The sequence below is a fragment of the Leptonychotes weddellii genome, chromosome 1 (assembly GCF_054177405.1).
Source record: "Leptonychotes weddellii isolate Sample4059 chromosome 1, ASM5417740v2, whole genome shotgun sequence".
Classification (NCBI taxonomy): Eukaryota; Metazoa; Chordata; class Mammalia; order Carnivora; family Phocidae; genus Leptonychotes; species Leptonychotes weddellii.
The window spans coordinates 58900772-58961190 of NC_138369.1; the positions used below are offsets into that span (position 1 = coordinate 58900772).

A 60419-nucleotide genomic window follows, 5' to 3' on the forward strand; every position below is an offset into this window, starting at 1 on the left:
CATTTGTTTTTAGTCATGCAACACAAAGCAGGATTGAGAGTCTACTGTACACTGGACTCTGTGCTGGGCAGCAGGGATACAAGAGCGGAAAAGACCCAGTCCATGCCCTCAAAGAGCACACAGTTTAACTGGGGTAGGAGACAAGGAACAACACCAAAGTGTGACGAGAGCCATAGCGGTGTGTGTGTGGGCCCAGATGTGGGCCAGGGCAGGGGGGGACAGTTCAGCCTGGGGTGGAAGGAGAGAGGGCCTTCTGGAATAGGTGATGGTATATGAAGGAGGAGTTGGCCAGGAGGAGTGGGGGAAAGAGCATGCCATGTGGAGAAACCAGCATCTACACAGGCAAGGAAAAGCAGGGCACAAGAATTGCTATCCATTTCTTTATAGTGTGTAGAAATTCTCTTGGCTCATTTGTTGGATTATTGCAGAGAAATATCACTTGTTTGTTTAGCACATTCACCACGACGTGATGCAACATCCGGGATGGGTCTGATCCTAGTTGCCCAGATAGGAACAGGTAGATTTGGAGCCCCTGCGTGACTTATCCACGTCCACCTAGTGCTCCAGTGGGGATGGTGGAATTAGAACTCAGGTATTTGGATGTCTACTTTTGTATTCTTTCCACTATGCCAAGTGGTTGCCGGTTCAGCCCTGGCCAAGCTTTTGGGACATCAGAAAGCCTTGTAGGCTTTGAGAACAAGGGTCTTTCAAAGATGCTCCAAACAGCCAAGGGCCAGGTTTACAATGAGCCAGTTAGCGCCTTCCATCTGCCTAGCATGGTTAAACCTAAGGGACTGACACACAGCAGGTTATAGGACAGGGTTACAGAGGACCAGGGCCACAGGTATGCTGAGAGCCTAGTGTCCATTTTACTTTACACTAAATGGCTCAATGTAGGAAGGTGGCTTTGGAAGGAAATGTGCACTTGGACGCCATGCCCAACACCTGCCGGTAGGTGGAGCTCAGATGCAGGCGTAAACAGGCCACTGGAAGCTTTTGCCTTCCCCGCATCTGCACAAGAGGATAGGTGAAGGTGCTGATATCTGTAACAGAAATCCGGACGAGGCAGGGAGACTTGGATACACACACAGAGTGACCACTTCCCCTTGCAGGCTTGCCAAAATCTGCCTTCGTCCATTTACAAGCCCCGTGGCTGAATGTCCCTGTTGGCCTCACCAGGCCTCTATGCCCTGAAACTAGCAAGGAGACTGGGAGTAGGGGCAGTGGGTTCTCGTCCTTGCCCTGTCTGCATTTACCCACAGGGACCACAAGCAGCTGGACTCCCCCACACGTGTAAGACAAAATCCTGCACCCACAAGACCCCAGACGCGCTTGCATGCAAATCAGCAAGGACCATCTTTCTGGGTTTCCTGATGGCGAACTTCCAAATGGCCAAAGCAGACCTACTCTCCTTTTTTGGTGTTCTGCTTTGCTATCCATTGGGAAATCTGTGTGGATGGCAAGCAAGACCCTTGGCACTTTGAAGCCTCAGTTTTCTCATCTGTGATGTGGGGATAATTACAGCTTGCACCTCCTAGGGCCGTTGTGAGCATCACATGAAAGAACAGAACCAAGATAGCTTTGCAAACCATAAAGTGCTCTCTCTATGCTCATTGTGGCTTGACTGCTGGCGCCCTGTTCTTTAGTTTGCTATTTTTCCTTTTCTTACTCTGGGGTAGCATTTATCATGTGCCAGGCAAGGTTCAAAGTGCTTCATCATTCAAACATCTCCCCAATGCCCCATAAGGCAGTGCTTCTCTATCCCTACCAGGCTAGTTAGTGATGGAGGGGGGACTTAAAACCCAAGCCGTGGCTTCAAAACTTACCTCACCACTGCCCTAGATGGCCTCTCCTGAACAAATTGCCGCCATGGAAAACCATGTGCCTTATTTTCCATATTGCATTTATGACCAGATGGAGGCTTAGAAGTACTTTCCTTGTGGTTCTCACCTCCGTTTATACACATCTGCAGCCTCGAGGCTCCTCTTTGGGTCCAGCTGTCCTGATTCACTCCCCATCTACTTCTCCCTTCTGGGATAGACTGGAAGAGGGGAGGACGTTTGAGGGGGAGAACTGGAAGAGCCAGGATGGGGGAGCTCTGCTCTCTGGGTCCTGCTGCGGGGAAGGTGAAAGAGGGTGAGGGGTCCTCCCCTACTTCCAGGCACCATTTGGTTGCTGTTAGGGAGAGTGACACTTCCTGGGCAGGCTGTCATTGTCCTCTTCAGGCCCTGTTGACTGGCATCACACTGGGCATCAGAATTGGAGAATACAATTGGAGAATTTTTCTTCGGGCTGGCAGCCTCCTCACCACCTCAGAGCTGTTACCTCCCACCGTGGGCCAGTGAGGCTGCCTGTAATGGACCCTCCCTCCCTTGTCTTCTCTGAAAGGCCCCAGGGGATCTGGGAGCCTGCCAGGTCACAGGCAGCATCTAGGAGTTGAGGAAGGGTCTGTACCAGATGGGCATTGGACCTGGTGCCTTTTCGGTTTTTGCAATTTCATGGAGCGATGCTTGTTTTAACAAGGTTCACGGTTAGCATTTGAACTTAAATTCATTAAGAGTCAGGGTGTGAAGAGAGGGGGCTAGGGGATGTGTTTTGTAAATGTACCAAGCTAGAGAAGCAGCGGAAGGAGGTCGGCTCAGCTGAAGGGTGCTGGTGGTTAAGACCCCCGGTCCTCCCAAGATGCTGAGATTCATTGACCAGATTGTACTCATTTGTTTCTATTAAAGTGTAAATGACTGATACATGATGCAATTATCCTTAGATTTTATACCGGAACTATAAAAAAGGTTTCTTTCAGCCAGATTCTCCAGAGAGCAGTTCCAGGAGCAAACAAAAGGAGTTGAACCACTGTGGGAAGCTCCCTCGTCAGGTCCCAGCTGTGTCCTCAAATAACCTCAGCCAACCCTTGCAGGGGAGGTGCCTCCAGTGGGTGACAGGCTAGGGATGGACCTGGAACCATGGCTGAGGGACACCTTCTTGGGTTGGCCGCTTCCATGGGCGCGATGGCAAGTCTGGCCCACTCATACTGGAATGACAAAGTTGGCTCCTCTCCCTGCTGCCTGGGGGGCTCTGTGGAGGGAGTGGGGACCCAAGGAAACCTCTTCTCTTCCCAGGCCAATCCCAGAGGCAAATATTTCGTCCTGTGGTCAGATCCCATGTCCCAGCTTCCAATTCAGCAAGTGTGGCCCCACAGGGGAGTCACATCCAGATGCAAAGAGAGTAGGGGATCGGTTAAATATCTGCTCAGTGCTTTCCAGCCAGAGCCTACTCAAGTAGATGAACCGGTGGTCAAGTGACTGCACGGTGATGTTGCTATCAGGAATGGCAGGAGTGGGTGGCATGGGAAGTGGGGGAGTGGGAAGAACTGTTTGCAGCAGGGACACACTCACGTGGTGCTAAGTCAGAATCGGGCAAGTGATGGAGGGGCAGAGGGGGCTTCCAGGCAGGGGCACCGTTTGTGCAAAAGCCCGGAGGTGGAAGAAAATGGGGCGTGCCCTGGGCGGGGCAAACAGCTTGGCCTTAAAGAAGGAGCCCTGGGGAGAGATGAGGTCAGAGAGGTGAGTGGCCCCCTTTAGGAGGGTCCAGAAAGGGAAGGAATGCCCAAGGGTGCACTACAGAGTCTTAAGTCAACAGCACCAGCAGAGAACCCAATGCTCTCCAGCGCGCCTGTCTGGTCGCCGCGACAGCCGGGAGCAGGCAGGCCAGAGGGCGCAGAGCAGGGCTGGGCTGCCCAGGGCAATGGGGGCAGAGGTCCTTTCACACTAGATTAAACATGAATCACTTGGGGGCTCCTTGCCATGGCCGGCCCCTTCTAAAGTTCACTGATCTCGAGTGTCTGGCACTGTGATTTGTACCTCCTGCCAAGTGGGAAGTCTCTGGTCATCTCAGAGTGATTTTTACAGACTCAGTCCCTGTTTAGGGGGGTCGCAGCCCAACACAGCTACAACAGGGGGAGAAACGCAGGGCCCGCAGGAGATTCCAGTGGCCAGAGAGTGGCCAGGACCCTCCCTGAGCCGTGGGATGGGGGATGGGAATTACGGAGCCTCCCTCCAGCCTCATAGCAGGTGTACCATCCTGGTCACTCCCAGCCTGAGGCCACAGGGCTCACAGGCAGGGCTTCCTCCTTTCTGGTCTGGTCTGGAAATACCATTTCATCTTCCCTGAGGTGGGAATCCTGGCGTTGGTGGCCATAGCACTCAGGGCCCTGGAAGGAGTACTGGCAGCAAAGGCTGACACAGCGTCATCCAGTTGCATTCACTACGCAAAGCACTGGGCTTCTTGGGACCTGTGAGTTTTCACCTGTAGAAAGGGTCCATGTCTCCACCCTGCAGGGCTAAAGACTGAGCGAGACGATATATGGTACGCTGCCGCAGGCCAGCTCAGTCCTTCCAGCTGTGATCTGGCATGGCACAGAGGACCATTCTCCTGCCACCTTGGGCCAGAGGGACACAGAGCCTCCACCCACCGGCGGGCGGAGGCCTGGCTGAGCCTGCGACCCAGCCTCGGCCTGCGTCCCGGGCGCCCTGCAGCTCACGGCCTGCAGGGGGCAGCAACGGGACACGAAACCGAGGCCGGGCCTCTCCCAGGCGAGCCAGCTGGCTTTCTCTGCAGCCTGGGATAGAAAGTTCTCCTTTGCATCAGTGAATGCAGCTTGGGTCGGTTTGTTTTTAAACGGGTGATGTTTGAGATTCCTTTATGAAAGCGCTTCACATCTGGCATTCAAAGAAAATCATTGGTCTAGACTCTCCGGCCTGATAGCAGCTTCTATGAAATTCGGGCCCATCTTTCCAGTAGAAGTGCCTCCCTGCTCCGCCACCCCCTCTCCCTCCTCCTCTTCTTGTGACCTTTTATCTCAGCGGGAGCTCTGACTAGAAAGAGGGTTCTGGAAATGTGGTGTGTTTCTCATTAAGTTTCTGCTGCATAAAAGTCACGTGATACAAAGCTCTTTCCCCCACCCCCCCTTTCTTTCTTTACCCCGCGTATCTACAATAACTCCTGCTGCTTACGTTTTATTTAATTTGAGATAATTGAAGACTGAAATCTTGTTGATAGGAAGATTCTAAAAAATCTTCTTCCAGGGTGCTGGTGGTATGTTTGGTTCACTTTTCCTTGGTGTTGAGATGGTCAAACAGAATCCCAAATAGGATCTGTCCTCGGCAAGGCCCCAAATGCCCCCTTTTCCTTCTCTTTCTGAATCGGAAAATTTCTTTCTTTACAACTTGAGGCTTTGACTTGGAGATTTTAAGATCGGAGGCTGCTGAGTGGGCCCTAAGAAACCACTGGGGCTCCGCAGGGAGTCTCAGGGCTCTGGGAAGGTCATTGCTGCGAACCAGCTGCTCCCTTCCCTGCATCTGTTGAGATGCTCTCATCTGAGCCCAGGGGTCGGTGGCAATGAAGAGGAGACAGAGGGGGAGACAGAGGAGGGGGGCACAGATCCCGATAACTGCCAAGTCTCTTTTACCCCGGGCCCCCTGGCCCTTGAGGCTACAAGCCCGCTGCTCTCTCTGTGAAATGTAAGCAATGGGTCAGAGTTTGCACTGCTGGTGTCACAAAGTAGGTCGACGGCTTCCTGCCTAAAGCGGAGGACTGGGAGTGGATGAATCGAGTCGCACCTGTTCAGGTGAGCCTTCTCGTCACGGTGGTGTGAACCGGGGTCTCTCCTCACCCATTGCTCTGCAGTGCTCAGCCAGTGGGACGTTTCTCTCTCGGCCCTTCACCCTGGCCTTGGCAGTGAGAGGGGCTGGCCTTTCATCTTCCTTTGAAGAGCAACGGGGCTACTGGAACTCCTGGGTCAGCGTCACCCTCGCGGCCTCGTGGTGGTCCAGGGGCCCCGCGCCTCACTGGGCCAGCTCCGAGGCCCATCCGCAGGTGGGAAGGCTGTTGGCTGTCCCTGCTCCTGGTTTTCTCTGACGTTCGCCCTTCCCTTCTCCTCCGAGGGCATCATATCACCTTCTATCACCGACACCGACAGAAGCCTTTGGGATACAGCCCACCCATGTAAGCTTCCGTTCTGAACAACAGAAAGGACACAGGGAGTGGGGTGTCTCTTTCTGGTCTGCCTGCCACTCATTCCCTGTGGGGCCTTAGGCAAGTCCTTTCCACCCTCTGCCTTCGTCCTCATCTTTGCAATCTGGGGCTGGATCTGAGGTTTGCTAGACTCCCAGCTCAAAGAGACCATGGCGGCTGTCAGCCGACTATTGCCCCTCGGTGGTCTGTTTTTCTAAATAAAGTTTTATTGGCACAGAGCCACACCCACTATTTGCATACTGTCTGGCTGCTTTTGCACCACCACGCAGAAGGGAATAGTTGTGAGGCCCAAGGTACTTACTGTGCGGCTCTTTACAGGAGAAACGGGCCAGCCTCTGGTCTATGGCTTCGGTTTTATCTCACTTGCTTGTAATTTTGTTTTGTGGTGATGGGTCACTTGAATGAGAGGCAGGAGGCCGTTCCAGCATCCCAGCCAGAGCGCCGGTGAAGGACTCCCTCAGTCAGCTTGGGCTGCCATAACTAAATACCACAGATTGGGTGGTTCAAACAACAGACAAACAGCAGCTATTTATTTTCTCACAGCTCCGGAGGCTGGAAGTCCATGATCAAGACGCTGGCAACTTCAGATTTAGGCTGAGGCCTCCTCACCTGGCTTGCGGGTGGCTGCCACCTCTCTGTGTCCTCACACAGCCTTTCCTCGGTGCCCGGAGGGCAGAGAGAGAGCGTGTGAGCTCTCTGGTGTCTCTTTTTCTTTCTTTTTTTTTTTTTAAGATTTTATTTATTTGACAGAGAGAGAGAGAGCACAAGTAGGCAGAACAGCAGGGAGAGGGAGAGGAAGAAGCAAGCTCTCCACTGAGCAGGGAGCCTGATGTGGGGCTCAATCCCAGGACCTTGGGATCATGACCTGAGCCGAAGGCAGCCACTTAACCGACTGAGCCACCCAGGCGCCCCATGGTGTCTCTTTTTCTAAGGACACTAATCCCATTGGATCAGGGCTCCACTCTTAACGGTCTCATTTTAGCCCCGAATACCTCCTTAAAGGCCCTGTCTCAAATACGGTCACATTGGGGGTTGGGGATTCAACATAGGAATTTTTGGGATGGGAGACACAATTCAGTCCATGACAAAATCCTACTCATTTTCTCAGGAGACTTTCTAATGAGGCCAACCTGACAGATGAGGAAATGGGAGTCAGATGCTCACTCTGTGTCTTAGGCTGGATTCCCCAGAACAAACCCTGAGGTGAGGACCGTGTGCATGGGATGCACTGAAGACATGCTCCACAGGGGATTGGTCAGGGAGGCAGGGAACCCACGAGGGGCAGGGCAGAGCTCAGGCACAGCCCCCCAGGGCTGGCTTCGTCCTGGCCCCACAGGGCAGCCCCGGGAGCCTGAGACTCCGCACCAGTCAGGCACTGGCTAAGGGCCGCCTTGGGGCAAGGCTAACTCCCAGGCATTTCATATCTCTGCTGGTGTGGGCAGGCTGCTCTGGCCGCCTGAGGGCAGTCCCTCAGAAGCGAGATCACACAGAAGCCAGTGGAGGGCCACACAGCATGCATAAAGGGGATGGCAGGCCACCTTGGCAAGGTATTGGGTGTGTTGCTACCTCCCAGACAGGCAAACCTGAGTCGGTAACAAAACGTCTGTCCAAGAGTACCCACGGTCAATCTGGTAAAACAAAACTGGCGCATCTGCCAGAATGTTCTAGTTGGAAAGACTGAGGAAGTGACTAAACCTTGTGTCCAAGGACATTCCCAGACCTGGCACATAGTCGTTGCTCAGTTAGGGCTGAAGGCTGCTTGCAGGGGGGCTGAGTGGAAGCCGGACAAGGGGCTGGAGTGAGGGACCCCAGCCTGGGGGCAGTCTCAGAGAGCCAGTCTGAGAGACCCTGTCCTGGGCCTCTCCCCGCAGCCAAGACACCTGCCCCTGGCTGGCAGGGACTTTTCTGAGTCTGATTTTCAAAGACTGTCTTTACCACATGGGAGTGTGGCCTTTTCCCAGGGACAGTGAGGTGGAGGGGCACTGAAATGGTAGGGGAGGGTGGGGCGGGGACACATGACTCATGTAGCACCAGTGGGATTTTGCTTCTATCTTGATTTTTTACACGTCTCAGAACAAATAGAATGGTGACCGATTTCACACGTTTTTGTCAGTTTTGTCACATCGTCCACACTTTTTTTTCTCCTTTGGGAGAATTGAACTGAAAAACTATTAGAAATAATGAGAGTTCAGTAAGGCAACCAGTCACAAAATAAATGTACAAAAATCAATAGGTTTCCTATTTCCAACAGTAACCACTTAGAAAAAATAATGGAAAAGAAAGATCTCGTTCACAATAGAAACAAAAGGTATTTATCACCTTGAAGCAAACTGATAGAAGACACACGTGCTGCCCTTTCCTCCCTCCATCCCAGGTGTCCCTCGGTGTTGGGGGAGAGACCTGCTATGACTACAGCTTGGGTTCCTGGCCCCCACCCTTCAGGCTTTGCACGGGAGGGCTGGGGGCCGGGCTTTCCCCAGCTCTCTTGGTGGGAAGCATGTTGAAGATATAAGCTCATGACAGCTGCTCTGGGCAGGTGCCAAGGGACTGCTGGGCCTGCTGGTGGCCCATTGCGGTGGCTGTGGGTGGTCACCCGAGCCCGGGGCCGGGCCTGGGTTGTAGGACATCCGATGCAGCAGAGAGCCATGGGGCATGGTACAATTTCCCGGAGGGCCTGCTAACTCTGGAAGCGTACCGGGTTGACCCCTTCTACCACTCTGTGGTGTCTCAGTGGACAAGCTGGCCATGCCAGTGGGGGTGCAGGCCATCAATGTTATCCTTGGTAAGAGTTTCTTCTGTAACCAGGATGGTGTCACATCTGGGATGGGGTTAGGTCAAGGAAAGGATCCAGGGCTACTTCATCCCACTTTCTAGGATTCCTCTGACCTGGGTGGAAGGATCACATATATGAGTCAGGATGTTTTTCCTTTGTAAATGGCGGGAAGCTTAGCTTAACCTGCCCCAGACCCCAGCCACCCCTGCAAAAAAAAAAAAAAAAGGTACTGTATCCCTCATTGCCCCTTGGTGCGGTGCACACCAGTTTGCCGACTGTCAGCCCCCATGGCTGCCCGAGGGGCCTGCTTTGTGCATTCTCATGTGGGCTGGAAGTGAAGGGTCGTCAATGCCCTGTGGGAGTAACCTGACACTGTGACAGGCAGGAGAGGTGTGTCAATACCCCAGCTCCCTTGCCCCTTGGGCAGGATGGCTCTGAACTGTGTGCTCCACAAAGTGTCCTGGAGTTCCTAGGGTGCCTGGGTGGCTCAGTCAATTGAGCATTTGCCTTCGGCTCGGGTCATGATCCCAGGGTTCTGGGATCGAGCTCCACATCAGGCTCCCTGCTCCTTCCTTTTGCCACTCGCCCTGCTTGTGTTCTCTCGGCCCTCTTTCTCTGTCAAATAAATAAATAAAATCTTTAAAAATAAAATACTTAAAAAAAAAGTGTCCTGGAGTTCCTGAGTGGGACTCAGCCCAAGCTGGCCTTTATCTGCTCAATAATGTACCTTCTTCTCCTTGTCTTACTTCCCCATTTCCCCACTGGTGTTTTCTGGGATTGCTTCTCACATAAACTCTTTATTGCATATGAATCCTTATTTCAGGGTCTTCTTTAGGGGTAGCCTCAAATGAAAGAGAAAGGAGAGAGGGAGGCTGTGGATATTGATTTAGCCTCATATAACTGGAATCCAGGCATAGATTTGGTTTCAGGTAAGACTGGACCCAGTGCACTCATCCAGTGTTATTAGGACTTGGTCTCTCTCTTCCCATCACTTGGCTGAGCTTTCTCCCCAGGAGGAATTTCTCAGCACAGTGGCTCCCAGCAGACCCAGGCTTACCTTCTTGCAACTAGGCTTACCTTCTTCCAACTAGGCTACAGTATGAGAACCAAAATTGGTGGAAATGCAAACTGGTGAAGCCACTCCAGAGAACAGTTTGGAGTTCCTCAAAAGTTAAAAGTAGAATTACCCTGGGGTGCCTAGGTGGCATAGTTGGTAGGGTCTGACTCTTGGTTTCATCTCAAGTCGTGATCTCATGATCCCCTGTTAGGCTCTGTGCTCAGTGGGGAGTCTGCTTCTTTTTCTCTCCCTCTGCTGCCCCTACTCTTTCTCTAAAATAATTAAATAAATCTTAAAAAAAAATAGAACTACCCTATGATCCAACAATTGCCCTACCAAGTATTTATCCAAAGTATACAAAAATACAGATTCAAAGGGGTACATGCACCCTGATGTTTATTGCAGCATTATATACAATAGCCCAACTATGGAAAGAGCCCAAATGTCCATCAACTGATAAATGGATAAGGAAGATGTGGTGTATACATATACAATGGAATATTATTCAGCTCAAGAGGAATGGAATCTTGCCATTTGCAATGATGTGGATGGAGCTAGAGTGTATTATGCTAAATGAAATAAGTCAGTCAGAGAAAGACAAACACCATATGATTTTGCTCATATGTGGAATTTAAGAAATGAAACAGATGAACAGAGAAGAAGAGATGGCAAACCATAAAACAGACTCTTTTTTTAAAAAGATTTTTATTTATTTATTTGAGACAGAGAGCATGCACACGAGAGAGCATGAGAGAGAGAGAGAGAGAGAGCAGAAGCAGGAGGAGGGGCAGAGGGAGAAGGAGAAGCAGACTCCCCACTGAGCAGGGAGCCCGATGAGGGACTCGATCCCAGGACCCTGGGATCATGACCCGAGGGCAGATGCTTAACCGACTGAGCCACCAAGGTGCCCCAATAAATAAATCTTTTTTAAAAAAGGAGAAAATGACCATCCCAGCTGAAGTACTGCGTCCTTCTGCTTTTCATACTAATGACTTCTGTAAAGAAACAATCTTTGATGGGAGAATAGGGGATGAGAAAGGACCTAATATCTGGAGGTGGCTCCTGTGCACCCAGCATCATCTGTATGCTCGTGACTCACTTCACATCAAACCTGTGGCGCTCATCATGTGGGTAGATGCATTGAAGCCGGAAGATGTTAGGTCAGGCGCCAGAAAAGCAAAACAGGGACCCCAAGTCAGCACTGTGACATCCCTGAGCTATGGTATTTCCACTGTTCTAGAATGCTCTAGAACCTTCCCTCAGAGAATGGTGTCGGGAGAAGGAACTCTGCTCTGCTGGTTCTGTGGGTAAGATAGACTCTCTTCCCACTGGTCTGCATACGATGATATTAAAAAGCAGACACTTTAACCAAGTGGGGCATCATCCTACATGGTGTAAGAATTAGAAGCAATCCATCAGTGCTTCTGAAATCACAAGGAGCTTAATAGCAAACAATCAGTAGTTTGCTCAGATCCAGGCTGGAGAAACCTGTCTATGTAGTTCACAAAACAGGCAAGAGAAGCAAAAGACAGCTTAGCTTGGAGAGCAGTTGTTATGACTTTGGCTGCATAGTGCCTGGCACACAGTAGGTGCACAGCACATATTTGGGGAGTGAATGAACAAATACATGGATGCTGGTGGCTTTTTTTTTTTTTAACAATACTACTTTCCAAATGTCTTTCCATGGCGACAAATAAATCATTTCTTTTTTTTTTTCTTTTAAAGATTTTATTTATTTATTTGACAGAGAGAGAGACAGCGAGAGAGGGAACACAAGCAGGGGGAGTGGGAGAGGGAGAAGCAGGCCCCCTGCCGAGCGGGAAGCCCGATGCAGGGCTCGATCCCAGGACCGTGGGATCATGACCTGAGCCGAAGGCAGACGCTTAACGACTGAGCCACCCAGGCGCCCCAAATAAATCATTTCTTTTTTTTTTTTCCAAATAAATCATTTCTGATGGTCGTGTAAGAGTTACTAATAGTTCAATCTATTGAACATTTTATCATTAAGATATTTAACTATTTAATTCCTGATTTTTGAACTGTCGGGTAGTTTTCCATTTTGGGGGATATTAAATAATGCTGTGAATGAATATTCTTGCACTTACATTTTTGTAAATTTTTCAGATTAATTTCCCGAAGATATATGCAGGAAATAATTGCTTGGCTAAATAGCATGCACATCTTAAGGGTTACTTATTTATTTTTTGGATGCACACAGCCAAATATATATCCATATCCTTATCCTTGTATGGATAAGGAAAAAATGTAATTCATTTGTAAAATTAAGCAAACAGGATTTGCCCTTGATACAGTCTTGGGCTAGACCTTACCTGTCATATCTTAGCACAAATTAACACTCCAAATCTAATTAAGTAATCTTTGTGGATTATTGTTTAAGATAAGCAAGCCACTGGATGAGATTTGAAAATCCTTTGCTTGCTTTTTATTTCCATCATCCTGTTCTGTGACTCTCTGGAGAGGATGAGCAGTGTGTCTTTGGGCCTATGACACCATGTCTCCTGCAGGTTATATTCTGCTTTGCTTCCTCTCCACTCCCCCAACCTCACACAGGATCTAGATTCCAAATACTTGTGGAATTAAGTGTTGGCAAGAGTGTGGGAAACCCAGACTTGCACACACCGTTGGTGGGAGTATTAATTGGTACAGCCACTTTGAAGGCAATTTGGCAGTGTCTATTAAAATGTAAAATGTTCATAGCCTGTGATTCAGCAATTATACTTCTGCATGTCTTCTCAAGAGAAACTTCTGCACCTGTGTGGATGTTCACTGCAGCACTGATCCTAACAGTGAAAAACTGGAAACAACTCAAATGTCTGTCAATTGGGGAATGACTGAAATGGAAAAGATTCTGTTCTGTGCACTAGTTAAGGGGAATGAAATAGACCAGAGACAAAGAACTGGGTCCGGTAAACCTAATCCGGCCCAGCAGACATATCTAATTCTCATTGCACAGTATTTTTGCCCTATTATATAATCTACTACTATTTTGGTAGGTCGAGTCTTGTTATTTGTTATGTTCTATATAGTCTCTGTGAATACTGAATGGACATGACAGTGAGGTTCTTTTTTTTTTTTTTTTAAAGATTTTATTTATTTTTTTGACAGAGAGAGACATAGCGAGAGCAGGAACACAAGCAGGGGGAGTGGGAGAGGGAGAAGCAGGCCTCCCGTGGAGCAGGGAGCCCGATGCGGGGCTCGATCCCAGCACCCTGGGATCATGACCCGAGCCGAAGGCAGACGCTTAATGACTGAGCCACCCAGGCGCCCCGAGAGTGAGGTTCTTTCCTGCAAGCCTCTGGCCACATTTTCATCAACCAATAAATACATAACCTTGTTTTACATTGTTTAAAGACACTTTATTTAATATATATTATTGATTCATTGACATTGAACTCATGGCCAATAGCGCTATGCCTTGAACCTCAATGAGGCTTATCTAACAGGTGTGTTTTCTCCATGAGGCACATCACAGCCTTTTTGCCCTTGGGAACACCAGATTGCACCTCAGCACTTAATTTAGCCATTTTAAACAGTGAAATTACAAAACAAAACAAAACACACACACACACACACAAAAATGTGACATTAAATGGACCACAGAAAGAATATTTGTTTACAGTATGAGAACCAAAACAAGAAGGCAGAGCATCCCTTTGTCCAACCTGAGCTGGGAAGGTGCATGTCAGGTGACTCAGATTTTTGCCACTCTGCTCATGTCCGTGATTGACCACAAAAAAGCTGAGATCACTGATTTTGGGGTTACAAATAAATTTTAGTGAGTATAGGGGGATCCACAAATATAGAATCCATGGATAATTAGGGTGATGATATATACCTCTAAAATATAAGGACTCTTTTAAAAACATAACCCCCATTACCATGATTACTTCTAGATTCTTTAGTATTATGGAACATCTAGTCAATGTTTGCATTTTTCCAATTAGCTTATTAAAAAATTATGAACCCATGAATTTAAACATATTCAATGCATTTAAATTTATTGCAATGATTATTCTTATTAATTTTATTATTTTTTTAAAGATTATTATTATTGATGCTCAGATTGCCCCATCTTTGGCCAATGGGAACCTTTGCAAGTTGGGATAACCCCATCAGTCTGAAAATTGTCTTGTTTTCTGATACAATTAAATGTTTTAGTCTTCTTGTTTATTTCCTGTACCAGACTTGGAATTAGCTATTCCTCCAAGCACATTTGGTTCATTTTGGTGAGAAGTGGTATCTACAGACCGCAAAATGAGCACTAAGGGAACTCATTTCTATTGGCCTTGGCATTGTTTCCAGTGTCTCGTGTCTCAGGGGGAAATAACTAGGAAATATGGATAGTTATCTATCTATATCTATCTATCATTTATCTATTATCTATCTACTTATCATCTATCTATTATCTATCTATCTACCATCTATCTATCATCTATCACCTATCTATCTATCATCTATCATCTATCATCTGTTATCTATCTACTTATCATCTATTATCTATCTATCTTCTACCTATCATCTATTATCTATCTACATATCATTTATCTATCATCTATCTATCATCTATCATCTACGTATCTATCAATCATCATAAAATACATTATGAATTTGAACTAATGCTTCCTTTTCAGTTTTCAGTTTCATGGTTTTTACTTAAACTTTTCCAACATATGCATTTCCTTCTTCCCACACCCAAAATCTTTGTTCTCCAAAACAGCATGGATGATAGAATTGGAATATCATGTAATTATTCAACAATTTTATCCCACATTACTCATATATCAGTCTTAGAATTCCAAACCCACACACTCCCACCAGCAATATTATTATTGAAACAGTTACTTTCTGTTGTTGTTTTTATAATTCTTTTTGTACTTAGGATATATTCCACTAAAAGTATGTAGTCAAATTACTATAGCTTCTGTGTTGTTTTGTCACCAAAGTGGATACACAGTTAGGCTCACTTAATTCTTTTTGTTTTTTCATATTTGGGGATTAATATTTTAAAGTTTAATTGTCTTAAAATTATATAAAAAATTACATAGCATTAAAGATATATCTAAAAACCAAAATATGTTCAAATAAGTCTAGCTTCTCTTTCTCTCTCACCTACTCTGTACCTTCCTTTCCCCTATAAACAACCCTTTAAAGTGTTTGTGTGGCTTATTTTCCATTGAAAAATTTAATTAATATTTAATTTGTATAAAAATATATCTATATATCGCCTTCTTTCTTACATAAATAGTAGAATACAATACACATTTTTCTGCACCTTAGTTTTTTTGAAAAAAATCATTTTAGCAATGTAAGTTGGAACTTACTCCATAGTAGACGATAAAGATATTCCTCATTCCTTATTATAGTTATACAGTACTCTATCATATGGATGTATCATAATTTTTTCAATCAGTCCCTGATTGTGGCATTTTGTCTGTTTTCTGCCTTTCCTATTACAATTGGTACTGCAATTAGCGACCTTGTGCATGTATCTCTTTTGTAGTTTTGGCAATATATGTTTGGGATAAATTCCAAGAAGTATGATTATTGGATTAAAGGGTAAATGAATATGTGATTTTACTAAATATCTCCAAATTCTCTCCATAAGGGTTACATACACCATTTTGCCTTCCCTCTAGTGATATATGAAAGGGTCTGTTTGGCCAAAGCTTCACCAAGAGAGTATATTGTTGAACTTCTAGATTTTTGTTAATCTTTTGGATAGAAAGAGAAATGATATCTCAGTTGAGTTTTTATTTGCATTTTTGTTACTACTGCTCAGCTTTCTGAGGAAAATAAAATGTATTGAAAACATATCAAATAACACATTTCATAGGAACATCTGAGTCTCCATCTCTCTTGAAACATTAATTCGGCAGTACCAAATCAACATTTCCATGTGGCATGACTGGTTGAGCTGAGTACCAGCTATCCCCTTCAGGTGGGCATGTATTTTCCAGTTTAATGTAGACTTCACTTTACCTCTTTGCAGGGTCATATTACCTGACTTTCCCTGTCAACATTTGAATTTGTCAGCCCATTTCTTGACCTGGAAAGTTGGTGTATCAGTTAGCTATCGCCACAAAAATTCTGTGTAACAGTCACAAAACTGCAGTGACATATGACACTGAGCATTTATTGCAATTGCATGTGTGGTGGTTGGCTAGGAGGCTCTGCTGTTGTTAGCTGGGCCCATTTACATGGCTGGGGGTTTGGTTAGCTCTCAACCGATCTAGATTGTTCTTGGCTATATGGTTATAGAGCCATCTGAAAAGTGTGATCCCATATATGTAAAACATAGTATGCACTGGATGGCATGCTTCTTGTCTAGCTACTGCTTATGCCATGAGCCCTCACTGTCAGGTTTATGGTTGGGGCCTGTGTCCTATTGAGACCCATATGTTCTATTGTTGCTCCGGACCTTCCTAATGGCACAATTCCCCCCCTCCACCCCTTAACATATACCCAGCACTCTAGTCTCAGGCATTTGCTCAGTATCAGAAAGGACTTTTTCTTCTACCTAGGTCCTTTAGCTCTGTCAAAGATGGGAATGTACTCTGATTCTGCATGAAGGATGTGGTGGGGGATGAGAAATATAAGTAGTAATGTTGGCCTTAATGGAAAAAAGACTGCACTCCCCAAGAGAAAAGTGAATTCTGCCAGGAAACCACGTATAGACTCAAATTGCAACTCTTCCCTGGGTCTCCAGCCTGCTGGCCTACCCTGCAGATTCTGGACTTACTAAGCCTCCTAAGTCGTGTGAACCAATTCTGTAAAATCTCTCTGTCTAGACACACACACACACACACACACACACATATTCTGTTGGTTCTGTTTCTCTGGAAAAACCTAATACAGAATGTTGGCAGGGGAAGAGTTTCCAACCTGGCTTGTTGCTTGTTTTCTTCTAAACTAACTTAAAATTAAATACATCTCACCACTGTGAGAATTAATGTTATACAAAAAGATGACTTTCTTACATAAACAAAATGCTGACTTTATTTCTTGTCAATTATAGCTCTATTCTTAGGGTTCAATTCCTTCTGAGTTGCACCATGGAGATTTCTGGTTTTAATTGACAATGCAGGGTCTCAGCTCCAGATAAGTGTTCTGTAACCCTTAGGTTGTTCTCCCGCAATGGTGGGTTGAAAGAGGTGGTGAAGTGGTAAAAGGACCAGCATGAAAAGAATTCTCCTTGCCTTGCCACAACCTGTAGAGAGTGGTTGTGGTTATGCCCCCAAAAGATTTAGACCTTCCTTAAGCACCATTTATTCTCAGAAATTGTTCTGGGCTCTGGGATGGGTTTGGTTTAGGCCAAACCCAGTAATGGGGATGGTACATTTTGTCTCATTTAATCTACCAGAATTTACTATCAATTTCCACTCCGTAGTGGAAGGCTCTGTGTGTCCTGGAGATGCTGTTTTGTACAAGAGGCATCACTGACATATAGGTCTTGACTCGCCCTTGAGGATCCCTGAGAGCATGTGAGAAAGATCTCAGTAGCCAGACTTGGAAAAGGAGAGAAAGTGAGAGGGGATATCAGCCTGCTGGTGTGTCAGGCACTCTAGACTCTAGGGTTTTCACAGCAGTTGAGGCTGGGATGCTTGGCTTCCTATCACATGATTTTGCAAATATTCCATGGAGTGTTTGTTTTAACTATCCTCTGATTTGGCAGAGACACCTTTGCATCACGAGGAACTGGCAGCTGGAAGAACTGAAGGAACTCTGCAGTGGGGGCTGATTTCTTAAATGCTCATAAATTCTGCATGCTGTGGAAACAACAAAACACATAACAAACACACAGTCTGAAAATCTTATGAATCCTCTTCAGTCTGTGCTTCTGCAGAGAACAGGGGCATCATCTGAAAAATAAATAATCCCATAGTCTCCTAAACCCACAATGGGTGAATGAGACTGCTGGGCTTGACTCTTCAAATTCGGGTCTTACTCCCCAGATTCCACCATTAAAAGCCCAGTAAGCAGTGGGGTGAAGGGCAGTAGGAGAGAGAAGGAGGAGAACAGTGGTAATGCCAGTCTCCTAGAGGAGCCACTGCTCTTCTTTGGGAAAAGAAACTGACGTGAGGAAGGTGAGAACAACAGTGAGCCACTGTGGCATAGGGGTGCTTGAGCCAGACACACTTGGGTTCAAGTCCAAGTCCTACTGCTTACCAGCCACGTGACTGGAGGCGGGTCATCTCATGCCCTGACCCTTACTTCCCATATGTGTAAGATGGCAATCATAACTACCTCAGAGTTGTGGGCAGGTCAAGAACATATATATGAAGAATATGGCACAAACTCAGTCTTTGTAAATGTCAGTTGTTTTTGTTGCTTCAATTTTTATCACACATCAGCTTGTGGTGCTGAACAAAGCTGATGGGCAACCATTTCTAACCTCTGTGAGTGGTGGTGAGTGAATCAGTAGCAGGGTGGGGCTGAGAGTTGAATTCTTGGCTCCTGGTCCATGGCTCAGTCTAATGAAAGGGCCAGATTCTTGATAAACCATTGCCTGAATGATTGGAGCAACCGAACCTGCCCTGGGGACAGGTACGTATTTTGTTCTTTGACCCCTGGCCACCCTGCTCAGGAGAGGCAGCTGATCACGGGGCAGCCTTGTTTATCTGACCTCTGCTTATCTGGGCCATGGGTTTATCTGGACATAGAGTCCTCGCCTGGTTCTCTTGTGTCTCTCCTGCACTCCCTTCAGGACAGAGCACCCCTGGAGATGCTAAGTCTCTGTTTACAGAGACTTCTCTGGCCTTCCTAGGACACATTTCTCTTAGATTATTCAGGGGTGTGCATGTGTGTGCCTGTGTGTGTGTGTGTGTCCCCTAATTCAGATTAATAGGAGGTCTGTAAAGTGAAAAACCCATAAAAGAAAATGAATCAGAGACAGTAATCAGGGGCACCCGGGTGGCTTAGTCAGGTTGAGCATCCAACTCTTGGTTTAGGCTCAGGTCATGATCTCATGTTTCGTGGGATCGAGCCCCACATCGGGCTTCACACTCAGTGCAGAGTCTGCTTGAGATTCTCTCCCTCTGCTCTTCTCCCCACTCTCTCTCTCTGTCTCTCTAAAATAAATAAATCTTAAAAAAAAAAAGACAGTAATCACTTCTCGAAGAGTCTCTTCTCCATCTCTCTGTCGTTTCTGTTCTTCTTTAATCTCTCCATTGTTTAGATAAAGCTAATTCCAACTATGGCATCATGGTAAAATCTTGGCTTTTCCATACTACCCGTGAAGTTTATATCAGGGTCATCTTTCCTCATAAAATGGAGTGATGTTGAAGAAGTGAGCTACCCAGTGTGACAGCAACATGGCATACTGGTAAAGTTAACAGATTTAGGTACAGTTGGCCTGATCTTGTGTCCTGGCCCTGTGACCTGGAATAAATTCCTGACCTGCTTTGAGCCTTAGTTTCCTCATATGTGTTAAGTGATCTTGGTTTTCTTACTTTTTGTATATGCCTGACATTTTTGTAGTATTTGTGTCCTGGTTGAAATTAGAATTGTGATATGTTTTGAAGGGGAATAAGAACTGACCATCAACATTGAAATGTTAGGTGATTATTTATAACTGTGCCTTGGAATGTTTTGGGTCATGTCAGGCTGTCAGGGAAAAGGCCAAAATCTCCTAGGGTTTTATATTGGGCAAGATTGAGAGGAACTAAAGATTTTTAGATAAGGAAAGATAAATGAATATCCCTTACCTTTGAGATCAAGAATCAGAGCAATGAAAGAATAAAGATCCTGCGCTATGTGGAGTGTACAGCATGGCAACAGGTCATTCTCAACAGTCCTGGAAATACCCATCCAACCCAGACCTGCTCTTCTATGCTTGCGTTGCTCAAAAAGAGCAAGAGTGGGGGTGCCTTGGCTGGCTCAGTTGGGGGAGCATGCAACTCTTGATCTAGGGTTTGTGAGTTCAAGCCCTGCATGGTGTGTAGAGATTACTTAAATAAATAAAACTTAAAAAAAAAAAAGGAGCAACAGTGGGGGCCACTGATGGCCAGGTGCCTAGGACGAGTCTGCTGAGAGCTAGAGTTTCATCCAACAAGGCCACTGTCCTTGCACTAGCGGTGTCCTGAGGCTGTGGAGAGCCTGCTGTTTGAGAAGTCCTGTGTTGTGTGGTAGGATTGTGGGGCAACTGAGAGAGTTTCACAGCCTTCCCTGTTGGATTTGTGTCTCCCAATAACCCACCTCTGTGGTAAGACCCTGGGGGATGGGCTGTTAATGGGAATGGAAGGGTGCTGGACATGAACTCCAATGGACCTGGGTTGAATCTATGGCAAAATGTATGGGATGGCCAAGACTATGAGAACTCTGAGTTTGGTGAACACCTGTGACCCTGAAAGAGTCCCAGTCTCCCCATAGATTTCAGCATATATGATGAAGCTAAATTCAAGGAAGAAAAAAAGCAGAGGTTCTTGGATTCCAGGTGGCTTGTTCAAAGTCTTCTTCAAAAAGGCTTTGTTACATTGTTTTTGGTGTGGGGGTTTCTGATCCCAGAGGAGGTGCCCTAGTACTCCCACCTACAGCTCCTTAACCTGGGGGCCCATTTGGGACATATGTCAAAAGGGGCACAAAATAAGTATAATAGAAGTACTTTGTAAACAATGCCCTTTATGCAACTTTAAGCTGTTGTAACCATTATCATTACATTGATCTTCAATGGAGTGTTTTTATTCATCTCAGATGGAGTATACAAAAACTACCCCCTGACAGGTGGATGCAAGTTCTTATGACTGTTCCAAGAAGAAAATTCTCCCAGGAATGTGCTTTATGGAACCTTTCCTGGTGATGCCATTTTCCTCTGTTTACTGGTAAAGCCCCCAGAGCAATATTATCCCCAAGACACCTTAATGTGGATAATATCCAATCTCTTATTCCCTTTAAAAAGGCAAAGACTCTTGGTAGTTTGCCCGCTGTGTGGTGTGTGTCACACTTTATCATCGTTATTGAGCACTGTGAGTTTAGTAAAAGAGGAGATTCCTGTGCTGGCAAAATGAGAGATTAGAAATTCTAAAACCCTTCTGTTACAAACTACTAACAATGCTAGATAAAACATGAGAAACATAATTTTATATGCAAGATGACCTTGCAAGAAAATGAAGAGGTCGTTAGACACTAGGGACGAAGTGGGAGAGGGAATGCGAGTATGTGAGTGAGCATGGATGTTGTTGGCTGGCTGGAGGCACCTGCAACCACAGACATGAATGGAAGCAAGACACTGGGCCTGGCAAGAGTTGGAGTCTTCTTTCCATTCCATGTGAAGCTATGATCCACAAAGGTCTACGCTCTCAGTGAAAACGTAAACCAGGAAAAACCCTCCTTGCAAAGGAATAATGCAAGGAAACTTGTCTGTCCCAGCTAAGTCTTGATCCTGAGTATAGGGGGAAAGAATCCTCTGTGAATCTGTGGACCTGGGCGGGCCCCTGAGTGGGGATGGTGCCTGAATACCATTATTTGCAAGGTTTAAAATAAACAACCTGAGAATTTTTAATTTAACACCGGCCCAAGAGATTCAAGCCCTCAACACCTGAAGAAGCAAATGGAGATCCTCTCCAGACTCAAATAATTCCCCTTGATGGAATTCCTATGATTCTGGACTCATGATAAAAACAAATTGTACAACTTACAAGGAGACAAGGTGCCTTGAGAAAGTCAGTAGGAACACCTGCGTAGGAAAAACTCTTCTGTTTCTTAGTACTCTTAGTGCCCTCAGTACTTCACTTCTGGTTACCAAAGGTGTGAGGCTACTTCCCATACCAAGCAATTCTCCAATGCCAGATGGGGGTCCTACAATTTAACTCAAGTCTGACACTGTCTACCTGGGGATAGCGTCAGAGCCCACAGGTCAAGGAATTTGTCCTGTAAGACTGCCTCCCCCTACCACATAGGTCAGATGCCAACTGCAAGTCCTGGTTGTCCCTTGTGTTTCTGACCAACCAACTATAAACTGGAGGTTCCTATGACCCCCTTCTTGGGCTCAATCATTTGTTGGTGTGGCTCATGGAACTCAGGAAAACAATTTACTTACTAGATCACAGGTTCATTTTAGAAGGATAGAACTCAGCAACAGCCAGATGGAAAGGATGCATAGGGCAAGGTGTGGGGAAAGGGCGTGGAGCTTCCTTCCACAACTACACTATTCCCCTGACACCTCCACGTACTCCCCAACCCAGAAGGCCTCCTACCTTTTCCATGAGGGTTTTCTACGGAGGCTTTATTACATAAGCAGGTTTGATTACGGAGGCTTGATTATGTCATCGGCCATTGGTGATTGATTCAGTCTCCAGCCCCTCCCCACTCCCCGGAGGTTGGGGAAGGCGAGAGGGTGCGTCTGAAAGTTCCAGGCCCTTAGTCACCTGGTGGTTCCTCTGGCAACTAGTCTCCATCCTTGAGGGTTTTCTAAAACTCATTTCCTTAATTTAGTAAACTCAGGTGTGGTTGGAAGAAGTTTGTGAGGAGTAACAAAGACACCTTTATTGCTCTTATCACCTGGGAAATTCCAAGGGTTGCAGGAACTCCATCCATGCCAGGAAGGGATGAAGATCAAATACATTTCTTACGAATCACAATATCACAACGACATACATGACAAAAGACTCAGTAAATCCTCAGAGATGAGAATTATCAGATACAGAATATAAAAGAAATATTCCTACTGTTTTTAAAGAAATAAAAGAAGGAATTGAAAAAAAAAAGGAATCGAAAATATGGGCAAAGGAGTAATAGAGTAAAAATGGCCAGAAGGAACTGAAAAATAGCCAATTTGTACTTCTGGAAATGAAATGAAAGCCTAACAATGGAAATTTACAAACTGATGGCAATTAACAATGGAAATTTAAAACTCAGTGGGTGTGTTCAACAGCATATTTAGGACTGCTGAAGCAAGAATTAATGAACTGGAAAAAACATGAAGAAATCACAAAGAATGTGGTACAGAAAGGTGTCGATTATGAAGTTACACACAGTCTAGTTTGAGTCCTAATTTGTCTGAGAGAAAGGGAGAGGCAATGGTCAAAGAAGTAATTGCAGAGAACTTCCCAGGATAGATGAAAGACAACTAAGATGCCTTACCTGTAAATGGGGACAGGGATTTCTGCCTTGCCGAATTATGGGGATTAAATAAAATGAGAGATAAGAAAATACTGAATATACTATCATTAGACTGTATAAATTTCAGCTCAGTTCTCCTCAAAGAGTGATTGAGCACATACAATTATAGCTACCACATACAACATTTGCTAAGTGAGGCAGCCTTCTAAGCTGTCAGCTTCTCTAAGTGTGGTCCTTGGATCAGCACCACTGGCATAATCCAAGAGTTTGTAAGCCAGATGGTTTCTGGGGCCCCACCCCAGGCCTGCTCCATCAGAATCTGCATTTATTTTAGCAAGATCCCCAGATAATTTGTATGCACATTACAGTGTGAGAAACACTGATCTAAGCACATGAATTAATTTATTTAATCCTTAAAACAACTCTTTGACTCAAATCCTGACTCTAAAGCCCTCACCCAGTCTTGGAGTCCCGACACCCAGCACAAGGCCTGGCCTGAGGTGCTGGTCCTGAATAAACATACATTTTGCTCTTTTTCCCATCTGGAAGGTGAGGAGATTACTGCCGAGGGCAAAATTAGGTCCGGGGAGGGTCTACCTACCACAGGGTTCAGGGGGAGTCGAACCCTGTGTCCCGGGGCTTTATCTAATTCAAGTTTACAGTGGAATGGAGTGAGAACTTGGAGTTTCTTAACTCCAAAGCCCTGCAGCCATTTCTAGTCCTGTCTATTTACTCAGTTCTTGCAGAGGAAGAATTAAGAGTTAGAATAAAGAAATCACCAAGCCTCGGTGACCCAGTCTTTCCTTCTGATAGGTGGGCATATTTATAACTACAAAAGTAGCCATGGGCACCCTGGATGGGGGTACAGCCTTGAGAGCCAACAGCCTGGGAAGACCTGGCATCATCTGCAAATTGGTGGATGGATCGCTCTGCCTGTGTTTCAGAAAGCCCTTGCTCCACTTCTGGGTGCCTCGGCACTCACCCAGAGGGAATCATTAATCAGCCCGATCGCCTTAATTAAAGCTCTCCAATATTTCAGTGGAGATTAATATCTATGTGCAGAGAGCTGAAGTTTCAGCTATTAGATGCAATAAGCTCAAAACTCTGAGTCACACATGCTCTAAATTCCATCAGCCCCTCCAGGGCAGAACAGTGCAGAGGATGGCTCGGAAGGTCTTAGGGGGACTTGATGTGCATGGAATAATTATTGCTACTAAATACCATTACTGCTGCCACCGTCCTACTAATGTTAGCCACCGCAGCTGCTGTGTCCCAGGCACTGTGCAGGGTCCTTTGCCTGCATTATCTCTTAGTCTTTACAACCAGCCCATGAGGTAGGACTTATTACCCCTATTTTTCAGATGAAACAGTTGAAATTAAGTAACATGCCCAATAGCAGAGCTTGTGAATGTCATTGCTGGGATCTGAATATACTTTTAGTTCATGTCCTCAAACGACCTCCCAAGATGCTCGGGTTTTATTATACTTCTCTCACCTTTGGGGGTCCCATGACATTCCCGTAGAGTCTTTCTCAACCCCTTAATTGGCAAAGGGATTACAGTGGTTGGAATGTTTCCTGTAGGAAACATCTGAGTATGTCTCTATCTGGCTGAAACTATCAAGAAATATGTCACCTCATGCTCCTGGCTCCTGGACAATGGTCCGGAGGAAGGTGGGCATCAGAGAGGAAGATGGATATCATCACAGTGGCTCTGGCCCTCAGGGTGGGTGGGACCAAGAAAGCCGTCCCCAGACATGACACTTGAGTGGAATCTGCGGGTGAATGGGAAGGAACAGGAGGAGGTGGTTAGAGGCAGTGGGAAGAGTCAGGGAGGAGATGATGAGCGTCATAGAACTGGACCAGTTCAGCCTGGTGGAGTGTGGCACTGGGCACAGGAGGGCAAGGAGAGCTGGCTGGGGGAAGATCATACAGGGTCTTGAATGTCATGGATTTGGAACTCATCTGGAAGCAAGCCCTTTGTGGTGGCATGGAGACCCACAATCACGTTAGCTTTGTAGCAAATGGATTGGCGAGGGAGAGACTAAAAGCACCAAGACAAGAAGGAGGCTGTAGTAGTAATTCAGGAAGCACTGGGGAGGGAGGGAAACAGAAATGAACACATTTGGATGTGATTTAGGAAATCCAATCGATAGGACTTGGTGACTGATGCACAGAGAGATCTAAGGGTGTTACCAGGTCTCTGGCTTGAGTGAGTGGGGACAGATGGGGAAGGTAGGGGGAAGAACCAAATAAAGGACACTGTCCACCTGACAGGGGGTCTGATGGCTCCAGCTGCCCGTCAGGAAAAGCCCCAAGGTTGGCTTTCATGAAAATGCAGATCTGAGGCTGGGGCAGAGCTGCTGATCGGAACCTCTGCGCTCCTCTCTGTGTCCTGGATGAGGATGGTTTGGCGAGCAGGACAGAGCAAAGCCGCACACATGTGCCAAGTGGACGAGTCCACAGATGTTGATAATTGGTATTCTAGTAACCTGGATGGTCAGCAGGGGGGCTTTTATCTGTGTTTTTGTGGCATTTGCTTGGGGTGACTCAGAACGATTTGAACGTCTTTGCTGCTTGCAGATGTGGCTGCATGGTAATGCATTCCTTTGTCTTGTCCAAATATTAATAAAAATACTTTGCATAGAGCTGTATGCGCCTTTCTGGAAGGTCTGGGGGCTTTGAACAGGTTCTGGCTGAGGGAGAATTGATCTCTGCAGGGGAGGAAGCTGTATCCCCGTGTCGCACACCAAGTCCCTCGGCTGAGGATTTCAGAGCTGTTGTTGGTGAAGGGAAGGTGAAGGGACTGCTTTTTCAGAGCTGATAGCATCTCCTGAGGCGGCTCAGCTGGTATCAAGATTGGGAGCCTCTGACTCCCACTGAAGCTGAGCCTAGAAAGACCGAATTATACCCACCTGAAGTGGAGCTGGGCTTAATCACGAGGGGCTTGGTTTCTTCCCGATGTCCAGGCCCCTCACTACTTCTGATTTTGGACAAAGGGGCCCTGGGTGAAGAAGTGGAAAGAAATGCCAGGGTAGGTGTGTGCTTTTGCTCACCCCTCTTATGTTCAAAATAGCCCCCGGAGGCAGACATTCTCATTCCACTTGGAGACGAGGAGCTAAAAGCCAGGAGAAGTTAAGACTTTGCCCAAGACCACACATTGAGAGCTAAAGCTGTGACCTCACCCCAGAGCTGTCTGATTTTTCCCTTCTTAATAAGATACAAAGAAGACAGAAGAGAACATCCACAGGGATCTAGGGGGACACTTATGACTCCTCGTGTGGAATGCACACAGCACCTCAAAGTGCTACCCAAACTCCAGGGAATCAGCAAGGCTCTGCTGAGCTAACGGAAGCCATGAAAATTAATGGCAGAGTCAGGTCCAAATTAGCCTCAAGGGGCTAATCAAAGGCCAAATCTAACAAGATGATATGGAACGTGTGTTATACATTAGTCAGATTCTTGAAAGTAACGTCCACTAGATGTGCCCATGCATCGCAAAGGTGTTTTGCATTTAGTGAGCACAACTACCCAATCAAGTAGGCACTGTTATCCCATTTTACAGACAAGGGAACTGAGGTGTAGAGGTTAAGTGATTGGTCAAGGTCATGCTGCTAAGAAAATGGGGGACCCAGATCTGACCCAGGACCAGGCAGTCTGGTCTAAAAGCCCATCTTCTTGACCACTGGGCATTGTTACCTTGTGATAGCAGCTAGCTCAAAACCTTGCTTGTGTGGAACATGAGATGCACTTCCACTAACAACAGAGAGGGAATAAGGATGCTTAGGATGCTTATCATTGCCACTGCCATTTGACAACTTAAAGAATAGAGTAAACAGAGCAAAGGAATAAGCAGAATTAAAGCTGGTCTAATCATTACTCATAGATGATATTATTAGTAACTAAAAATCCCTCCAGAGATCCAACTGAAAAACTATGTACAGTAATACAAGATTACAATAGGAGGGTCATATTTTAAAATAGCAGAATCAATGATTTTTCTATGTTAGCAATAATCACCTATAAATCTTTCTTTAAAAATCCTATTTAAAACAGGAATACAAATGTTAAAGTCTTAGCCAACAAGAAATATACGGAAACAATGTATAGACAACCACATTCTTAGTGAGAGACATGAAAGAAGACAAGAATAATTTAGGAGACACACCTACACGAGAGTGGGAAGACCCCATAGTTATGGGTGCCAATCATTCCTATGTTAATTGTTGAGTTGCCATTCTGTTGATACTATGTTGACGTTTTTCCAATCAAGATAATACATATACACGGGATGACAATCATCCGCAAATTAATGGTTCCATGAATTTCTTGTAACTATATTCAAAGATAGGTCTTTTAATCGAGGTGACACATGTTCTTGGTTAAAAAATCAAATTGTACAAAAGGGTTTATGAAGAGAAACAACTGTTTCTTGCTTCATCCTTCCCAGCCTGGGCCCCACTCTTCGGAGACAGCCCTTATAAGTACATTTAGCTCTTTCTTCTGAAAGTTACCTCTGTATTTTTAAATATATTTTGCTGCAATTTATAGACTGATCAGTTTTGGACATTAATTATTGACCTACTGCCATGACAGATGAAGACTTAGTTCCCCTCCACTGCTTCTCCATCTCTCCCCAATGTCCCAGTATAATACTATCACTCTTTATTTTTTCTCTGGGTTACATTTGTCACTTTTGGAGAGATCTGCTTGGACTTTATTTCTTGTTAGGTCAATAATAGCAACTTCTCCCTCATGTTGTAGGATGAGCTTTACATCCCTACAGATCTCTTACCCCTTACCACTCCATCGTCTGTATTTAAATGTCCATGTTGTCAAGGTGGAGGACATTTATATTACGTTCTTCAATCCTAAAGTCTCCTTGTTGGATTCTAGGTCAGTTTTTTTTTTTTTTAAGATTTTATTTATTTATTTGAGACAGAGAGAGAGCACACGCCTGAGTAGGGAGGAGTAGAGGGAGAAAGAGAAGCAGACTCCCCGCTGAGCAGAGAGCCTGACAACTTGGGGTTTGATCTCAGGACCCCAGGATCATGACCTGAGCCGAAAGCAGATGCTTAACCAACTGAGCCACCCAGGTGCCCCTCTAGGTCAGTTTTATTTTTATTTATTTATTTATTTTAAAGATTTTATTTATTTATTTGACAGAGAGAGACACAGCGACAGAGGGAACACAGGCGGGGGAGTGGGAGAGGGAGAATCAGGCTTCCTGCCGAGCAGGGAGCCCGATGGAGGACTCGATCCCAGGACCCTGAGATCATGACCTGAGCCAAAGGCAGACGCTTGAGAACGGTGAGATTAAACCTGGGTAAAAGCCAGGTCAAGGAGCTCACCTCTCAGCTAAGAGGAGAGGCATCAGACATCAGGAAGACTAGAGTGCCACCAGTTAATGCCACTGTCAAAAGGGTGGGTCCCAATGATCCTCTAGGTCAGTTTTAAATGGAGAAAGGCATTAACAGGGATTGCATTGTCATGACTACATAAACATTGTTCACTGTAGAGCCCACCAGTGTGCGGGGGATGATGGTATCTTCCCTGCACAGGTTTGTTTTTATTTTCCCTGGAGTTAAAAAAAGAGCTTTCCTTTTATTTTTCCATTGTTTGGTCTCATTGCCTCCTTCACTTCAAATTCTCATGGAAAGTGTAAGATCTCCCAAATCTTGCCCCAGTGCCTATGAAGCTTCTGTCCTGTTCCTCTTGGGCTGGGGTACGGGTCTCTCCACGCCTTCTTCCCCTCACCCTCTCTGTGGATTCTACTGTCTCTTGGAGGACATGTCTACTTCCTTATTTTGGGAGGGGGGCTCACATCCTATTGGATTCCTAAGAAAAGACAGATGGAGCTAATTTTTCTCCCTTCCACGGAACTAAAAATGACTTTATTCTACACTTACTCTGAATGGCTTAACTCTCCCTGATAATCTTTGTCTGAAGCATTTATTTCATTCCGGTCTGCAAACTGGTAGATTTTCCAATTTTTCCTTTCCTTCCACAACTATTAGCTGGCATTCCTGTATAAAGAAGATTTTTTCTTTTTCTTTTTTCTTTTTTTTTTACTCATTAACTAGGTGTAAACTATTACTCCTAAAAAGCAGAGAATGGCTTAGTTCTTCCCTCTCTCTTTTTAATGTCAGTTGAACGCATCCGTGAAACAGAAAGCACAAAAGTCGGGTAGCCTTTCCATGGGGTTGATATATAAGCAATCCATGGTGATTTCTGGGTTTCTTCCTGTTTGGGAATCAGAGGGACAGGGGGCATCCTGCACCAAATGGATTCAAATCCCGAGACTTTGTTTCAGGACCGGTAGAGAAAGAGGATAAATCTTACCTCCTGGGAAAACTCCCCGGCCTCTCCTGTGGCATCGTGCAAAGAATATTCGAGGCACCAACTCGATCCACTGTAATTCTGGTGCTTTAAAATTTCATGCTCCAGATGTTTTTAGAATTAATTGCTGTTCCTAGTGAAGCTGTGCCTGCCTTAGCAAAGGCGGCTTCTTCCTCGCTCTCCCCACAAGCCCTGCCCTCACAGGGGGGCTTGTGTAAAGGAAAAAGATCCCAAATGACTCTCCAGTCCTATTTGCTTAATCTGTTGGGTTACAGTGAATACCCCTGGGTTTGGAGTTCATTGGAGCTTTGCAGTAAAAGGAGAAAAGGAGGACATTTAAGATGTTCTGTAATCCTCTTGTCTCTTGGAGCAAAGATTGTAATTTCTGGTTCAAAGGAACTCTAGCAGAGAAATCCGCCTTGTTTTGTTTGTCCCACGGGAAAAAAACTCAACAGCCACTCCCGCCCCCCCCCCCCCCACATGGCCTCCTTTCCTGCTGTGTGTGTGCATATCTACACATTCACCCACTCCTCCTTGGCTGGGGATTTCATTCCTTTCTCAACACAGGTGTGGGTGCTCTGTGGCTGTTTTGGATTCTGAGTGGGGGTGGGGGGGTGGGCCGGGAGCCGTGGAGATGCGGCACAAATGGTGTGGCCCCATTCCGTGGTGGAGCGCGCCTTTTCCACACGCTCCCCGGTCGGTTTCTGGAGGCGAGTCCTAACGGATCACAAAGTTTCCCGATCAGGAAAATGACAAGCTGGAGCTGAGCAGAAGTCCTGTTTATGAAGTGTCCTGCCCAGTGTGGACATGGAACAGGCAGTCGAGACATGTCACCACGACTCCCGCCTTGCCTCCAACAAGGGCTATTCTAAAACCTCCCCCAGACCTGCCGGTTTGTGCCTCCATGTGTACATGGATTAATAATGGGGATCAAGGGGCGCCTGGGTGGCTCAGTCGCTAAGTGTCTGCCTTTGGCTCAGGTCATGATCCCAGGGTCCTGGGATTGGCCCTGCATCAGGCTCCCTGCTCAGCGGGAAGCCTGCTTCTCCCTCTCCCACTCCCCCTGCTTGTGTTCCCTCTCTCACTGTGTCTCTCTCTCTGTCAAATAAATAAAATCTTAAAAAAAAATAATGGGGATCAAGTGGCATACTTTGTGTGGAGGTAGAAGATGGGAGAGCTCTGTGCTCACAGGCAAGGATTTTTCTAGCAGTGCCGTGCATAAAGGGGAGAGACCTTGGGGAAGATTGTACTAGAACTTCCTCTCCTCTGCATACGTGGGTGGGGGGTGGGGGGTGGGAACAGTGCCTTCTTATGTTAGGGAACTAGGCCACCAGAAAGGCAGTGCTCATGATTCACATGACTCCCAATTAGTTTGCCATTTTTTTCTTTCAAAATGACTATATATATGCATTTTTCCTAATACTTGAATATTGTAAAAAAAAAAAAAATCAAACACGAAAGAGAAAGTTCAAATCCCCCATCCCATGGTCAGAACTACTGTTAATGGCTGGGTATACAGGCATTTGGATTTGTTAAAAACAAAATTCAACTGAGTCAAATGTGAAGATCTTATTGGCTTTATTCAATGATTCATGAATAGGCAGCATCCCATCTAGCAGAAAGAAAGGAGCTCTGAGGAGCTGTACAAAATGAAAGACTTAAGAGGCAAAAGGGAGCAGGAACAAGAAAGTTATACTAGGCAAAAGGTTAGGTTGGTTGTTGCAAGGTCACTGTCCTGTAGGGGCGGGCGGGGGTCTATCAGGCAGATGAGAGGACTAGTGCTGATCAAGTGACTCCTGATCGACTGGATTAAGATTCCATTTCCGGGAGACCCAAGCTGTAATTACGTGAAGTCTTGCTTTGGTGACAGGATGTTTAGCATAAGGGACTTCATTTTGGGCCTGTTGTCTTGTTTTGAGCAGACTTAGAAAATGAATGTAAAGATAGGTGAATAACTTCAATTTTATTACATAAATGGAATCTCTAATTCTGTTTTCTCTCTCGCAACGTACATATTTGTTTGGCCCTCTTGTCTGTGTAAACCTGCATCAGCAGCATCTGTCTGAATCTGCCCATCTTTACATGGAATCTATTGTCTGGAATTTTGGATCCTCTTTCTTACTCCTCCTGGTCTAAGGTCCTGATGTCACAGGGACTCCCTGTGGAGTTTCCACTAACCTCTTACCTGGGGAATGGGGACAAGTGTATTTGTGTTTTAGCACATTCTCCTCTCCTTAAGCACAAACCACAGTGACATTCTGAGACAGCGTGGGCCCCAAAGCAGGCAGGGTCCCCATGGCACCACGATGCTGATTTGTGTTTTGGGATCCCCACTATTCATGAAACACTTCAACCAGTTGTTCTTTCTCAGAGAAGGCCAGTCTGGGAAGCTTTGAGCCAGGTCTCTGTTAGGCTGCTCTGGCCTCATTTTCTTTTCTTCCCTGTTTCCTGTTTGATTGGACCATAGCTGAGAGAAGTGATACTGACATCTGATACTTACAAAATCCCGTAACTGATGTAACCAGCCCTATACCCACCGCCCAGGTCAGGGCGCCGGACAGTCCAACGCGCAGGTGCTTTCTCTTCCCTGCCTTTCTCTCTGCCCACGTTGTAGAAGCTCTTCTGGCTGCCTGTAGGGCCACCAGTAACCAGGAAGCACTTAGCTGGGCCCCTGCATTTCCTACCCCAGACACCACTTCCTTAACTAACACCCCCCCCCCCCGCCCCGCGACCTTTTCCAAAGAAGTCACCACCGTGGAGGAACCAGCCTCTTTCCTCCAGCTTCTTGCTTTTTCCTAACTCTGCTTTCCGGCATCCCCACCTCGGCCTGGACCCAGATCTAGACGGGAGTTCGGGGCAGCAACCCCCCTGCAGCCGCGACACAGTCCAGAAGGGGTTAAACTCAGGCGAGCACCAGCTCCAGCAGTTAATCCGGGATTCTCGGCACTGATCTCCGAGCCTGTCATTTGCATTTCTCTCCTTTGTGCGGGCTTTTCTTCCTCCCTTTCCCCGGGCCCGGCGCCCACATTAGCATAGCGCGCTCGGCGCGCCGGCTGCAGGGCCCCCGCTGTGTGCCAGCCTGAGCAATCTGCGGGCGCCATCAATTTTTCAGCACTTTGCTCATTTCTCATTACAGTCAGGCCCGTGCGGCTCCCCACTCAACACCGTCGTCGGCCGTCCTGCTGGCGCGCTGGGGAGCCAGGCTCTGTCACGTCCCTCCCCGACCCTCCCGAGCATGCACTTGCTTGTTGAGGCTCCCGCCATAATTAATCACAGTATTAATCCTGGCCAAGCCTGTCTTCCTGAATAATTATGTCAACACGCTTGGGTGCCTGGGCCCGACAGAAATTTTACCAAATCTTGAACCCCAGACGATATCCTTGTAGGCAGGACTGCCGCGGGGCCCCGGGCTCCTTGCCTACCCCTGCCGCACACTCACGTGCACATATGCACGCGGCCCTGCTCGCGCACACGTGCAGGCACACACTCTGCACAAAGCTAGAGGCCCGAGGGACGAGCAGAACGGTGCAGCTCACAGTAAACAGCATTTCTTTTCAAACAAGGAAACATGGCCACACAATGAAGTTATCTTTAGGTACCAAAGTGGGTGGTTGTCATAGCAATGCGTGCATTATTAAGAGAGTGTTGTTCATCCTGGCAGCTAATCTTATAATGAGGCTGGCTCATTCTCACGTTGAGGCAAAGTTGGCTTTTGCTCTCCTTTTAGCTGTGGGCCTGGGGTCCAGCAGGGTCCGTGTCTCCAAGCTGGATCACTGACTCCCGGCATGCATCTTTAATTTGGCTACCCCATCCTCCTTCCCTGTTCTTCCCCGGGTTGGGGGGAGGTAGGGGAGTGGCGGGGTTGGGGGGGGGGGCGGTGGTGGCAGATGCAGGAGGCTGGGGCCGGGCAGGGCTCCTGGTGCCTTTGCCTCCTAGATGTCCCACAGTTGGTGCCTGCTGTAGTGTGTGAAGCACTTTACCATACCTGAGAGCGATGTTGGCCCAGTTATCTGGGGCTCATATGAATGAAAATTCCAGATTGGCTTGCAAACAATCAGTTCCACCACTTTTCTCCTCTGCCTGCTCCTCAAGTCTACCCTGTCCCAGGACACCAACCTAACGGACCACATACTACATCACAGCCAACCATTCATGGGGACTTCTTCACTCCCCAGTGGTCACTGGAATTTTCTGAGCCCCCAGGATTCATTAAAAGTCCACTCTCACCTCAAATTTGGGCGTCTGGTGACTCTCACTTTATGACCAGATATCCAGTTAGTTGTTTTCTTTCTTTCTTTTAAAGATTTTTAAAAATTTATTTGTCACAGAGAGAGCGAGCATAAGCAGGGAGATGGACAGGGAGAGGGAGAAGCAGGCTCCCTGCCAAGCAAGGAGCCAGATACGGGACTTGATCCCAGGACCCCGGGGATCATGACCTGAGCCCAAGGCAGACACTTAACCGACTGAGCCACCCAGGCGCCCCATATCCAGTTAATTTTAAATAGTTTTGGAGATCATTTGCCATTGCCTTTTTTGTCGGTCTTTGTTCGGGTTTTTTGCAGATTGCTACAAAAGTCTATTGGGCTCAAGTTTATTTTCATGCAGCTTGTGATTTTCATCCTCCTCTTTCCTTTTAAATTAAACTGCATCTAATTTTGCTCACCGTCTGGGTTAGGGGAGCATCCTCTACAAAGGGAGAGGAGGAAGCAAAGTAGCCCGCTGCCTACTATGCCATCCAGGGAGATGGTCGCGACGGACCTGAGAGGTGAGCCAGGGAAGGGCAGTGGCTTGTACCGCCCTGTCTTATGAAGTGTCGTGTCCCGGCGAGCAGAGGTGCTGCCCTCCCGGGGACAGCCCTCGGAGGCGCACAGGTGCCCCCCGCCTGCCCTACTCCAACCCAGCCGTTCCTCAGAGCCCCGAAGCCTGCACTGCAGCCCTGTGATGCGCTAGCATTTTGTGCCAGGTTTCCTCAGGGCACAATCCACAGACACGAGAATCACCTGGGAACTGATTAGAAATGCAGATTCTAGAATCCCCTGACCGGTTGGAGGTGCCAGTTTCTACAAGTTCCTCAGGTAAATATGATGCACATAGATTATTTCTCATGAGCCTCTTTGTTTAATTTAATAGAGTGTTTCCTTTACCTTTCCCCCCTTTTAAAAGTAACGTAGGGATACGAGGAGGCTGGTTCGAACAATGAAAAGAGGAATAGTCCTAGTCCCCAGGCTTCCTCCTACCTTTTTGTTTTTTTTATGTATCTTCCCAGAGATATTCTTGCATACATATGTGTATAAATCCCTTTAAAATCCACAAATGGTGGCATCCTAAACACACCATTCTGTCACTTGCTTTCTTCACGATGCAATATATCTTGGCTATGGTTTCATATCAACATATTGAGATCTTCTTCATTTTTTAAAATGACTTCGCAGTACATCTTGTATGGGATGTAGCATGTTTTATGGGTTTCGGATAAAGCTGGTGTCTGCTCCTAGTCAGGCACCTTTCTTTTCTCAGGCTTTAAGAATTCTGCCTCAGAAATCTGCAACAACCCCTGGGGAAAGGGAGACAGTTGATTTTTTTGTGAGCCCTACTTTAGACCACAGGGTAGCCTGTCTTGACCATAGGGTAGCCTGTCTAGCCCAAGGCAGACCCTGATTCCAGGATTTCAGTGTGGGGGGCTTATTTGGGAGGTGATCACAGGCAACACCTGTAGGAGAGTGGGGATGAGCTGGTGTATTTATACGCCACTGACTGTTTGTGGGAGGTGGGGTGTTAAATTCCCCTGCACTTCTGGTCTGTCTCACTGGGCGGGCAGGTTGTAGTGTCCAGAGAAAGCAGATCTGAGGCAAAGAGATGCTAGAAGTTGGGCAGGTGGGCACTGAAATAGAAAGGGAAAGGGCATGTGGTTGGGGTACCAACAGCAGGTTGCTACCCAGCTGAAGGCCAAAGTTTCCAGACTAATTTCTATACTCAAAAAGTGCAACTGTGGTGCCAGAAAAACAGATTCTATTCCTAGTTCTGCTCCTACTGGTCGGTGACCTTGAGTGATTTGAATCATTCAAGCTTTTGGAGCTTTACTTTCCTCATCTGGAAGATGGGGTTGGTAGCACCTACCTCTCAGGATCGCTTTGAGGATTAAATGTGATTTCCAGTTTTGGAAAAGGGCTTCAGAGCTCAGCACGTGGGTGACTACTGTTCTTGCATAACAGCTGACCCTCTGGGAAAGGAGGCAATTTGTGTCCTTCAGATACTGCCCTAGCTCCAGTCCCTGAAGTCACTCACGTTATTGTCTACAAATACCGAAGTCAAATTCAGACCAATCCAAATGGCACCAAGATGCCAACAAGAATGGGAACAAAATGATTCCCAGGCAAATCCTTTCCATCAGGAGAGAAGCACACCCTTTGATCCCATAGTAGCCAGACTACCTTGTTTATTTTTCAAAAATAGCCTGGATTTTAGAGTCAGAAAGATTCTTTTTAAATATTTTTTTATTTAAATTCAATTTAATTAATATATAGTGTATTATTAGTTTCATTCATAGAATTTAGTGATTCATCAGTTGCATACAACACCCAGTGCTCATTACATCACGTGCCCTCCTTAATGCCCATCACCCAGTTACCCTACACCCACCTCCCCTCCAGCAACCCTCAGTTTTTTTCCTAGAGTTCAGCATCTCTTATGGTTTGTCTCCCTCTCTGGTTTTATCTTGTTTCATTTTTTCCTCTCTTCCCTTATGATCCTCTGTTTTGTTTCTTAAATTCCACATATCAGTGAGATCATGTGATAATTGTCTTTCTCTGACTGACTTATTTCGCTGAGCATAATATCATCTAGTTCCATCCATGTTGCTGCAAATGGCAAGATTTCATTCTTTTTTATTTATTTTTTTAAAGATCTTATTTATTTGACAGAGAGAGACACAGCGAGAGAGGGAACACAAGCAGGGGGAGCGGGAGAGGGAGAAGCAGGCTTCCCGCGGAGCAGGGAGCCCGATGCGGGGCTCGATCCCAGGACCCTGGGATCATGACCTGAGCTGAAGGCAGACGCTTAATGACTGAGCCACCCAGGCGCCCCAATATTTCATTCTTTTTGATGGCTGAGTAATACTCCATGGTATATGTATATATACCACATCTTCTTTATCCATTCATCTGTTGATGGACAGCTGGGCTCTTTCCACATTTTGACTGTTGTGGACATTGCTGCTATAAACATTGGGGTGTATGTGCCCTTTCGGAATCACTGTGCTTGTATCCTTTGGATAAATACCTAGTAGTGTGATTACTGGATCGTAGGGAAGCTCTATTTTTAACTTTTTTTAAAAAAAGATTTTATTTATTCATTTGAGACAGAGAGATAGAGAGAGAGAGCATGAGCAGGGCGAGAGGCACAGGGAGAGGGGGAAGCAGACTCCCCGCCGAGCAGGGAGCCTGATGCGGGACTCGATCCCAGGACCCTGGGATCATGACCTGAGCCGAAGGCAGACGCTTAATAACCATCTGAGCCATCCAGGCACCTCTATTTTTAACTTTCTGAGGAACTTCCATTCTGTTTTCCAAAGTGGCTGCACCAGCTTTAATTTCCACCAACAGTATAAGAGGGTTCCCCTTTCTCCACATCCTTGCCAACATCTATTGTTTCCTGACTTGTTCATTTTAGCCATTCGAATCAGAAAGATTCTTAAAAATTGTGTAGTTCCTTGGTTTCAAGCATTTTTAGCCTCAGGACCTTTTCTTTAAAGAGAATGATGTCCAAATGATGTCAAATGAAAGTGGAGTGCTCCTCCAGTGGAATTTGATGGGCACCCAGGCCCTCCCTTGGGGTCCCGTTGCACCCACCTACTCCCTTGCTCACCTCTGACAGGCCCCGGTCCCCTGCCAGGCTCCGCAGGTCCAGTTTGTAAACAACTGGTCTGGTACATCCCTTTTCAATGAGCAAAGGAAGAGGTGGGGCCCCTTGTTATCCTGTGCTGGGGCCTCTTTAAATGGCCCAGGGAACCTAGACCTATGCACCCAGGGAGAGTGAAAACCCAGTTAGGGCTGTAAGACCCCAATCTTGGAGATGAAACGGCAGAAGTCTCCATCCCCTTGCTCTGATTCTGTGCTTTAAGGATACATTCTTGAGTCCCTTTTCCTCCAGCCCCCACTCCACCCCCTTTGATCCCACCTTGAAGCTCCCAACCTGGTCCCCTGTGCATTGTCAACTCATTTGCTGTGAAGCTCAGCACATTCCTTTCCCTGTTACCCTTTGCTCTCAGGCATATAAACCTGAGCTTCCTGCTTCCCCCTGCCCCCAGGGACTGGCCTGCTGGGCTCACCTCCTTCCCACCAAGCCTTCTGCTTCGGGGAGGGGGATGGGAGAGATGAGCTGATTCGCCTGGTGTGGCAAAGCATCTGCAAGCCCCTGGTGCAAGCCCCTGGCGATTTTGACCAGGTGTGATTCCCGGTAGTTCCACTGGAGGATTCCCAGCTGCTGTTTTCAGGCATCTTCTGTTTTGCCTTTCGTCTTATCCAAAGTAGCCTCCTCTAAGGAGGCTTTGTCACCATCCCAGGAGTCAGGCAAATGGCAAAGGGGACACATTGATGGGCACATTTTTTTCTCCAGGGGAGGAAACAATGGAAGTGGGATTGCATGTTGCCATATGGTTTTGCAAGAACAATCCTGATCTTTCTGTTGACATTGTGCCACTTCCTGGAAGGCAGACCACCCCCAGCCTCTGTTTCCCCATGTGTAAAATTGGGGTTGTGACACCTTCCTTGGGTTGCTGTGAAGATGACATAGAATGACATGTGTGAAAGGGTTTTGGAAATAAGGCCTTCCCAAATGGAAGGGATTCCTTTACTTGTGTACCTTTTTGATGGCTGTGGAGGTGTAATCTCTGTAGGGCTGAATAGCAACCTCCTAGGAAGCCAGGCACAGAGTTCGAAATATGCCTCCAGGGAACCTTGCCCTGCCTGGAGGGAGCTGTGCCCTTCAGATGCGTGACCAATGGGGACAGGAGTCAGTGTAAATGCCCCAGTCTTTCACTTCTCCAGTGGGATGATTCGGAGGCACATCCTTCGTATCCCAGAGGGACCCCAGCATGACTAAGCCCCACTACTGCTCAGAAATGTGCTCTTTTTTTTTTTAAAGCCTTTAATTTTTTTTTTTAAGATTTTATTTATTTATTCGACAGAGAGAGACACAGCGAGAGGGGGAACACAAGCAGGGGGAGTGGGAGAGGGAGAAGCAGGCTTCCCGCAGAGCAGGGAGCCCGATGCGGGGCTTGATCCCAGGACCCCGGGATCATGACCTGAGCTGAAGGCAGACGCTCAACGACTGAGCTCTTTACTGGGTTTCCTCCATTCCCTGTGTTGCACTTCCAATTCTCCTCTCACCCTATTCTCTGGGGCTCCCCTCCCAAATAAACTACCTGTACCCTGGTCTTTGTTTCAGGGATTGGTTTAAAGGTAACCCAGACTGAGACACACAGTATGTGGGCAGCAGTAGGAAGAGGGCTGAGAGGATGTGGAAGATCAGAGGAAGGGAAGGCCTCCCACAGCTGAGAAGCTGATAGAAGGCAAGGAATAGAGATCCTTGCTGAATGGCCCAGGGAGGATGCAGGACCCATGGAAGCTGCCTGTGCCCTGTTGGCATGACCCCAACTGGAGCCTAAGGCTTCCAACCCTGGGCTAGCTTGTCCTCAGAGCATTCTCTGCCCAAACCCACTCCCAGCTCAGCTGTGAGCACACAGGTGTTCTGTGCCACGTCAAAGTCTCAACATCTCCTTTCAGGGCACACTTACTGAGCACCTGTGCTCTGAGGAGCATTTGTGGCTGCATCTGCTGGGGATGTGTCATGTACCCCAAAGCAGTGTGATGAGGCTGAACAATAGAAGCATACAAATAGGAGGCGGGGGGAGCAGGGAATTTAGGAACGCACTTACTACATGAACTTGGGCACATTTAACTTCTCTGGGTCTCTATTTCCCATCTGTAAAATCGAAGAGGGTTGGGGGCGGGGTACTGGCAGATCCCCATGGGTTGTTCCAGCTCTGAAATTCATATCTGACTTTTCTTCACTGACCCTAGTACCAGGCATACCTGGCAGGGATAAGTCGAGGCTGATTGAAAGTTAGCTCACAGCCTGTCCACACCATTTCTGGAGCATTACATTTTCACAGTTCCCCACCACTGAGCTCCCTGTAAGGCTATTTTTTCATGGTGGGTTCGGTCCTGTACTCCTCCCCACTGAAGCCTTGAGCTTGGAAGGCTGCGACGCCACCATCATGCAGGGACTGTCAAATAAGACTTTGTTCCTTAACTTCTCTCTCCTATTTCATTCTGGAGGTTTGTAGGTTTCTGGCCCTAAGTTAGGTTCATGTTGGGGAAGGGGGAGAAACTTAAAGTTTTGCTATTAAATTGGACTGGATGTTCTTTTCTTTTTTAAAGATTTTATTTATGTATTTGAGAAAGAGAGAGAGAATGTGCACAAGAAGGGGGGGTGGCAGAAGGTGAGGGAGAAGCAGTCTCCCCACAGAGCAGGGAGCCGGATGCCATGCAGGGCTTGATCCCAGGACCTGGGAATCACCACCTGGGCCTCCCAGGACCCCAGAATCACCACCTGAGCTGAAGGCAGACACTTAATTGGCTGAGCCACCCAGGCGCCCCTAAACTGGACTTTCTTAACACTTTAATGTATAATAAGGTATGGGTGAGGCCACACTCCCTCTGAAGGCTCTGGGAGAGAACCTTCCTGGCATCTTCCAGCTTCCAGTGGCTTCAGGAGTTCCTAGACTTGTGGCCACATCACTCCAGTGTCTGTCCCCCTTTCCACATGGCCTTCTCCTCTGTGTCTTCACAGGTCTTTCTTCTCTGCATCTGTATCTCCTCCTCTTCTGACTCTTCTAAGGGAACTTGCCACTGGGCTTAGGGCTCACCTGGGTAATCCTGGATGATCTCATCTGCGATCTCTAACTTAGTATATCTGCAAAGACCCTTTTTTCAAATAAGTTCACAGTCCCAGGTTTCAGGTGGATGCATCTTTGGAGGAGACACCATTCACCCCATGACTTCTGGGACTTCTTGATGTCCCTGAATGTAAATTGTGATACTTAAGTGCTTGAGCCTGCCTGCGGAGAGGCAGGCTCTCTAGGGCCCTGGTTCTCTTATTCTCCAGGTCACTTGGGATTGGGTATGACAGCATGAGAGGTTTCTAGTGGGAGAATGAATAGGAGCCAGTGGAACCTGAGACCTTGGCCGGTCTCAGTAGCAATGGTGTCCAGTCTACAATCCTGGTTCTGACCAAGCATCTGCTCCTCCCTGGGGGGAAGGAAAGAACTAGGAGGGCAGTGAGTGGAGGGGAGACCTCCTGGCATGGGGAGGTGGAGGGGTGGCAATATTCCCAAGAAGGGGGCTTTAGCCCAACATAAGGCTTTCATCATTGGGACTGGCCAATGCTCTCATCTTTCCAGTCTGGGCCATCTGAAACTCATTACCTCAAAGGGTTGTCACTCCAGGTGGGCAGAAAGAGCAGCACCTGGAGCAAAGAGGTCCTGTCCCAGGGACCTGGTTATCTAGAGAATAGATGGGAATGAGCATGAAAGCTGAGTTAGTCTGATTTTTCAGCCCTGGGGAGCCTCCAGAGGAGAGAGAGAGAGTGAGCCAGGTTGGTGGGGACATTTCCTCAGCAGAGGGCACAGAAGTGTTCTTTGGGGCTCTGGGGGCTGTACCGCCAGGTGCAGTAGCCCTTGGGGCCTCTGTTATTATAGCGCTGGCCACAGCTTCCCCCAGGTTTCCCAATCCAGGCTGTCAATTATAAGAGGTCAGCTTGCAATGCTCAGTACAAGTGGTGATCTTTCTCATCCCCAAAACCAGAATGAGGGAAAGGTTCTGAAAGGAAGAGAGTTTGAGCTATACTTAAAAGCAGAAGCCACAAACCACCCACCAACCCTAACTGGGCTGCAAGGTCAGGGCATTTGAAGAGGCAGAGGCAATGTCTCCTCTTGACCAGGGATTCTACTTCCCAAGATAGTCAAAGGCCTCAAGTAGTCAGTGATTCTGTGAATTTAAAAACCATCTCCAGTAGCAGCTGTGCCTCAGTTTCTCCTGAGAACTGATAGAATCTTCTTGGTCTGGACACAAGCCTGAAAAGAGAGAATGTGTGCAGGGATGAGCTGTGTACTCCACTGGGCCTGGTAGGTTCTGGGGACAGGAAGGACAGGTAGGGCGTGGGGACAGTTGCCACAGGAGCCAAAATATGTTCCCATCCCAATGCCCTCTGTGGCAAAAACAGGACAGGAGCAGAGGGAGAGGAGATGGTCCTGGGGCAACTCACTGTTATCACAGTCATTTTACAGAAAGGCTGTCTAGAAGGAAAACCGATCTCTTCAGAATTGTAGTTGGTTTTGCCTGAACTCAGAGTATGAACAGGATGGGGGAGCCCCTTCTCATAGTACAGAAACCCCGACATCAGGAAATGAGGAAGCCAGCCCAGAATGGTAGGGGATGTGGGAAAGATCTGGAGGAAATGAGGAGGTTTCTTCCAATTACTTGGTGAAGAAATACTGGGATTCCATACCAGCACTGCACTGTACTATGGATTATTTGTAATGTGTCTCATAAATGTGGAAGAATGATATTGAAAAAGATGTAAACTGAGGTTTATATTTTCATTTCACTCCTTTTTACCACAGAGGTTCCCCTCCTTTCCCCACCTTTCAAGGAACTAGGATACCATCCTGAGAGAATTCCCCAGAACACTCAGGGGATGGGGGCGGGGGGGAGACTCCAGCATAGACAGAACACTCAGGGAACACAGCACAAGGGAGAGCAGAGTGTTGAGGTGAGAGGGCTTCTCCCAGGCTTGGGGAAGAAGGGAGCCAGAAGGAAAGAGATGAAAGCACAGGCTCTGATGTTCCTAGAGAGAGGGACTGCAGTTCTGGTTTCTCAGTGGAGCATCAGGGAAACAGGCAGATGAGACCCAAGAGTGGGTTCTGTGTTCTGTTTCTTGGGTAGAGCCCTGGGGAGGTGGGAATGGCTATGGGGCATGTTATGACAGCCTGGTAGAAGGGTTCTGTCACCCCCTCATGGTATGGCATAGAAATAGGGACGAGAGATACTGGGCCCGAGGCAGCCAGAGGATGGGAACAAGGGACAACTCAGCAGCAATTTGTGCAACCTGGTGACTGGGGATGATAAGATGGGGTTGGCTTAGCTGATACCTAAGGGACAGGTGACTTACCGATCAGTTGTTCCATCTGGCTCTGCCCTTGCTATGCCTTGGCCCTGTGGAAGTTTCGACGAACTTGGACTTACAGCATGTTAGTTTGAGTTCCCTGAAAGGAGAGCCTGAGACAAGGATTCATGCATAAGTAGTTTATTTGGGAGGAGATCCCAGGAAGCAGAAGTGAATGGGTGGGAGGAGTGAGTCAGGAAAGGAGGAGAAGCCAATAAAGAGGGCATTAATGATCAGGTTACTGCTGGAAGCACTTAGAGCTCAGTTTCTCAGGGAGACCTCTGAAGAACAAGCCTCAAAATTGTCTTCCCAGAGGACTGTTAAAAAAACAAAATTCAACCAACTAAATTTGCAGATCTAACTGGCTTTATTAATTGACCCATGAATTGAGCAGCATCCCATCTGGCAGCTAGAGGGAAGCTCCAAGGAGTTGTACAAAATGGAAGGTTTTTATACAAAGGAGGGTGGGGCAAGAAAGTTATTAGCAAAGGAAAAGGATTGTTTCAGGCAAGGTCACTTTCCCTTAGGGGGAAGGACAAAGGATCTTATCCTGTGGATTACCTCATCTTCCTTTGGGGGATGGAGAGGGCCCATGTGACAGAGTACCTCATTGGTGTTGATCAGAAAATTCGTGACTGAGTGGTTAACACATTTCTGGGGGAGGTTGGAACTGCAATTAGATTAGGTATTAAGCCCCAGTTTGGTGATTTGGACTGTGATGCCATTTTGGACCTGTGGTTTCTTTTTAAAGGGCAGAGAGGCTGGTTACCTCGCCACTGAGGCAGCAGAGAAGAGAGGTGTGGTGGCATATGCTTAACTTAGGTACTGGCAGTGTGTATGGCCCTATGTGGACCTGTCCCCCACAATTGCCCAGGGGGATGTGGTGTGGAGCATCCTGAGGGCCTACTGCACAAACCTGGGAAGGGCAGGGGCAAGCGATTGCTTGAGTTTGAGTTACTGCCTCCCTGGTGGAATAAGCTCAAAAGAGAAATTAAGTTGAATAATAGAAAACTAAAGAAAGTTACATTTGTTAGACAACAGTGTTTGTAGACTGAGATTTTATATCTGCTTTATATAAAATATTAACTTATGTCAGTCTGGTATGATGGAAAGAATATAAATTCTGGAGTCCGACCAGCATTGGGTTTGAATTCAGGTCCTATCACTTAGTTGCTGGGTGACAGTGGGTTAATCATGTCATCTCTCTGACCTTCCTTCCTGCATGTGTTGAACCAGGAATGATGACACTTGTCCTAAAGAGTTGTTGAGGGATTAGCAGTGATTCATGGGAAAGCCCCCATGATAGGTTTTCAACATGCATCATTTCATTAAACCTTAGTTTTCTTTACATGGTGTTGGTCAGCTTATTCTTTTTTTTTTTTTGGAGAGAGAGAGAGAGAGTGAGCACATGTGCATGTGTGGGTTGGGAGGGGGTGGGGAGAGACAGAGGGAGAGGGCGAGAGAGAATCCCAAGCAGGCTCCACACCCAGCACAGAAGCTGACATGGGGTTTGATCTCAGGACCATGACCTGAGCTGAAGTCAAGAGTTGGGTCTTAACTGACTGAGCCACCCAGGTGCCCCTTGGTTGGCTTATTCTTAACAAAAAGTTAAGAGACTTTTTGTTACAAAGACAGCACATCTCTCTTTGAAGAAAGACCTTCTTCTCTTCCTGGGAATGACCACATAACCTTATTCAAAAAGTTCTTAGCAAAGATATTTCTTCTGGGTACTCTACTAGACAGATTTAAATGGGGTGAAACCAGATGTCATTGTCCTCCTGGAGTCCAGCACCATCACACCCGGAAAGGAGACCATACATACAGAGGGTGGCCGTCTTGCACCTCTTTCTATCTAAACGCGACCCATGTTGCACATGGGCTCATTTTCCGAACTGACCTCTGAGAATGAAGCATTTGACCTTGGTATTTGTTTTGGGGCTGGAAGCAGTATAGCAGAGGAATTCCCTTCCTTTCTCCTTTCCAAAATCTCTTCCCACACGCCAATAAACCTGTCTGTTCTTCAGTTTATTACGACGAAGGGTGAGAAATGCATCTGCGTTGGCTAAAGGCAGATCAACTGCAGCTGGATAGAGCTGCGATCAAGGTTTAATAAGAGTGGCGAGGTGGGGCGCCTGGGTGGTTCAGACGGTTAGGCATCTGCCTTCGGCTCGGGTCATGATCCCAGGGTCCTGGGATCGAGCCCCGCATCGGGCTCCCTGCTCCGCGGGGAGCCTGCTTCTCCCTCTGCCTCTGCCTCTCTCTCTCTCTCTCTCTCTGACTTTCATGAATAAATAAATAAAACATTTAAAAAAAAAAAAAGAGTGGCGAGGTGGTGGCACTGTCTGGGGTATAGCCCTCATTAAAAACTGGCTGACTCAGTAGAAAGGCTCCTGCAGACAAAATGTCTGCCCTCCTCAGAAGGCTGAACTTGGAGCGTGTCGCAGCTCTCCCGGAGGAAAGCACTGTGTGGGCATAGAGCAGACAACCCTGCCCAGCATGGTGACGTTTGCTTCAGAGGGCAGTACTTGGGCTGGGGCCACCTAAATGGACATCACAGTACCTGGGCACACTCAGAACTCACCACAGCCCCTCCTCACTCACAATGGAAGCCTCAGGCATGCCACGGAAAGTCCTGGAAGCTCAGCTCCAGAATCTAGCTAGGCATCATTCCCATTTAATCTCGTCTGGTGTCTTCAAGTTTCCATTCCACCAGGAGGTGCGTCTCCGCCCAGTCCTCTGGTGGGTTATCTATTGGGCTTTCACATTTTCCGTTCACCCCTGGATGCTTTCTGCTAACTGGATGACCTAGGCTTCTTGCTTTGAGAGTTTGTCCTGTTCCATGAATTGCATAACATGTGTATTAGTCAGGTTTTATTGCATAACAAACAGCACACATCTATTGTTTCTGCTTATTGATCTGTGGGGCAGTGAAGGTGGCTCTGTTTCAGACTGTGGGTCACCATGGGACGCCTCCCTCTAGTACCAGAGGCTCCTGGGAGCAAGCCCTTCTTATGGCAGATGGCAGAGGCTTGAAAGGCCAAGCTAGATGAAACAAGTGCTTTTAAAGTCTCTGTTCACTTCACATCCACTCACATTCTACTGGCAAAGCAGGTCGCATGGTCAAGCCATTGTGGGTGGAATGGAGATGTACTTCCTGCCTCTTCCAGTGGAGGGGCAGTGCAGAGTCACATGGCAAAGGATGTGGATGCAGATGCGGTGGTGGGAGTAGTGAAGAGTTAGAAAGAGTAATCCAAAATAACACATTTTGCCAGGCTCCATGCTTTGGGGAGCCTCTGGGCAATCTGGGAGAACCATGGAGATAAATTCTCCTTTGGTGCTAAGTTGTCTTTCTGTGGATTACCAAAATGTGCCCTTTGTGGGCAGATTATCAAAGTTGTCCTTTCCTTTGGGATTATGCAGTCCCTAGTCTGGGTGCTTGGCTTGTCGAGTAGAAGACGGAGTGGAATTCAGCCCCCACCCGCTCTTTGGGTGGGCACTTTCTTGCAGGGTCAAGCTGCAGGTCTGGGTGCTATGACCCTGTGCCCACCAAGGAGTGACTCACAAGGCCCGGGAATGCATGTTGTCACAACTGACTCCAAGCTCTGCAGGTTGGAACAGTCTGGGATAGTTTTCAATCCAACTCAAAAAAGCAGGATTTCTTTGGACTCCACCTTCAGAAAAGAAATGGGGACTTTTTTCCTTCTCAGAAGTAGCCTTGCCAGCCAACCACATAGGCCAGAGCCAATGTAAAAGGAATGAGATGATTATGAAATATTCATGATTATAGAGCAGCACATCTGTCTTTGAAGAAAGACCTTCTTCTCTTCCCGGAAATGACCACATAACCTGCAATTACCCTCATATTCCAATGTCAGAGGAAACACCACACCTTTTTGGACAGCAAGTAATGTAGACCCGTGACAATGTAGGCTGACAATGTAGGCCTGTGAGTGCAATGGTCTACAATGACTACTCCCAAAGCGCAAATGAAGTGGGTAGTGCACTCCATCACTGTCCTCCAGTTTTTGTGGTGGCCAGGTGTGTGAGCATGTCATTCTCATCTTCATACTTCCTAATTATCAGAAATACAACCAATGGATTAGAATTCCAGACTCTCTATCAATTATCGTGGCTTCAGTTTGAGTTTGGAGGCAGAGCCAAGCTTTGGTAGATGGGATTGTTGGCTCTGCATCCCTCACTCTGCCCTATGTCCTCACCCTTGCCATGGCTTCACTGTGGGTGGAGTGTGGCCCTCACCCCTTACTTTCAGTTCTGCCATGTGACATCATTGGGCCAGTGATATATGGATGGCAGTGAGGGCTGCCAATTCCAAGCTCAGGTTTTTGTTTTGTTTTTTTAAAGATTTTATTTATTTATTTGACAGAGAGAGACACAGCGAGAGAGGGAACACAAGCAGGGGGAGTGGGAGAGGGAGAAGCAGACTCCCCACTGAGCAGGGACCCTGAGGCTGGGCTCGATCCCAGGACCCTGGGATCATGACCTGAGCCGAATGCAGACGCTTAACTACTGAGCCACCCAGGCGCCCCCAAGCTCAGGTCTTAAGAGGCCTTGGATTTTCTGCTCTTTCCCTGTGCATCAGAGAAGACTTTCTAGACCTCTGGGCCCTGAAATCAATACTTGTGGAGCAGATAGGAGCCAAGCCTCAGTGAGGGCTAAGATGAGCTACATCCAAAGCTTGAGGCAGAGCTGCTTAGCCAATCCCAGCCTGAATCAGCCAACTTCCAGCTGACCTGCAGACCCACAGATGTGCAGATATGTGGGTGACATGAGTGATTATTACTAAGATTTGGGGTGGTTTATTATATAACATTATTGCAGCAACAGTTAACTGATACACTTGTTTCCTAATGGAATGCCACAGTATGTTGACCTTGGACACCAGTCATGGCTGGGACACAAGAAGCACCCAAGCAGAGAGGACACTCTCTTTCTGACTTGAGGGCTGGGATCTGCATGAAGGAGAAAGTGTGTGACTCAATTAAGATACAATTAAGATCCTCCTCCATGGTCTCCCTTTTATCTACTGTCCTCATTATCCTGCTTCCTTTTCTTCTCACCGTGGGACTGGTGCTCCTATTGCATGCTGATGAGTTTGTCTGTGGCCCAACTTCTAAAGTAGAGATATCTGGGTAATTAATTTGGATTTAAGCTCCTCTAGCCAGCCCTTGATAGGCCCACAACTGAGTGCTTTGGAAGGCCTTGATTTCTCCTGGGCATTTTTTGGGTACTTAGAGGTCAAGAGTCATTTGGTACCTATCTATCTAAAGTCAATCTCAAAGTGAATTTTGAAAAATGTATGAAAATGTACAGTTGTTTCAAGTGACTTAACTTACTCCTGGGAATCTCCCTGCTCCCCCACAAATGCTATGAAGTTTTTTGCATTTCATCTGTACAATTTGGTTACAGAGCAATTCTCCCTCATGAGAGTATGGAATATTTGCTAGGCATGAGGCTTGGCTGGAGCTCAGATTGGATATGGGCATCTTGACAGAAGTCCCCCATTGAAGTAAGGTGATGAGCAGATAGAAGCAAAACTCCAACAGACAAGTGGGAATGAACTCAGGAAGTAACAGCCCTAGTTTTACATGTCACTGTTTCTGGATGCACAGTGCACTTTCCAATTTTTCATATTTCTTTGTCTTCTCTCTACCCCCGTTGAATCCTCTTAAGGTCTAGTCTTTCTAGATTTCATCATGGTTAAAGGAAACCATTGTCCCTGAAATCCTGTGGTGCTTACTACAATGGCTTTCAAAATTTTTGCTGTGTCCCACAGTAAGAAATAAATTTTGCATCAGTTCCTAACACACACACACACTTTTATATGTCTAATTTTTTAAAAAAATATTTTATTTATTTATTTGACAGAGAGAGAGAGAGAGACAGCACAGGCAGGGGGAGTGGCAGGCAGAGGGAGAGGGAGAAGCAGGGAGCCTGACACAGGGCTCAATCCCAGGACCATATCATGACCTGAGCCGAATGCAAACGCTTAACCAACTGAGCCACGAGGCACCCCTATAAGTCTAATTTAATGGGTCACTCTTTGTCTTAGTTTGGGCTGTCCCAGAAGTAGACCCTGAAATAAGGATTCATATGCAAGTGGTTTATTTGGGAGATGATGCCAGGAAAGACCAGTAGAGGACTGGGGAAGTGAGCCAGGGGAAGGAAGGAAGGCATTTGAAAGTGCATCATCAACAAATGCGTGATCTCACTGGGGAACTCTGGAGACAGGTTTGTGGGGGTCAGCCTTCAAGTCTGCCCCAGTGATCCTCACCTCCAGGTATTTGTGCCTTTGTGTAATTCCTTTCCACACTGAACTATGTGTGGGTCTTGCGTATCCAGTAGAATATGGCAGAAGTGATGCTCTACCATGGTAGGTTAGCCTCCGAGATGGCCCCAATTCTTCCTACCTGCTGGTATTCTTGACCTCATACAGTCCCTTCCCTAGGTGTAGGCCATTTGCAACCATATAAGAAGTGATGCCGTTCTAACCATAGAATATGACAAAGCTGATGCATGTCATTTCTGAGATTAGGTTGCAAAAAGACTCTGGTTTTTGCCTTGCTTGTATTCTCTGGCTCTCTCCTTCACTAGCTCTGAGAAGAAACCAGCCCCCATGTTGTGAGCTACCCTATGGAGAGGCCCACAAGGGGAGCAGCCTGGTGAGGAATTTTGAGTCAGAGGCACGAAGAGGCACCCAGCTAAGCTGTGCCCAGATTCTTGACCAATAGACATCGTGAGTTAATACATATTTTAAAGCTGCTAAGTCTTGGGGTAATTTGTTACTCAGACATCGATAATTAACACAGTATTTGACTTTTGAGGCTGGGCTGCAAAAGACTTTTCTGTTCTCACCTTGATTTCTCACTGTCTTGGATTAGAGCCCCAGAGGAAGCCAGCTGCAGATCACAAAGTTGAGTGGTGGTGCACTGAGGCCTGTCAGCAGCCAGCAATGTCAATGAGCCGGCTTGGAAACAGATCATTCAGCCCTAGTCAGGCCTTCAACTGATTGCCACCCTGGCTGACATCTTGACTGCAAAATCACGAGCACCCTGGAGCCAGAACTACCTATTCGGGCTTCTTCTGAATTCCTGACCAATTGAGAGGTAATACTTACGTGTTATTGTTCTCCAGCTGCTACGCTTTGGGGATAAATTGTCATATAGCAGTCAATAACTAATATAGCGCAGAACAAGTGACTCAGAGTTATTCTACACAAATGAAGAAGCTGGGGTATTTATACATCAAATCCCACCCATCAGTGGATGAGGGCTGCTTCTAGGGGGATGTCAATTCCCCAGCACTTATTTGTGGGCAGAAAAGGCTTCAGTGGCCAGAGAAAGGCTTGCAGGCAAAGACGTGCAAGCTCTGGCAGTTGGAAGTCAGGCCTGTGTGAACTCAAAGGTAAAGATGAGGGGATATGGGTAGGGGTGTTTGCAGAGCCTGCTAACTTGCAAACTCCACTTAGATCTCATCTACATTACCACCCTCCCTTTAGGTAGCTTGGAGCACTCCTCCACTCCTTCAGGCCTAGTTCTTCCAGAATGGTCTCTCTGGTGGAAGGAAACAGAAAAGGACAAGCCTCTCTTGGGGTGCCTGGGTAGCTCAGTTGGTTAAGTGTCTGCCTTCAGCTCAGGTAATGATCTCACCGTCCTGGGATCGAGCCCTGCACTGGGCTCCCTGCTCAGCAGGGAGTCTGCTTCTCCCTCTTCCTCTGTGCGTGCGCTCTCTCTCTCTCTCTTCCTCTCTCTCAAAAAAATATTTAAAAAGAGGACAAGCCTCCCTTTATATAATTGTGCCCATCTCTGGTGCTTCCTTTGGGGGCTGTTGGTGTTTCTTGGGCCAACAATGACCTGTTGTTGATATTCTCTGTGACATGAGTCCAAGGACGAGGCGTTCTTGCACGATGTATGTCTGGGTCTTTGAAGGGTCCTGTGGTAACTCCCTGATGGAGGCTTACCTCTCCCACCCCCCACTTAATTTTCACTATGGAGTCAACCACACCACCTCCTCCTGCCTCCCTGTGCCTAACAGGCAGGCCACCTGAGTGGAGTACAGGAAAGACAAGTCAAGTCCAGCCACTTTGATGCTTGACCTTTAGGGGACTCAGATCATCAGCCTCACCAAACAATGAGGTATGGGCTGCTCTGGGCTGTCCCCTTCTGCCCTGTGCCTCCTCTTCAGGCATGTCTCCTGCTCGGTGGACACAGTGCCTCCCTGGGGTTGAGGGGCCAGTCTCCCCATCTTGCAGGAATCCCAGATCTTTACTGACTCTTGAAGCCTTCTCATTTGGCTTTGAGGTGGGAATATCACTCATACCCATTGGGAGGAACCACATGTCTTAGATCCAGCACTGCCTTCCAGTTGGTGTCTCCACTGTGGGTCCCAGCTTCGTATCTGGAACAGCAGGAAAAGTCTGGCCTAGTAACCCATAATACAAATTAAACACCTCTTACAATGATGGGCAGTGGGTACTCCACAAATATTCATTTCTTCTTTCTCAGTGTTGATGATGGAATCTGTACCAATGTGGCTGGTCTGAGGACATGGGGTTTAATACAAAACTGGGACTCAGAGACAGAGGGAAAGAAGAGCATGCTAGTGCAGACCCTTGAGTGGAGTGGAGCAGGTATTCTCCAAGAATGAAAGACGGAGCTGACACAGGAGTTTTTTCAATAGAAAGCAAATGCATAGAGACACAGAGGTCCAGCATCAGTCTCTGGTGCTTGTGGGGGACCAGAGTTGTGACCTCAGCCTGGTCTTCAGTGGTCAGCCCCCATAAGCCAGGGGTTTCCTCTTCTGGGGCACCCTCAGGCAACTGCCACCTGACTTGTCTCTTTTCTGTAAAATGTGGCCAGACCCAAGATCCTCACCATAAGCCTTCCCTTCCAGAGGCTACACGGGCTCCCTCCCCTTCCCTTTCCTCCTTCCTTTCTTGTTCCATCCATATATTTCAGTATCTACTACAAAGGTCAGGGAAACAAATCAATCAAGAGAAGGACCCAATAATCCTGAGACCTGACTCAGGGATGGGAGGTGGGGAGTGAAGTCGCTCAATAAAATGAAAGAGAATTTAAAAATTCCCTGAACAAGGCACAGCATGGGGTCTTGATCAAAGGGCCAGGCAGCTTCAGCTTCACATGCGCAGGAGCAGGATGCTCTGGGGCTGGGGGAGAGGCAGCCCCCTCCCCACCTCCCTTCCAACACACAGACACACAGACAGGCAGACAGACACACACACGCCCATGCACACACACATGCACGCATGCACACACACTTCTTGGACCACCACCTGACTGCTAAAGAAAGATCTGATGATGAATTTCTAGAGTCTAGGAGGCAGAGGGGAGAAGGCCTTGGCAGGTCACTTATATCCCTGCAGTGGCCCCATTTTCCAAAGCTGTCTCAAGATCCCTATTGGCAGGAGAGAGTTCAAACACTCTTTGAGGACCAGACAAACATTAGGATAGTGATGAGGTGCAGGATGTTACAAGTCCTACCTGGCTTTTTCTGATCCAACCTTGGAAAAAGGTGAGAACATAAGAACCCACCAGTCTGCAAATAGTCGAATCGGCTTTTTAAAGTCCTTTCCTTGTAGGGTCGCCTGGGTGGCTCAGTCGTTGAGCGTCTGCCTTCGGCTCAGGTCATGATCCCAGGGTCCTGGGATCGAGCCCCGCATCGGGCTCCCTGCTCGGCTGGGAGTCTGCTTCTCCCTCTCCCTCTCCCGCTGCTTGTGTTCCCTCTTTCGCTGTGTCTCTCTCTGTCAAATAAATAAATTAAAAAAAAAATTTTAAAGTCCTTTCCTTGTGAATGGCAGTTCTTCCCTGAAGTCCTTCCTGGCACCCACCACCACACCCCCAGTCCTCGGGGCTGACTGAGCACTCTCCCCCTGAAGCACTCACTGTATCCCAGTACTCTTCCACCAGAACACCTGGGGTGCAATATCATTCTTCATCATTAGTCTGTCCCATTCTATTCTAAGAGGCCAGTGGTAGAGCAGATCAGGGGCAGACTGCCTGAGCTCACATCAAGCCAGCACCCTACTTGGCTGTGACACACGATGGAACCTGTTTCCTCATATGTACAATGGCTATAAAACACGCATTGCTTCTTTTGCCCAATGACTCTTCAAATATTTAAGGGTAGGCTTTTCTCCTCCTAACTCAACAGGCTCTGTTATTTTCACAATTCTTTATATAACACAGCTTCCAAAGATCCAAAAATGTTTTGAGCAAGAACAGCATTGTGGGAATAAGGGTAGAAAGTCTCCACTTTGGGGAACCTCATGTAGATGTATATGTTCTGGCATGTTTGCTATCAAGTGACTCATTGCTTTATATTATGCTTATTGTATGTAGAGATGTAGAAAACATAAGACCTCCATATACACATAGATGGGGAGGGCAACATATGTGCATATCTGTATCTGAGTACATGTGTGTAGGCATGTGATTATTTTCCTGCTTGTTTCCAGAGTTTTGAAGTGGTTTGCCGATTAAAACAGAATAAAAGATGAGGCATTTAATAATAAAACAAAATCAATATGATGGAAAAGATGCAGAAGCAGATGCTTTGAGATTTCTAAGTTAAGCAGATTAAACATGTGCAGGAAATTTGGCTGTTTCTTAAAGCTTAAGTCTCTAAGACTAACTCTTCTGGTTACCTTGTTTTTGTTTTGGCAGAAATGGTTTCATTTCATGACTATTTCTTGCTTGCAGGTCAGAAAAATGGTAGCTGGATCTAGGGAGATAAGATATTTAAGTAGGTTTAGGAGTTGGCAGCCAACAGCATGTTGGTTTGTGTCTTTTTTTCACTTACCTTTTCTTTGTCTTTTTCTTACTTATGTAGTGACAAAACCAAAAATAAATCCTATATTTTTAAGCCACTTTCCACATTGTTCTTCTAATGATTCTGTATGTGGTATAAACATTATTCTTCCCATAAACTGAAGCCCCAGAGAGTTAAGAGTGACATGTCCATTGTGTGGACATACCACAGTTTATCTTTTCTCTTAGTGATGGAGCTCTCAGCTGTTTCCACTTGGGACTTTTATAAACAAAGCTACTGGAACTTTCTTGTACAGGTCGTTTTGTAGATTTATGTTTTCATTTCTCTTGAGTAAATACCTGGGGGTAGAATTACTGGGTCATAGAAGACACGAATGTTTAGGTTTATTAGAAAGCCAAACAGTTTTCTATAGTGATTTTACCAGTGGTGTCCAAGAGTTCCAGATTCTATAGGTCCTCACCAACTCTTGCTATTGTCAGTCTTTGTTTTTAGCTAGTCCTGTGAAGGTGTAGAGATATTTCACTGTGGGCTTAATTTGTATTTCCTTGATGACTAACGACTTTGAACACCTTTTGTATGTGACTTGGCCACTTGGGTATCTTCTTTTTCATATGTGGTTTGGCCATTTGAATATATTCCTCAGAATGAAAGTAATGAGCTAATGCAACTCACAATAATGGACTAATTTCAAACATAATTATGTTGAGTTAAAGAAGCTGGACACAAAAGAGAACATACTGTATGACTGTTTTTATGAAAGAACAGACAAAACTGATACATAGTGATAGAGGTCTTAATCTAGCCTAAGGGGGCTAGGGTTGGGAAAGGGTCTGGAAAGGGGCAGGAGAGAAGTCTTTGTGGAAATATTGCTTATCTTGATCTGGGTAAAGATTACACAGGATTCTTTTTCTTTGACTCTTTGCCGGAACACCTCTGTGTGTGCTCACTTAAGGCTGCTGGCTGTCAAACCCTGATTCCAGCCCGAAAGGGGGCTGGAGAAGGGAGCCTGACAAGCCACTGAGCCACAGTCTCTCTCCTTCCAAGTTATTAGCTTTTGCTTCATCATACAACTAATCAAAGCCACTTAGTCCAGATGTTCGTTTTGTGCATTGCACAGAAGTACCTAACAGAGGGAATGAACAGGCACTAGAATCCAAGGTGTGGGCCCTGGCTACGCCAGCCCAGAGTAGATGCCTTTTCCTAATCACCCTCCAAGAGGGGATCATTTTTGTAATTTTGTAGGAAGTCATCCTTCAAGCTAACAATGGCATTGTGACTAACACTGGGTCATGAAAAGCTATTCATGATGAAAACCTACCTTGGTACTAGTTGAATAGCAGTTTCTGATCATTTTGGTGGGCAGACATCTCTTCGTAAAGATAGAAGCCCAACTTGGGAGCATTTTTATGCTTGTTCATTCATTTTTACTCCCTTTCTTCTGTCTATCCACCCATCCATCCATTCTTCATCCAACCAATATTTTCTATGTACCTTGGCTGGTGAATACTATGTATTGGGCACTGTGCTAGCTTCTGGAGATGAACTTTTTTTTTCCTTTTAAGCTGGAGATGCAATGGTGTTTTTTTTGTTCTTTTTTTTTTTTAATGCTCCTGTCTCTGACTCCCCCTTTGAAACATCTCTGGCCAGGGTGTGAAAAATATCTTTGATTTCATGGCTGGAGAGCACAGCTCTGCCTTTGGATATCATATACAAACTGGAAGATAGCTCCACAAGGCAGTGTTTTCTCAACTTTGCGCATCAGCACCTCTGTCTGTGGTTAAGGAGTCTTGCCTGCTTGCGATCACTTGTGTTGATGCCCTGTCTGGTGTTTGGCACCAGAAGACTACTGGAGGGTCTGGTGTAAAGTGTAGCCTCTTCCAGCAGTTTAGACTTAATTAGAAGATAATCTTGCATTCTGAAATAGAAAAAAAGGTGAGGTGGGGTACCATAATAATCAAAGTAATAATCCCTTACATTTGCATAGTACTTTACCTGCTTCCAAACCATTTTCACATGAAATATCTTTACCATCCAACAATGGGAAGGTAGGAGATAGTTATTGTTATCATCTTTTTTTATTGCAGTAAAAACATATAATATGAGGTATACCCTCTTCACAAAATTTTAAGTATACAGTATTGTTAATTCTCAGTACAATGTTGTACAGAAGGGCTCTAAAACTTTTTTGTCTTGCATAACTGGACCTCTACGTTTCCATCTCCCTAGCCCTGGCAACCACCATTCTACTTTCTGTTTCTACAACTTTGACTACTTTAGATACATCATATAATTGGAAACATGGAAACAAGGTACATGTCCTTCTATAACTGGCTTATTTCACTTAGCATAATGTCTTTGAGGTTCATCCATGTTGTAGCATATGACAAGATTTCCTTCTTGTTTATGGCTGAGTAATAGTCCATTGTATGTATATACCACATTTTTCTTATCTGTTCATCCACTGATGGACAGTTAGGTTGTTTCCACCTCTTGGCTATTGTAAATAATGTAACTAATGCAGTAAACATAGGAGTGCAAACATTTTCTCAAGATCTGGATTTTAATTCTCTTGGATAAATACACAGAAATGGGATTGCTAATCATATGGTAGTTCTATTCCATTTTGGGGGAATTTCCATACCGTTTTCCCTAGCAGTCATATCATTTAGGAGGTAGATATTAACACACACAGGAAACTCCCACTGGAATGATCAGCTAGACACATTACTCCATCACTTGCTAACAGGGCTGAGTACTAACTTTGGACCTTTATGGAGTCTCAACAGATAAGGAATGTTAGTCAATCACCTTAGAATTAGCCAATCAGTCTCAGCATTCTCTTGGGATGGAGACATTCCTATTAACCCTTAACATCCCTGTTCACCAGCACTTCTGACCCTCTGGCCTGGGAGCTGGAAATCTAGGGAAGTGTTGGGCAGCTGGTGGCCTTCTTCTATAAGACATGGGGAGCAGAGCAGGGAGACAAGGAATAAAAGGCCCAGAGAGAGAAAGTGACTCAATTAATGCTTCTTGCTGAGTTGGTGGCAGGACAAAGAATAGAATTTTAGATGATCAGATGGTGTAAATTTCTCTCATAGCAACTCACCTCATGTTGCACTGTGGGATTTTTGTTTCAGAATAAAGATTTCAGTGATTTCCTACTAATATATTTTTAAATTTATCATCTAGCAATGGATTTGCAGAAGTGAGATGATGTCATATGAGTTGAAGAGGACCAGGCTAGAAGAGATGGCCCTGATATCTGGCTAGGTATGTGTTGTTAATATCAGCTTGGTTAGGGGCAAGTGTTAGCAAAGAAGGGCCATGGCTGTAGGTGGAAAATGGAAGCATGGGGTTTACTGAGGATCTCCTGCTACTCATACTGGATTGCTCTTGGATACCTGGGTGGGCTGGAGCTGACCAGGACAGTATAGAACTTGTGGTGCTTGGATTTAAAAAGCAGGTTGATGTTCCCTACTACTGTTCCCTCAGTCATGGGACTACTGAGGCTAGCAAGATAGAGGATGGAGGTCATGTGGAGTAGAGACAAGCCATCTTAGCTGAGGCCATCCTAGTCAGTCAGTTCCTAGATGGCCTGGCAATTGACTGCAGAAGCATGAGTGAGTTGAGGCCAGAAGAACCATCCATCTGAGCCCAGCTCAAATTGTCAACCCACAGCATCATGAGCTAAATAAATTATTGTTTGAAGTCACTAAGTTTTAGGTGATTCATTACATGGCAGAAGTTAACAGATAAAATGCATAGAATGTACAACATCAAGAGTGAACCCTAAAGTAAAATAGGGACTTTGGGTGGTTATGATGATCAACGTAGGTTCATCAATTGTAACAAATGCACCACTGGGGAGGAAGGGATGTTGATAATGGAAAAGTATGCATGTGTGGTGGCAGGGTGTGTGTGGGAACTCTGTACTTTCCTCTCAGTTTTGCTGAGAACCTAAAATTACTTATAAAAAATACAGTCTTAAAAAAAAGTTAATGGATATAGTCTGTTGCAGAAATGACCAATAGAATACCTAGATCTTAGTGCAGTCGCCATAGAGGCCTGGTATGAGCCCTTTATGACAGAGGGCATGCTGTGTGTTCCACAAATCACTTAATCCTTAGGACGATCCCGTTATTATTTCCACTTAAAAAGCAAGAAAACTTAGGCAAAGAGAGGTTAAATGATTCTCCCAGGGTCATGCAGATGTGAATGTTGTAGCCAGATGCAAATGCTGGTCTCACTTATTCATGATGCCAGTTTGCTGGCCGTGGTTCACTCTCTCTGTGTGCTGTAAGGTCAGTTCTGTGGCCGTAAATCTCTCCTCATCAGTCAGAAGGCCTCCCCCTGCTCTCTCAGGCAGTAGTACCACACTGGCTGAGGGCTGGGGGTGGGAGTGGGGCCCACAAGGAAACCTGGCCCTGCCCTCACCCTGTCCTCACCTTCTTCCCTGGATTTGCTTGCACTGCTCAGAGCCTCTCTCAGTTCTGAACATCAGCAATTCTGTTATCACACAGTATCAGCACCAGGGCTCCCTGGGACAGAGTGCTTATTGGAATCCTCCAGAAGCCCACTTATCAAGCGTCCCACACCAGAGAGATCCTGGCTCTCCAGAAACAAGCCCCTTTCTGTCAGCATGAGATGGAATTAACCTCCCAAAGGACGCTGTGCAGCCTTTATGAACCAATCACAACTGGCTCCACACTGAGTGTCCATGGGCTTTATTTTATTTTTCCTCCAAATCTCGTGGCTGTTGCATTAGGCACCAACTCCACAAGTTGCTTAGAAACTGCTTTGCATCAGTGGGCTCATCCAGGTCCCCATGTGCAGGCAGAGTGATAAGCACCACTATTTATTTTTTTTTTAAATACAGACATATAATTAAGGAAACCGTTCTGATGTCTGCAAAGTCCCGCTGGCAATGAACAGCCAATGAGAAAGGCCTCAAGGTGGAAGAGAGCTGGGGATTTCAACGAGAAAAAGGAATAAATAAGACCCCCATTCACTCCTCTCTCTGTAAACTTAGGTCAGCGCCAATTTTAGGTGACTCATTTCCCCCCCCCCAATTCAGTTCTTCTCGGGCCCTGCCCAATCCTTCAGAGCTAAAGATGTTCCTCAAGGGGAAGACACTTTCAACTCCTCATCTTATTATTCTGAACAAGGAAAAGGAAGAGAAGGGAAAGGATGCAGATGGCAGTGGACATCTGTTGTGCTTGTCAGCTCAGCTTCCGTGTCCTCTGCTTATGCTAACAGCACTTTGATTTTGCGTGGGGGTATCACCTCTCCCCTATTTCAGGTCACAGGGTTTGTGGGGAAGACTCCACCCAGCTCCAGGAAGCAAACATATGACTCAGGCCCTGCCAGGGGGAACGATTCAGGGCTGGACACATGACCCAGGAGACTCAGTCTTGAACTTGGTTAGAATTCTGGGAAAGGTGGCATTTTTTTTTCTGCTGGAGTTCAACCCTGGTACGGCAGATACCTGGTTCTGCTGGTGGCCATCTTTGTCACCATGTGGGCAGAAGCCTGCTGAGAATGAAGCCAAAACAGAATAAATTTAAGGGATGGAGATCACATTGTCAGAGCCACCAGATCCAGCCTGATTTTCAGTTAAATGAGTCCATACTTTTTTTGTTTTTTCTTTTTTTTTTGCTTAGGCCAGTTTGACTTGGGCTTTTGTCATTTGTAGCCAAAATAGTCCTGGAAAGCATTTGTGCCGATCCCTCACTCCTTTCTTCAGAGCTCTGCTTCCCACCTTCTAATCAGGGCCAGGGCAGAAGGACTTTGCTATGTTCTGGTCCCATTAAGTTCTGGGCGCCTACTGGTGCAGGTCTTCTCCTTCACAGGGAGGGTGGCTGAAGGAGAAGTCGGTATGGGCTCCACAACATGGTGAGAGGGAGAGGAGTCTGTAACTCCCTTTGAAGTCAGTAGAAATGAGTATTACAGCTCACTGATGTGATGGCTGAAAAGCAACATCAGGCATGGGCTCTTCACACCAGGAATTTTGACTTTGAGAAAGTGACAGAATGCATGTGTGAGCAAAGCCAAAGACACAAGTCCACAGTGCAAACCCTCACGGGAGACCTGGTCGGTCAGGGTTGTGGGGGCTCTTAGAGGGCTGGTAGAGAGGCAGGCTTCTTAAAGCTGTGGGTTGGGAGGTTAGAGCGGTCAGTGGAGGAGAAGGCAGAGGGACATGTTAGCAACTTTGTGATGGAACCAGGGCCAATTTTAGAGACTAGAGACTGCCCAGGCCTTGCAAGCCAAGCAACCATCTCTGGGTAAGAGGGCCCTCCTATTGTCATCTGCTTCTGCTTCCCTCTTCTGCTTCCCTTTCTCTGTCCCCTAAAGTTTCATGGAGCAAGGGACAGTAGGAGGGTATGGTGGTGGGGAATCACTTCTGTCCTCTCTTCCACCCCTGGGAAGCCAGCACAGGCTTTGAATCGCATCAGGGCGGAAGTACGTTAGACCGAAGGAAGAGCTAAGCAGGACTACTAGAAGGGTTTGCATCAGTTGCCAAGGCAACATGCCAACTCTTTCCCTGGAGGAATTTTAAATCATTTTTTTAAAGATTTTATTTATTTATTTGAGAGAGAGAGAATGAGAGACAGAGAGCACGAGAGGGAGGAGGGTCAGAGGGAGAAGCAGACTCCCTGCCGAGCAGGGAGCCCGATGCGGGACTCGATCCTGGGACTCCAGGATCATGACCTGAGCCGAAGGCAGTCGCTTAACCAACTGAGCCACCCAGGTGCCCCTCCCTGGAGGAATTTTAAAATAGGTCACACATTCCTTTTTATGGGAGGTTGGGAGTCCTGCCAGGAATGATGATGGGACCTGCAAAGGACTCAGCATGAGAGGTCAAATTCTGTTAAAGCCCAGATTACATTTATAGAAATCTGTACAAAAGGATGACTTCCCATCAAAATCCTAAAGGAGAACACAGGCAGCAACCTCTTTGACCTCAGCCGAAGCAACTTCTTTCTAGAAACATCGCCAAAGGCAAGGGAAGCAAGGGCAAAAATGAACTATTGGGACTTCATCAAGATAAAAAGCTTTTGCAAAGCAAAGGAAACAGTCAACAAAACCAAAAGACAACCGACCGAATGGGAGAAGAT

At 46.6% G+C, this 60419-nt stretch overlaps 1 long non-coding RNA gene across 1 annotated transcript; it reads left to right on the top strand.

Annotated features, from left to right (window-relative positions):
- Positions 1 to 7208: 7208 nt before the first annotated feature.
- Positions 7209 to 49869, top strand: LOC145717106 (uncharacterized). The gene is made up of 3 exons (XR_014140135.1): positions 7209 to 7233; positions 49111 to 49252; positions 49398 to 49869. It is a non-coding gene; the product is annotated as an uncharacterized LOC145717106 (long non-coding RNA).
- The last annotated feature ends 10550 nt before the right edge of the window (positions 49870 to 60419 follow it).